This window comes from Lygodium microphyllum, chromosome 1 (assembly GCF_053477565.2).
Source record: "Lygodium microphyllum isolate KBCC chromosome 1, Lygodium_microphyllum_v1.1.10, whole genome shotgun sequence".
NCBI classification, from domain to species: domain Eukaryota; kingdom Viridiplantae; phylum Streptophyta; class Polypodiopsida; order Schizaeales; family Lygodiaceae; genus Lygodium; species Lygodium microphyllum.
The window spans coordinates 86,485,744-86,557,832 of record NC_141135.1 but is presented as its reverse complement, the minus strand read 5'-3'; the positions used below and the strand labels follow the sequence as shown (position 1 = coordinate 86,557,832).

At 38.5% G+C, this 72,089-nt stretch overlaps 6 pseudogenes; all 6 read right to left on the bottom strand.

Annotated features, from left to right (window-relative positions):
- Positions 1 to 26,394: 26,394 nt before the first annotated feature.
- On the bottom strand, positions 26,395 to 35,610 carry LOC148041364 (autophagy-related protein 8C-like pseudogene; annotated as a pseudogene).
- Positions 35,611 to 43,941: 8,331 nt separating this feature from the next.
- Positions 43,942 to 44,322, bottom strand: LOC148041363 (autophagy-related protein 8C-like pseudogene; annotated as a pseudogene).
- A 542-nt stretch (positions 44,323 to 44,864) lies between these two features.
- Positions 44,865 to 45,326, bottom strand: LOC148041362 (autophagy-related protein 8C-like pseudogene; annotated as a pseudogene).
- Positions 45,327 to 45,787: 461 nt separating this feature from the next.
- On the bottom strand, positions 45,788 to 46,170 carry LOC148041361 (autophagy-related protein 8C-like pseudogene; annotated as a pseudogene).
- Positions 46,171 to 48,168: 1,998 nt separating this feature from the next.
- LOC148041360 (uncharacterized) lies at positions 48,169 to 49,188 on the bottom strand (annotated as a pseudogene).
- Positions 49,189 to 55,008: 5,820 nt separating this feature from the next.
- On the bottom strand, positions 55,009 to 56,028 carry LOC148041359 (uncharacterized; annotated as a pseudogene).
- Between the last annotated feature and the right edge of the window lie 16,061 nt (positions 56,029 to 72,089).

The following is a 72,089-nucleotide window of genomic DNA, read 5'->3' as shown; positions in this document are numbered from 1 at the left end:
TGCCTCTTCTAATGTCACTAGCTCCTCCAGGCTATGGATGCTGTGGTATTTCAGTTGGTTGAAGATGTGTGTCTCAGTGGCTAAGCAATATTTTTTGTGTTCTTCCTCTGAGACACACATCTTCTATTGCCCTACCATTTGGGTTTCTATCCTATTGCCCTACCATTTGGGTTTCTATCACTGCATAACAATCCACAATGAGTTCTCTTTTAAGGACATTTCTTGCATAAAAGGTAAAGTGATTAGAAAGAAATACTATCAAATGGTGAAATGTATAAATCAAGAAATGAAAATTTTCACATCAATCAATCCATACATTCCATGCAAGAACTTCATGTGAAATATTTATCAAAAGAAGAAAAAAATTCAATTCATCCTTTTTCTTTTGAAGTTCAACTCCTATTTTGATTTTTCATTCACCTATTTGGATTTTTTATTTACCTTTCACTTTACCCCGTTCCCCTTGAAAATGATGAAAATCCTTTCTAACATTGTGGAAGTAAAGGTGTAAGGCCTTCAATGCATCCTTGGTGTGTCTCATTGTTTCAAGAACACCATATTAGAGATTTTGGAAATTTTCCAAGTCCCACTTTTAATGAATGTCTTACTTTTGTGAATGAAAGAGAGCACTATGTTTATGTTTATCTTTAAAGGGCACTTTGTTTGTTACAAATATGAGATCACACATCTTGAGAACTTAAGTGATGAATGTAAGCTATGTGGCTATTAGGAGATTTGGATTTCACCTCTATCTTTTCTAGCATACTAACAAAATATGATGTTGTATGGTAGTGGAAACATCAAGGAGGCTTAGCTAGTATATGCCTAGGAAATTTCCAAGCTTAATGTAAGAATATAAAGGTTTGAAGGAGTGCAGAGAGAATTTAGAATACAAGAGGCTTAAACATTATATGAAAATATGTTATCATGGCCAAAATTTATAATGTTATGGATTTGAATATATTATAATCTAAGTTTTTTATTTTAGATATAGCATCATTTAAAGTGACATGTATAAGTTTCATGAACTAGGACCTTAAAGAGTCACCACTAACTAGGTGTGATTTAATAACTTGATCTAATACCATATAGTAATAAGTTTGGATAACCTATGATGTGGTGGTTCTTTTTGTGTGTAAACCAATAGACACAAGTATGTTAAATAATTGCTCACCCCATTTGCAATTTTGTATGTATATGCATGATATATAAATATCTTTTGTTCAAATTTTCTATCTATCTTGACAATATATGGACAAGATGGATATTGGCTTTCGCGAAAATCAACTAGCTTTATAGTTTGACCACCTAAATGAACTTTCATATCATAAAATGAAGATTTATATACCAGCTAGAATTTTATAATTTTTATAAAACCAAAGATTTAACCTTTGACCAATGCTTTGTGTTTCCAAAGAAATAGACATAAATTTTATTATTAATTAAGACCTATTTGTTAGCTAAGACATAAAGAACAAAATTGGACTTAAACCACTTTATAAGAAATTTCAACACAATTAACTAATGTTATTGAAAAAATAAAAAGCATTAAGTAGATTCTCTCATTGATATTGGTGGTGCTTAAAAACACCAAGGTAACTACATCAAACACTTTAAATTTCTAACAAGCATATATTTCATAGCCATGCAAGAGCCCTTAATGTGAGGGATATATTTATTTTGAAAGTCAAAATTAGTCCATATAGAGTCACTGCCTTGTTGCATCATGTATATTGGAAAAATATAACTTTTGTAGATTTTGTATAAAACATTTAGTTGCACTACCATTTATGAAATGTTTGTGATATTCTAACTCATGAGCAAGTTGTATTGTTTCCATATCTTTCAAAGTAGAGACTAAAGGAGTATGTTTCAACTTGGATAATTGTGAGTTGTTCAATGTAAGTGACAGACAACGTGAGGCATTTGTTGAGTATGTTTGTATAATAGATGGTCAAAGTACAAAATGGGACTTAAACCGCTTTATAAGAAATTTCAACACAATTACTTAATGTTATTGAAAGAATAAAAAACTTTAAGTAGATTCTCTCATTGTTATTGGTGGTGTTTAGAAACACCAAGGGAACTACATAAAACACTTTAAATTTCTAACAAGCATATATTTCATAGCCATGCAAAAGCCCTTAATGTAAGGTATATATTTATTATGAAAGTCAAAATTAGTCCATATAGAGTCACCGCCTTGTTACATCATGTATATTGGGAGAATACAACTTTTGTAGATTTTGTATAAAACATTTAGCAACACTACCATTTATGAAATGTTTGTGATATCCTAACTCATGAGCAAGTTGCATTGCTTCCATATCTTTCAAAGTAGAAACTAAAGGAGTCTGCTTCAACATGGATAATTGTGAGCTGTTCAATGTGAGAGACGGATTATGTGAGGCATTTGTTGAGGATGTTTGCATAATAGATGGTCTCTTGAAGCAAGAAGTAATTGAAGTCTGAATATATATACCATCTTTATCAAACATGGTCTCGTGCGGTGTTGATGATGAAGATGAAATACCATCATTCTCTACTCTAGTCCATTTAACAACGACAACCTTGAATTGAGCATACAATTCATATTCGTATTGAACTGGCTCCTGTCCATATCGATCAAACTTGATGACTTCACATGCATCATGGTATTTGCTTAAGCAAGTCAAGTATGGTAGAAGTTCTTTGATCAAGATAGAGTCTCCACAATCAATATCAAATGTAATTGGATAAATGCAATTCTCAACAGGATTTGGACATCCTTTGTAAGGATTGTCATCTATGAGAATAGTCTTGGTATGCTGACAAACATCTCCATATTGATCCCATACATACTTTAGAGGCTTGAACATTGCTTCTACTCCCATCTTATCTGGCCTATATATGATTTTGAGTCGATATCTATGATATTGTTCTTGGCCCCAAATCATGAAGAAAGGATACTTCCTTTTCGCATGGATCTCCAAGCACTTAATAATTGCCATGACATTCTTATGTAAAGGTGTTGACCAAACTCCCACTTGGAATCTTGCAAATAAGGCTTCAAGAAACTCCATACATCTTGGTTGAAGAACAAGCCATTACTTTCCCATTTGAAAGCTTTGAAACTTTTTAGACTTCACAAAGCATCGTTGTAAAAGAAGACCATTGAGATCAAGTATTACACATAATTGTGTTGCATTTCTTATCAATGACACATCAATCACATCATTGTGCTCTACTGTTGTTGAATTTGTTAGATATCCAACCACAAATCTCTTAGTTTAAGTTACAAAGAAGAAAAAAAAGCACATTAGATTCATTTACTTCCTCATCATTCTACTTAATGTTTGAGCTATAAACTGGCATAGAACAATAAAGCAATTTAACTTCACATTGACAAATGCATACATAGGTACTACTTAATAAATGATATCTTAAGAAAATAGACATTTGACCATGTGGACAAATCTAACCAAGAGTAATATCATGAGGTGAAAAAAATATATATGATGATTTCTTTGAAGTAAAACCTATTTTAATAAAGTCATTTTTCCATACCTACTTTTTATCACTAATTAATAGTATACTTGAGATACTAACAATAGATTCTTATAATTAGTTACAAAAATTATATTATCAATATAATATTAAACATACTCGATTTTTAAAAGGGCCTTTAAAAGGGAATGTACAAAGAATGTGTTTATTAGTCCTAATTATTAAAAGAAAATTTAAACATGATACTTTTGACCATGTGACCAAAACTATGTCACATATAAGTGACAGATGACAATTTAATTAAGATAAGTTATAATCTATTTGGATAAGTTTTCATAGTTTCTTCTTAAGGACTAACCAGTCTATTTTTGAACTAGTTATATCCCATAGATATTTAAACTCATGAATTGCAACAAGGATTTTACCTTAATATTCAATATACACACCTCAAAAGATACATTGGAGGTGAAATCTTTGTTGCAATATTTGCTACTGAGGTAAAACTCTTTTGGGAGGTGCAATGAATCTTTTTTGGGGTGTGCAATATATTATTGGCTCTCTTATCCTAAGATACATGCATAGACATACACTAGTGATGTAATAAAAGAGGTTATAAGAGATAAGAGATTTGACCATGAGGACAAATCTAACCAAAACTAACATGACAAGATCATTACACAAAACATATAAGAGTTTAATTGAAATAAGATCTAGAATAGACTTAAGTAAGTTTTGTATAGTTAGCTCAAACTTTTCATTATGGTAAGTATTCTTACACAATAGATTACAATTAAACAGCTATCCTTACAAAGGATGACAAATTTCAATAAGCTCTTTAATACTAATTTAGCAAAATATTTACTTAAATAGATTTTTTAAACCAAACATGCTTGGTACCTTTTGTAAAAAATTAAAAAACTAAAGACATAGTTTCTTTAAGTAATATCACCAAAGAAAGAAAATATTGCAAATGCTAATGGAAGTAACTTCTCAAGAAAAAAATCAAAATTACATCAATGTGTCTTCCTTGATGAAAGGAGAAGGAACGGAGTTTAAACACCTTAAGTGGCCTTTAATTTCTCTTTCATAATTAGACTTCCTATATCTTGGCTTGATTCTTCTATGCCCTCCGGTAGTACTTCAAGAACATGAACTTCAGTAGGAGGAACCTCTTGGGAGTTTGAATTTTGTTTAGCACTCTCATCGACCCTCCACAATTGTGCTTCAACCTCTCTTTGCTCTTGAGTGTTGCAAACCACTGCAATAGTCTTCATATGATTTACCAATGCCACCTTAGATGCAAGTCCACTTGCATATACATCAAATGCAATCTCATGAGAATCATTGAATGCTTTGATTTTAGTTTCCATAACTTTTATTTTCTTTCTCAAAAACTCTTTGCAATCCTTTGTTCTTCTTCAAGATCTTCATCATTGCACTCATTGTCCAAGCCTTCAAAGACCATAATGGAAGGCTTGTTGACATTGTTTATATATTTCTCAAAATTGATGAAGCTTTTCTCCATAGTCACCACAAAAGAATCTATAGATCCAAAAGCAAAGGTTCTATCCATTGGTAGGAAGTCAACACTACCAACTAGTATGTGATATTTGCAAGAAATTCTTTCAAGAGCATTTTTCAAAGCTGATATTTGCTTTCGATCAAGAAATGATAACAACATGAATTGTTTAGGTTCACATGTCATTTGTAGTAGAGTGGATACAACCTTTCCAAACTTTATAGAGTCCCATTTCAGTCCCTCAACCCCATTGTTGCATCTAGAACAACAAACCGCGATGATAATTGGATCTCTGTAAGCATTATATATAAGATCAAAGGTTTCTAGATTGCATCCGAAAACATATACATGATGTCGTCGTGTGGGGGGGGTCGAAGGTCTACCACTGGGGTTTAGAGCAAAAGAGGAGTGAGAGATTCAAGGTAACGAGAGAGAGAAAAGATTGGGGTTTGATAAGTCTTGGGTTTTAGAGATAATTTAGTTGGAGAAGAAGACCTCAAGCTTTATCATATACTTAGCATACATGAATGGCATCAAAGACTTTGACTCAATTACATCAAATGCTTGTGAGGTTAATAGGCCATTACATGTAGAGATTTTATCTCAGATTTAATCCAAATACATATTTCAAATGCAAGCCCAAATGGATACAATTTCATGAATGCCAATGAGCAACAACTCCAAGAAACAAGTATTTGAGTGCTAGATTCCATTACTTCCAAGACATAAAACCAAAAGCTCTTGAAATGCACTGACAAAGCTTTTAACTCACTTCAGCCCTATTTTATAACAATGATTTCCAGCCCATAAACAAGCCCCCAAAACATACATAAACTCAAGAATATGCCTCTCTATTCACTTCCAAATGAAGCCGTGATGTTTAGAGGTCAATACCAACACTTGCAACTACATAGATCACTTGATTTCCCTTCAAGAAGACAAGAACAGTGGGTTTCCCTATTTATGATAGGTTTTAGTAGTCCAAATCAGTCCCATACACCTCCAAGATCTCCCCTTTACTTGCCCCAAAGTCACTCAAGTACTTGGGCACAAGAAGGGCTTCAATGGTCCATGAATACGGTAAGAGAATGGAAGAAGACGTTCATAAGAGCAGGCTGAAAACTTTATCTCTGTTTTTCCAATTTATGGACTGTCATACCACTTATTTTCATGATACCAAATGGATAGGCAAAAAGGACTCTCACCTTCTTTGTTTGTATCTCCTCTCTATCTTCAATTTGCATGCTTTAGAGCATGCACAATAGTCTTCAGCTCTCCCTCCATCTGCCACAGGTGTGCAGGCCCGAAAATTGCACCAAAAAATGTGGGCTGCACTCCTCTTCTGCTTCGACACAAAAATTGGACCATATAGGTCACTTGCAGGTCACACAAGTCTCTTACAGCCATTATTTCGTGTCCCATACAAACCAAATGGACTTTGGGCACTCTTCTTGATTTCCAAGCAAATACACCTCATGAACCAATGTGACATAACCTGTAAACTATTAATTTCCACCTGTTGATCAAGTTAAAGGACCTCATAGACTTAATTTTTGTCAATTTACATGATACAAACTGAAAATTGCATTGTCAAGTTACAAAGGAACTTATGAGATTAAATGGAATTTAAGATAAATGTAGGTGAATAATGACTGGATTATGTATGAAAGTTTCTCATGTGAATCATAATGAAGTTATTCTGTAAACATAAGAACTCCATGTTTTATGCCATGAACAGAAAACCCTTTGACAACGCCAAGGGGAAATAGTGGAGGATTGAAGAGGATTTTGCTTTTTTCCTATTAGGAAGTTCACAATATCTTTTGCTCCATTTGGAAGGGACCGTGAATCAGCTCCACGTGTGAGCTTCTTTGATACCCTATCATTGCAAATGCCTAAAAGCTTTGTGTAGACTTCATCATTGATATCATAATCATCAACAAGCTCTTCCCAATTCTTCATCACAGTGCTAATTTCTTGAACTAAGGCTTTGAAAAGAGTGACTAATTCCTCCTTTAGGACCCTATCTTACTTGATTTGCTTAGCCCTTGTTTCCATGTCAATCATATCTTCCTTATCCCATTTGTTTCTTAGAAAAAGGATATGACCTTCATTGATCTCCTCTTGTAGTGTAAGGATGTCTCCATCCTTTAAACCCATAAGGCAAAGAAATGCAGCAGGAGAAGGTTGCCTTCCCTTTTTTCTAGAACTCTCCTCTTGGGATATAAGCTCACCTCTAGAGTATCTCTTCATGATTTTGATCCAACTATCAAATATTTTTTGGGAGCTAAAAATCATATGGCAATCTATCAAAATAGTGAGCATAGAACAAAAGAAAGAGCATCACAGCAATCTTCACAAAAAGAAAAGGTAAGCTTATATGTGATTACCTGCCATGGTACTCTTTGAGAGCTTGTCTTAGAAAGCCCTTGTTGGGGTTTTGGTGGAGAACCAAATGCTAGCCCACTGATCTCTTAATTGTTGAAGTTGCTCAACATAAGGGGCATTCTTCATAACATTATGTGATTCCACATTTTTCATTTGTGAAAGCTCAATGCACATTTTTGCAGGACAATCAACTAATATTCTAGCATTTCTCGTGGTGTATAAATGCTTGGTTGCTAGACAATGTGTAGTATTACTCTAAATATATATCTTTGCTACATGAATTGAGTGAAGGCCTGATATAATCCAATAACTATAAGTATCCAACTTATTAGCATCCACCTCATCACGATGCATGGGTCTCTTCTCATTGTTGTCTTGTAGAAAAGGCATAATATATGCTGTTGTTGCTGGATTCATGGGATTCTTTATGAAAGACGTGGTTAGCTTCTCTATATAATCCCAACACAGTGACCTATAAGCATACAAAGGAGGTGCCTCATAGTACCTATTAACAAGAATAGGAAATTGTGTTGTTGGACCAAATGGAAAGAATTTTTCAAACATGTGAAATCCTGATTCTTCCTTCTTTCCCTTCTTCTTAACTATCTTTGGAAAATCGAATGTTCTTTCTACTCCCTTGACCTCAAGAGAAATTATTGGCTTTGCAAGTGTAACTTCTAGCATGGAAGGTAAAGTGGCATCATTCTCAATAGTGTTAGCAACCATACTAACAACAAGAGCTTGTGACAAGGAACTTTGTTGAGATGATTTTGACTTTGAGCTTGTGGGATTCAGTAAATTATTTACATCTTGAGGAGCAGGTGAAGATCTCAAGTCTATTTGTTTATCTTGGATCTTCATTATTTTGTTGGGGCGATCACTTTTTCTTGATAAGGAAAGTAGCTCACTATTTTGGATAGCTTGGAATGTTGATATAATGTCTTCTGTGCCCTTTACCTTCTCAAATAAGGTCCATCCCATTTTTTCAAATAGTATTCTTTGTCCTCTTTAATATGTGCAAAGTGAAATGAAAAAGGATCAAGTTTGTATACTACATTTTAACCCTTGATCTTAACAAGATTACATGGTATTCCCTCTTTCCCAGCACATCCATCTGTTATCTTCTCTATGACACCATCTTGTTGAAAAAATGCAATATCGCTTTTTAAAGTAAATAGGAGAACATTGTCAGCCCTTTTTCCTTGACTATCATAAACATCCACATACCATGGATATACAAAATCACCACTAACTCCATCAATGGTTTGGGTCTCCTTTTTGGATGTGCTATCTTTCTTTGCCATTGAATAGTTCTACAAAGAGAAAAAGTTGTCAAAGAAAAGTGGATTTAAAAATAGTCAAAATTCACAAAACCCAAATAAATTTATAAAATTTGTAGGTTGAAAATTGAAAACACAACAACACAAGATTTTACGAAATACAAGACAAATGTACTCCAAAGGGACTCTTCCATAAAATGAAATATTGAAATTTGAGATTAAGTGTGGTATGATATCTAACCATAAATATATGTGCTTATATATTAAATCTCATGGATTATTCTAAGCCTAAGTTATGTTTCTCTTGCAATAACCATATAGTAAAAACTTTGCCATGGACTTCGATGAGAAGATCAAATTCTATCAATAGTGAGACTTGACCATGGGCTTAGCCAAATGGTCAAGTGATAATGAAATATTGAGTGTGAGTGTGGTATGAGATGTAGTGAAAAATAATTGTGGTTATGTAGAAAATGTGATGGATGATTTGTCCCTAAGTAAACATTGGATTTCTTCTCCATGTAAGTTTCGTATGCAAGAATCATACTCTAGGAATTTTGCTAAGATTTTTTGCCATGTGGTCAAATCCTATTTAATCAAAGAATGAGATTTAGTCCAATATGAGATCCACCCATATATCAATGTGCTTATGTAGCAATCTTACGATTCCATTTGGCAGCCCAAAGTTAACATTTTAATTAATGCACATGTAAGTTTCCTTGAAAGGAGCTATATTTTAGAAACATTGTCATTAGTTTTAGCCATGTGGTCAAATCCTAAATTGTCATAAGACTAATCTATAAGATTAGAAACTTTGCCATGGTTTTTTACCATATGGCTTTTAAAGGCTAGTTAAAGAGAGGATGTAGTTTATTGTAATATGAGATTCACATATAAGCAAATATGCCTATGTAGCAAATCCCATAGATAGCAATATAAGGTAATGCAAAAAACACTTGAAAGGTGAAGATTTGACCTCATGGTGAAACCTACAAGATATCTATATTTTTATAAACTATTTTTAACCATATGGCCAAATCTAGTTTCATAACCATATGAAGAAAGTGATTCATTTGTTGCAACATGTTGTGAAATTGGATTTGGCTATATAGCCAAATATTGTTTTATAGTGGAATGAAAAAGTGGTCTCATGGTTTGCAAGATGTATGAGATTAGATTTGATCATATGGCTGAACGAAACAAGAATGGGGGATTAGCATTGATAACAAAACGAAAGATTTGACCATATGGCCAATTTTTATTTTGTAGTGGAATGAAAAATTTGGCTAATTTGTGGTAAAATGATATGATATTTATATATGAACATATAGATAGGAAGTTATGAAAAATTGAAATGAAAGAAATGGTTTATGGAAACAAAGTGGTTTGTTTATTGCACAACAAGTTTTGACCACATGGCAAAACTTCCTATAAATATAGTAGGTAATCAAGGAATTCCAAGTAGAACATGGTTTTCCTTTGTGGAGATAATATAGAATATGTTTGTCTTAGAAGATTTTGCCATACAACCAAATCTAGCATACCCAAGATTTGTGTGATCAAACCCACCATAGATTTAGTCATAATTTTTTCAGGATGAACTCCCAAAAAAAGTGGTTTGTTTCTTGCAAGACAAGATTTGACTACATGACCAAATTATCGAAAGTAAGGAATTTGAAGTAGAAACTAGTCTTTCCTTTTGGAAGTAAGGATTGATAATATAAGAAAGCATTTGACCGAATGGTGAAACGTCATTCTTGTAGTAAAATGAAAAAAGTGGTTGATTTGATGCAAGATATTGTGATACTACAAGAGTCCTTATTTCAACCAATTAGAGATAGATTAAGGAGAAGATTTGCCCGCATAGCCAAATCTCATAGTATATTGGTAAAAATAACATAAATTACATCTTATATTATAAGAAAATATTTGACCTCATATCCAAATCTAAAATTGTATTGAATAAATAACAAAAAGTGATTCTTATATTGTAAGAAAATATTTGACCATATGTTCTAATCTATATATGATGCTAGGAGGCATATTTCACGGTGGATTCCATGCCACGATGGATTCCGTGAGGTTTTACGGTGGATTCCGTAAACTTTGATGATCGGGGCTCATATACAAAGTGGATTCTTTGTGCGATAAGTTGATGGGGACGCCTATCCTTTTCGGGCGTTTCATTAATTTAGTGTGTACATGGGTGATTCCATAGTGGGTGATTCCGCAAAATGCATATTAAATTAATAAATGTTTATGAGTTTAGAGTGCGCACTCGTAATAAATTAAGGTTAGGATTGATTTCTAACCAGTTGATTTATTTATGTAGCTGAAGACTGCTAGGTATTCACTTTTGTCGGTTTAATTGTATTATTTTACTAACGATTGTGAATGCTTCAGTTGATGTGTAGAGATAGCAACAGTGGCAGAGGAAAGCATTGGAGGATAGCGAGTATTCGATTTATCATTTATATTTTGATGGGCGCATATCTTAGGCATGGCGCCTATATTTTGTCGCGCCTATTTATTGAGGCATTGGATATTTGTTTATTATTTTGTATGCACATGGGCGCACGATTATGTTATTTGTACTTGGACATTATATTGGGTACGCCTGACTCTTTGGGCACCGCCCATTAGCTTTATTTCTATTTTGTGCTAAAGCAAACTCAAAAGCTAAAAGCTTGCTATTTTGTAATTTGGGCTATTATTTGAGCTTGAAGATGATTAATACATAAAATACATGCTTTTGGAGCACTCACACAAGGCATGGGGGGAGATTGCACCCAATTGGTCTCTTGTTCATGTCGTGCATGCTTTTTACCTTTAGTTTTGTGCAAAAAGTAGAGTTATTTTGTTCTCAGGGACCTTCCGGCATTCACTACGCACCAGTGATATCAGAGCAAAGCTGAGATCAAGAGCTTCCAATCGCTACCCATCTTGTGCGAAGGCGGAGCTCCTGGAAGGATCGAGCTCTACGGTCAATCTCATCGCGAACGGTCGATACGGGCAGATTCCTGGCGATCAACAACCTCTGTTTCCATCCTCAAATCGCGAAGGACCGGCCTGTAGTAGCGGAGGACCACTCCAACATCCTCCTCTCCAAAACGTTTTTCCACAGTCATATAGAGATAAGTCTCAAAACAATTCATAATCTTCATAAGCTTGATAAGCTTAGTTTAAGCTTAAAAAGCTTAAACTAATCAAGTCATCAACTCGGCGTATCACAAGATGTCCGCGTGATTTTCGCCGGGCTGAAAAAACGTCCCCCGCCCAAAAATTCACCGTTTTACTTCCTACAAGCCTAAAGCTTAATCACTTAAGCTCCAATCACACAAGTCTCATCAATTCTGCAAGTCTACAAAGTTCAAGTTCTGCAAGTCTACTAAATCAACCAAGTTCTGCAAGTTCTTGTACTCTGCAAGTCACCTAAGTCTGCAACTCTGCAAGTTAGACAAGTCACCTGAAGTCAAAACTGACTTCTGTTCAAAACTCATAGAAGGGTTGTTCCTGCGCAGAAACTCCGAATTGCAAAGTTGTTCATTGGAAGGTACTGTTCGCATACACAGGTTTGCTGAACCATTTTCAACACATGTAGAAGATTAAAACGCATATTTTTCAAAGATTACAAATCTCGCAATAGCCAAAGACGAAGATTGTAAAAGTCACACACAAAAATATATAAGCCTTGTACACAGGATCTTGAGCTACGCTCATCCCGCTAATTTGATTTTGAGAGTGTGAGGTCTTTTGAGTTTTGCAGGATGACGGAATTACATATGGATGATTTAATGGCCGAAGGCGATCTTCCTGAACCTATGATGGAGCAAAAGTTGGACATAATTATGATGCAGTTGGATGAAAAATGACGAGCTAGGCAAGCATTGCAAGTTCAATTGGCTAATTTACAAAGATCGACTACCTACAAAGAGAAACCACAATCTGAAGACCTTATTCGACGTACCATCGACAGGACTCTTGAAGCTCAATCCATCCGCAAGGAAACAAAGATAAGTAAAAGAAATTTCAAATTCCGTACTTTCAATGGCACTCGAGAGGGAAAAACTGTTCTTGCATTCATCAGTCAGTTTGATGACTACTTTCATGAGGAAACATATGCCGAAAAAGATAAAATCAAGTGTGTCACTAATCATTTAATGGATAGAGCATCTCTTTGGTGGACCGTGGTTCGTAAGAGTATAGATTGTCCCACTACCTAGGAGAATTTCAAGAAGAAGTTTATGCAAAATTTCCTTCCTCCACAATTTCATGAAAAAGCCATAAAACAATGGGACCTTCTTCAGCAATGAGATCGTGAGCCTATTCCTCAGTACACCGAATGCTTTTGGAATGCATTACTCCAGTTACGCATGCTTGAAGACGTACCTGAAGCGACACACAAGCGCAAGTATATGTCTGGATTACTTGGGAATTACTACACTGAAGTTAATATGTTCAAGCCTGCAACTCTTGAAGACGCATTTTCATTGGCTCATGACACTGAAGACAAGCTGCAAGGAAGAGACAAGCGTCCATAACAATTCCAAGCCAATGGTAACTATGGATCTAAGCAATTCAACTCAAATTTTAGAAGATTTAATCAAGGTCATTTTCCTTCATCATCTTTTCATAAAACTTGGGCAAAACCACCTGCTTTACTATCCAATATCAACCAAAACCCCAAGCCCATTCCACAGCCAAATCCTAATATCCCTAGACTTCCTGCCATTGCAAACAATGTAACCAAAGCCAAACCTATAGTATGTTATAAATGCCACCAACTTGGACATCTAGCAGCAAATTGCCATTCAAAGAAGCCACCTGTCCATATCAACTACCTTGGAGCAATGGAAGATGACGAACATGAAGAAATGCCTGATTTCACGGAAGATGAAGACGACATTACTACTCCTTCGGATACTTTACCAGGTATGCCAAATCCACATTCTTTATTGACAATGAAATGTTTAGTGCATGGAAAGGAAAAGATTATTTTGCATGATGATGGTAGTACTCATGATTTTATTTCTGCAAAGTTAGCGAAAGAATTGAAGTTACAAACTGTTCCTACACATTATCGCATTAAAGCAGCATTCTTAGGCACTAGGTATAATGGAACACAGGAAGTGCATGACTTAGAGATTCAAATTGGTGAATACACTGAAAGAAAAAAGTTTCTTGTTGTACCATTACAGTCCAGTGATATTATTTTAGGTATGCCTTGGCGTCATCAACATAACCCTGATATAGATTATTCCACACATTCGATAAATATTCATTTTCAAGGAAAACATATTACATTGTATGGTATGCATGCATCTAATGCTTTTCCACTGCTTTCGCATACTCAAGCTAAACGTGCATTACGCAAAAGTAGTAAATCTTATCTCATTTGGGTGAATGAACTGCAAGTTAAAGAAAATCATATGCACCCTAGGCATAAAGAATTTCTTGCACATTTTAAAGACTGTTTTGCAGAAGATCTACCGCCTGGTTTACCTCCTTCACGTCCAAAAGATCATAAAATAGATTTGATTCCTGGTACACAACCACCTTGTAAAGCACCATATAGGCATAACCAGATAGAGCAAAAAGAAATTCAAAATCAAGTTGAGAAATTACTAAATAGAGGATTGATTAGACCTAGTAGTTCTCCATTTGGTGCACCTGTTCTGTTAGTAAAGAAGAAGAAGAATACCTATCGTATGTGCATTGACTATCGTGCTTTAAATAAGATCACAATAAAGAATAGATATCCAATTCCTAGAGTCGATGACCTTATCGATAAATTGCAAGGTTCTTCCATATTTAGTAAAATAGACCTTAAATCTGGTTATCATCAGGTGAGATTAGATAAGTCTGACATATTCAAGACTTCATTTAGGACACAATTGGGTCGTTATGAATTTTTAGTGATGCCTTTCGGATTGAGTAATGCACCTCCTACATTTAGTAGAATGATGAATCGTATATTTTTGAAATATCAGCATTGTGTTATTGTCTTCTTTGATGATATTTTGGTGTTTAGCCAAAATGAGAAAGAACATTATGAACATTTATCCTTGGTTTTCCAATTATTAAAAGATAATCAACTGTATGCCAATCCGGAAAAGAGTGAGTTCTTTAAAATAGAAATTGAATATTTAGGTCATATTGTATCATCTGATGCTATTAAGGTTGACCCTAAGAAAATAGAAGCAATATTGAACTGGCCTATACCTAAAAATGTGCATGAGTTACGATCTTTCCTAGGTCTTGCTAGTTTCTACAGGAAATTTGTGCGTAATTTTTCATTACTTGCTTTGCCTTTGACCAAACTTTTGAAGAAAGGTATTATTTATCATTGGTCCAATAATCAATAGAAATCCTTTGACTTATTGAAACATGCATTAACCCATGCTCCTGTATTACAACTGCCTGATTTCAATAGACCATTCTTTTTAGTAGTGACCGATGCTAGCAGATCTGGAATAGGAGCCGTAGTTATGCAGGACAATCATCCCATAGCATATTCTAGTTGTAAACTGAAACCCTCTGAACTTAAATATTCCACATATGATAAAGAATTATTAGTTGTAGTACAAGCTCTAAGACAATGGAAACACTACTTAATGGGTTCTGAATTTATGATTAAGACCGATCAACAAAGTATTAGACATTTACTTAGACAACCTCAAATATCTGACTGACATATCAAATGGGCAACCTTTATTCAGAGTTTTCATCCTATCATCCAATATCAACCCGGTAAAGAAAATGTAGTGGCCGATGCATTAAGTAGAAGACCTGCCATTCATAATATTTCTGTTATGTCATTTGATTCTTTAACGCCTATGAAAGATACTTATCATCAGGACATTACTTTTCATGCTAATTGGAATAAATTAGTTCAAAATAACTGGATTCCTATTGATTCACTGTCTTATAATGATGGATTCATCAGAGATTATGTGTTACAGTTCCATTCAGATCTTTTGTTTTGAATGAGATTCATTGTCCTCCATATCAAGGTCATAGAGGTATCATATCTACTTTACGTACATTAACTGAAGATTTTTATTGGCCGCATATGGACACTGATGTATCTAACTTTGTTTCTGAATGTTTGATTTGTCAAAGAGTTAAGAGACATCATGGTAAACAGTATGGATTACTTATGCCTTTGTCTATTCCATCAAGACCATGGGAAAAAATTTCTATGGATTTTATTACTGGTTTACCTAATACTAAAGCTAACCATGATATGATTTGGATTGTAGACAGGTTTAGTAAACAAGCATATTTCATTCCATGTAAGAAAACTTTAACAGCATCATAGGCAGCACAATTGTTTTTGAAAACTGTTTTCACTAACCATGGATTACCAAAAGTTATTATTTCTGATCGTGATTCTAGATTTTGTAACAACTTTTGGATTACTTTGTTTGCTAACCTAGGAACAAAAATTGATTTTTCATCTACATTTCATCGTCAAACTAATGGATAAACAGAAGCCACTAACAGTACTATTCTAGATCTTTTACGTGCTTACACTATTTCTAAACCACAAACATGGGACACACATTTACATTTATTACAGTTTGCATATAACAATATACCACACACATCTACAAAGAAAGCATTGTTTGAAGTGATTTATGGTTATAGATTGTCTACACCTGTTGCATCTTTATCAAATAGAATTCAGAGTGCTGATGATATTGTTAGTATGCACGCTACTATTTTTGATTCGGTTAAAGACATGATTGCCAAAGCCCAGCAATCATATACCAAGCAAGCCAATAAGAAAAGACAAGCAATGAATTTCAAAGTTGATGACTATGTTTGGTTGAGAATAGCAAAATGTAGATTACAAAGTGTAGATAGACACCCAGTTGTCAAATTAGCACCTAGATTCTATGGACCATTTAAGATCATTCACAAAATTAATGACAATGCATTCAAGTTAGAATTACCACCTCACTGGAAAATTCATAACACATTTCACATTAGTTTATTACGACCCTTTAGAGGCCAATTACCTGTACACCCTGTTTATGAAAACCCACCTTTGTTAGAGGAAGAGACTAAAATACTTGAACCTGAAGCTATCATAGATACTGACTTTATGACCACTAGAATTGGCCGAAGATATTCTAGATATCTAGTCAAATTTAAGAACCATCCTGTAGAAGAAGCCCAATGGATGCATGCTAGAGACTTAAATGCTTTCCCCACTCTGCTAGCTCCACATTGAGCTAATAGCAATTGAGGTCAATTGCTATCCCACCCCGGGGTTATGATGCCAGGAGGCATATTTTACGGTGGATTCCGTGAGGTTTTATGGTGGATTCCGTAAACTTTGATGACCGGGGCTCATACACAAAGTGGATTCTTTGTGCGAGAAGTTGATGGGGACGCCTATCCTTTTCGGGCGTTTCATTAATTTAGTGTGTACATGGGTGATTCCATAGCGGGTGATTCCGCAAAATGCATATTAAATTAATAAACGTTTATGAGTTTAGAGTGCGCACTCGTAATAAGTTAAGGTTAGGATTGATTTCTAACCAGTTGATTTATTTATGTAGCTGAAGACTGCTAGGTATTCATTTTTGTTGGTTTAGTTGTATTATTTTACTAACGATTGTGAATGCTTCAGTTGATGTGTAGAGATAGCAGCAGTGGCGGAGGAAAGCATTGGAGGATAGCGAGTATTCGATTTATCATTTATATTTTGATGGGCGCATATCTTAGGCATGGCGCCTATATTTTGTCGCTCCTATTTATTGAGGCGTTGGATATTTGTTTATTATTTTGTATGCGCATGGGCGCACGATTATGTTATTTGTACTTGGACATTGTATTGGGTACGCCTGACTCTTTGGGCACCGCCCATTAGCTTTATTTCTATTTTGTGCTAAAGCAAACTCAAAAGCTAAAAGCTTGCTATTTTGTAATTTGGGCTATTATTTGAGCTTAAAGATTATTAATATATAAAATACATGCTTTGTGGAGCGCTCACACAAGGCATGGGGGGAGATTGCACCCAATTGGTCTCTTGTTCATGTCATGCATGCTTTTTACCTTGAGTTTTGTGCAAAAAGTAGAGTTCTTTTGTTCTTGGGGACCTTCCGACATTCACTACGCGAGCGTACAGCATCCGATCTGCGCACCAATATATTAATGAAAGATCATGATATCTATTGTTAGAAGATCAAATTACATCCTATGGAAAAATCATATTGAGTATTGGTAAGTATTTTATTGCCATGTGCTTATTGCAAAATTATAAAGAATGTAACCATAAAATCTGATGGAAATGCTTTTACTATGAAAATACAGTATAATAGAAATTTCTATATATTAAAGTATAATATGATGTATAAGAACTTGATAAAATTCTTTAATATTACTAAAGGATAAAAGAAATATAAGGCTAGATTTAGCCTTGAGGCAAAATCTTAAAGTATATAGCATCATAGAATAGAAAGAAAGGTTAGTATTTTGAAAGCACACATTGATAAAAGCATTGCACAAACCATTTATTCCATATTCACATTCAAGAGAGTTTTTTGAACATTACACAAATCATATATTTCATATTCACAGCAAAGAGAGTATTTTCAACCGTGCAAGAAATCATGTTTTTCATATTTATAGCAAAGAAGCTATCATTTGCAAGGTAGTGGGCAGCAAAAAACGCAGGCATTCTAGGAGATCAATCAAGCAATCGAGAAAAAGAAGAAGAAATTGAATTCTCAAGAGTGAGTGCCTAATCTCATTGCTACAAAAATAAAGATTGCATTTAATTTTCATTCATGATTCTTATTTAGAAAATGGTTGTGGTGTTTGGTCTTAATATTATTCAATACTAATCGTACAAAAGAGTAGTAGTGTGACTCGTAGTAATTGTATGGATTGAAATGATCAAAATCAATGTAGTTTAACTCAAAATAAAAAATGAAGTAGGCAGGAGTTGAAAAACTGTTGTGTAGTAGAGGTCAGTAATATGTGCCAACTTAATAAAAATCACCCATGAAGTAGAGCAGACACGTGGTGGAGTGGCGATCATTCACAACCTTGTTGAATTGCTGAACCCTTGGAGTAAGATTTCTGATTTGAAGACACATGTAGTTTTAGTTATAATACCCTGATTCGAAGCAGAATTTGCACTGCACAATCTATTTCAATTTGAGAAAATTAAATAGTGGAGAGCAGTCAAAGAAAAGCAGGGGGATAGAACCACCAAAGATTAAGGCCGCAAAACGTGCAGTAAGAGAGGGGCGACAGGAGTAGAGATAAAAACACAGGGAATCAAAGATGCAAAACCTGCAACTATAAAAACATAACAGAGAAAACACTCAAGTTAGAGAGTTGCGTGGAAGAGACATGGAGGGGAAGAGAAACTCGCTTTGAAAAACATCATGATTAGTTATAAAGACCGACCTCGTGAAAGGGATCATTTAATGTATCATGCTATTCGAATTACCATAACTTGTTACGAAATATGAGTAGATTTAGATCTTATTTTTGAAACTATTTTTTAATTTTATTAAATATTTCAAGTCACGATTTTTTCAAAAACCACGTAATGGCTATACCATCGCCGTTGGGGGCGTTGCCCCCAAACCCCCACCAGGGGGCACTACCCCCCGAACCTCCCATTGGAGGCATTGCCCCCAAACCCCCACTAGGGAGCGTTGCCCCCTAGGACCCCTCGTTGGGGGCATTTCCCCCAAACCCCCATCAGGGGCACTAACCCCCACTAGGGGTGTTGCCTCTAGACCCCCACGAGGGGGCACTACCCCTCAAACGTCCCATTGGGAGCATTGCCCCTAGGTCCCTACAAGGGGCGTTATCCCCACTGGGGACATTGATCCCAAACCTCCACCGAGGAGGACGTTGCCCTCAAACTCTCACTAGGGGCATTCTCCCACACCCGCTCCTTCCCTCTTGCCCCTTCTTAAGAACCTACCATTGGGATATTGCCCCTATTTCCACATCTAGAGATTTTGCCTACATACTCTCCATCCTACCCTGCTAGAGATTCTACTCTCGACCTATCACTAAGGTGCCTTCAAATCTTTAATGATATTACACAATATACATTAGATACATTAAATATACATAATCTTACAAAATATGATTTAATATATTTTAAATATATTTATTAATTATTACTAAATTAAATTAAAATATATTTTAAAAAATATATTTTGATACTATATTTCATAATATGCACATAGTATGATATACTAATATAACATGATTTGGACCAAAATAGTATAACTTAAAAATAAAGTGTAATATGATAGATTTTACTATTATCAACAACAAGTAGGTAGTATAAGATCTATAAATATTTAACCATGATAAAAATTATATTTCCTTTTCAAATAGCTTCTAATTGATGTTGAAATTTCCTCAATCTTTATAGCTTCATGTCATAGGGAATGGAATCTCCTATTCTTTAGAGGTCCTTGTGGTTTCAATATTTAAACAAGAGGTCAGAGTTTCTCATAAAATATATTTATCCTTGTTGTCATGTGGAATACATGAAATAAAGGTTTTGATCATTTGATCAAATATTTTCTAATGGAGATCACATAGATTATTTATCCTTGTTGACATACAATAAAGACTTTGACCATTTGGCTAAATCTTGTTCTATGGATATCACAAACAATTATTCTCCTTGCTATCATCTAGGTTACATACAATAAAGGCTTTGACCATTTGGCTAAATCTTGTTCTATGGACATCACAAACAATTATTATCCTTGCGATAATCTAGGTTACATGCAATACATGTTTTGACCATATGGCTAAATCTTTTCTTTTGGACATTACAAAGAATTTTAATCCTAAGTCTTGTGTAAAATAGTTGTAATGGAGGTTTTGACCATCTGGCTAAATCTTTTTCCATAAAGATCACACACAATGAACTTTTATCCTTGTTGTGTGTATTTTGCTTGAGGTTTTGACCATCTGGCTAAATATTTTTCTATGGAGACCACAATGAACTTTTATCATTTTTAACATGTGAAATACATACAGCAAAGGTTTCAATCATTTGTTTATGTTTTCTCCTATGGTGATCACAAATATTTTTTATATTTGCTATGGTATGGAATACATAGAATAGATTTTTTACCAGGTGGTTAAATCTTTTCCTATACACATTATAAAGAATTTTAATCATTGTTCTCATATTGAATATGAATAGATATAGTACAAGATTTGAACATCTGCTGTATCTTTTCCCAATCAGAACACATAAGGAAGTTTTTTCTTAGTGAAAGATTAGCTAATAAAATAAAGTAAAATCAAGGGCAACTAAAAATAATCGAAGAAACTTCTCTTCTTTAATTTAGGGCATAGTTCATAAGAAAGATTGTTTTTGGTCATATTGTCAAATCTATCCCCTTTCTGTACTATGTTTCCATTAATACTTTCTATTATGGCTATTGGACTCATTCTATCTAATGTTTAAGTGCTTTTTGTGTTTCAATGAAATTTGATACTTAATTGTATTTAGCAATTTCATTACTACTTTCTTCTTTCTGTGAGGTGACAACATACAAATTATAAAATCTCCATTTTCTCACTTGTATAGGTATCATGAATAATGAATTTTATTTTGGAGAAACTGTGAATTTGCTAGTTGATCATGAGATTTTTGCACTTGGGAGAGGGCATGCAATACATCCAAATGAGACATGCCATGGAGAAACACTTGAAGATGGATATATTTCAATGACTATTTATAAATGTCTAAATGTAGCAGCATATTTGCCATTCCCAACAATTGACGCAATGAAGGTTCATGAAGCTATAGGTAGTTTTGCAAAATGGGGAAAGAAAGATGTGGTGATTGTTTCAAATTCAATAACACTTCATAGCGAAGGAGATGATTAAGAATCAAACCATGTCCTACCTTCTCAAGATATTGATGTGCTTAGCATTCGGGAAAGTTGGAGAGAACATAGAGTGATGCTATGGACAAAAGGCAACACAATGTGTGTTGGGACAGGGGTTATATTATTGGCTTTTCCATATGATGTGATAAAATTTGAATTGCTAGGAGAAGAGGATGTTGGTGTGGTGGTAGATAAAGCCCTTGATCAAACTACAAGAACATACATAGATAACAGCCTCCACTGTGTCACTTTGGAAAGATGGCCTATTAAACATGTCACCTTTGATGATGGAACATCGTTGCTACAACAACAATCGTACATGCAATTTATCTCTACAAATGCTTGTGCCAAAAACATGGAAGATACCAATGAAGATTTGTTTTGGCAAAAAAATCATTTTTTGTTCAAAAGAGATCATATTGTATGGTCAATAGAAAGCTTTGAATTATTGCCCCTAAAGGTGCAAACTTGAGGACTTCTATGGACTCCATTTCACAGGTTTCCATGATTGATTGTTGCCAAGAAAAGTATTGTCAGTTTGCTGATAGAGAAGAAATGCAAAATACTTTTGGGGATTGTAATTTGAAGACTACACAAACTATGTTTATGACAAGTTTGAATCATCATGCAAGATTGATTACTTGGGAACAAGGAAGTACAGATTCATCTTCAATGGACAAGTGGTATGTGGAAGGGCATGGTATGAGATTCATGGAATCCAAAATATATCTTTTTACATGTACAAAACAAAATTTGAGCATGGCGTGAGGAGGGCAATGCATGGAAACAACGGGGTAATAAGAGTAGCTTGGGATCACATAGAGATGGGAAGAGCCATTATTAGAGACTTTGTTAATAAGAAGAATACAAAGAAAATGCCACACAAGAGTAGAATAATGCAAGATGGATCAAGGGAGACACAATTGGTCATCCCAGATGTTTACAAGTAGGTAGATATATGGGCAGAAGTAAATACAACATTGAGTGGTATTGGATGTAAGCAAATGTCCTTGTCCACCTTCAATCGTATTTGGAACACAGAGTTCAAGCATGTCACCTTAGCAAAGACAAGTGAGTTCTCCAAATGTGGTATTTGCTCAGAGATCAAAGAGAAACTTGTAGCAACAAAGTGTCTTCAAGAGCGAAATGTGTTTTTAAAGAAGTGTCAATGTCACATGCTACAACAACAAAGTTGTCGAAACATATACTACAATTGGCGCTTGGCCTCAGCATTAGATCCAGATAAAAACCTCTGCATCAAACATGATAAAATGGACCAACAAAAGACAATTATCCCTAGGTTAAGGCTTTCATCAAAAGAGACTAAAAGATCTACTCAAATACCAGTTTCTTTAATAGGCATGATTACACATGGATATAGAGAAGGTAGATATGGACATTTCTCACTCGATCTATGACCTCACGATCCTAACTTCACAATTGCCTCATTGTTGTTGTGCTTTAGGAACTTGGAGCAACTACACAGGCATGCAAATGGTGATCTACAAGTAGATAGAATGCTGAGATCAACCTCTGTGCTACTAAATGCCCTCAACTTGAAAAAAGCACTAGACCAACATCAAGGTGTTGCACAAAATAAATCATGCATGGAAGATAATACACCACAGGATGGCCATCATCATTTCAAACAATTGCCAAAGAACTTACTACTTCAAGTTGATAACTGTGGATTAGAAAATAAAAATCATTATCGCTTTGCATATCTATCATTGCTTGTTGCACGAGGAACATTCAAGATAATCCAGCTTGGGTTTCTCATGGTGGGTCATACACATGAAGACATTGGTGCAATGTTTAGCAAATTTTCAGAGAAGCTAAGGACGAGCATGACCTTCACTTTTCCTCATCTTATGCAACATTTTCAATCATACCGGATCATAAGTCCTACACCTTTCTTATTGACACATGTGCCTGACTTTAAGAGATACATTGAGGGATACTTGTGTGATTCCAAGGATACACTTGTTGGTCACTCAAAGCCTCTTCAATTTTGGTTTTATATGCAAGGAGATACACCTGTCATGGAATACAAGATGCATCCAAGGTCCCCAGACTGGTTACCAAGAGAAGGTGGCATTGAATTATGGAAGAGAGACCTTGCAAGAAAGCCTACTCTTCCAAAGGGTGTTTCAATGTTGCTGCCCATGTTTGAGTATGTTAAGGATCATCAAGAAGTAGTAAGTGGAGTTAAAGATTATTTGAAGTATTGGAAAAGATTGTCAAATATACAAGGACCTGAAGCAGAGTTCACAAAGTTTATAACACCAGTGATTGATTATTGGAAACATATGATCTACACTCTTCAAACTCCAAATGTCCTGGAAGATTTATTTTTCATAGATTTTTGGCCAAGAACACAAAGTGATGCAACTAGTATAGATGTAGATAATGCAAATGACTTTATTGGATTGGAAGAGTTGAATGATCACTATTGTGGTCCTCTCAGCAAATGACCCAAACATGCATTTGAACCAATGCTTGATGTTAAGAAAGATGACTTTGTGCTTGTTAGACTTTGTGCTTGTTAGACCTTCAGATCCAGTATATCCAATATGGTTTGGTGTTGCACAAAGTGAGGTCGATACAAATAGAAATTCCAAAAACTTCAACAATGTACGTATACAATATTGGGCACTAGTTTGTAGTCGTCAAAATGCTAAAGATGCAGAGGTGTATTTTAATTGTTGGGATAAATATTGGATGTGTAACAAAAAAGATCCTGAACGATGGGAAACAATAGATAGCATTGTCTTCTCTTGGATGAAGAAAGGTACAAAATCTCCCAAAATTTTTAAAATTCCCCCAAAGGTTGTATTGAAGGCCAAAGAAAGTCTACAAGAATCTAGCAACTGAAGATTTTCCTTGAATATTTTCAAGGATATTAAAACCAAGGTGTTTATTAACACCACCTTTTTGAGATTTTTTCAATCTCTTGGAACAACCATAAACAATAATATGTTCCATTGCACCAAGTTCCAAATTAATGAAATTCCCAAAATTTACGAAATCCATTTTGATTTGGAATTCCCATATTGATGGGAATTTCCCAAATTCTCAAATATGGAGTTCAAGAGCTAGTCATAAAAGGTTGGGTTATACTCTAATGTCGCATGACAATCCATATCATGCGAACGAATGCCCACATGTGTGATATAATTCAATACATTGGTCAATAGGCCACGTGAGTTGATTTGACTTGCAATATGGAGTTTCTCCTCTATTAGGATCATATCCAAGTATGAATGTTGCATGATATTGTATTTTAATGATTGATTTTTGGTCATTGCTAATACCTTGAATGAAGTTGGGGACACATATGTTTAGTCATACTTGGAAGCCTTGATAGCAAGTCTACAGAGGCCATGTTCTCTATTGAACTGGAGTTACCATCTCTGCACGTGGCTATCAAAGAATGCCTAGGAGATGACGAGTCCTTACAATGCCACCTCTTGCACTTTGAATGTCTGGATGAAACTTGCAAGATGCCCTACAGTACATGGAAGCCATGCAAGCTCAATGAAAGGCCTATCATGATAGCTTCATCAAGCAAAAGAAGTTTAAGGAAGGTGATTTAGTCCTTTCTTATGACTCTCGTTTTGGCAAGTTTCCAGGCAAGCTCCAATAGTGATGGATTGGTCCCCTATAAGGTACTTGCTATCAACCCTAATGGCTTTGTCCAAGTGCAGCTAGTCGATGCCTTTGATGATCCCTTTCTTATTAATGGCTATCGCCTAAAGAATTATTACCCTCCATGGGGATCTTGACAATCACTGCCAATAGTCCCTTCATCCCTTGTGTGTCAATCGGTAAGGTTTTCCCTATTCCTCATGATAGCTCTCATGCTTATCCTGATGAGGTGGCCTCGTTCTTCTATCCCCTCACTATCACCTCCCACTCCTCCTTTTCTCTCTTTCTGTCTAATCTAGTAGAGGTAGTGAAGATGGTTCTGATACATGGTGTTCTTGCCACTCTGATACATGATGAGGATGGTCCCTATCATGCTGATCTATTCTTCAAGAAAAGGTGAAAGCACCCTCGAGAGTAGGGAAAAAGAAAAATATATATAAGGAAAAAAAACTATTATGGAAGAAAAGGAAGAAATTCTCTGTCATAACAGGCCTTGTTCCAAGAAAAGGTGGTACACACCCTTGGTCGGGAAGTTGGTTGTGGAAAAGATAGCAACACCCCGCAGTCCAGGATAGCTGAATCATTTGTTGATCTTCCATGATCCAGTTTCAATGCCACCTCCCTTGGTGTTCTATATCCTGCAACTTCATCAGTGCATTTGACTCCCACAACAGATGATATCTTTCATATACAATCCAAGTACTAGACTTGTTGGCTACCTCCGTGAGTACGCCTCTTCATCAACCAATACAAGTTGACATCATTAATCAAACAAAGTCGATCTTTATCGACAATTCTTTGAGTGATGTGAGCTTTCATCCTAACTAGATGGGAATGTGAGTATGGGCTACCCTCTATATTTATCACCATAGCGTAAGACAGAGGGTGAGGTGAGTGACCAGTCCTTGTCCTTTATATTCAATTGAGGGGTGTGATATGTGAATGAAGCATTGCATGCATGGGATAGGCCTTTTAATGCAAAAAGCACAAATTATTTTTATGCATAGCACTAAAAGGCTTTCTGGCCTTCTTTCTTGCACCGTATGCTGACACAAGGCGGGATGCACTATTGCACCATCAATTGTGCACAAAGATATACAACCTTCGTACAAGTGGCTGTGAGAGGACTTACATCAATGGGTGTGAGGAATTGGTTTTCCTCCTATATTCATCAACAAGAGCATGAGACAAAGGGGAGGCTGAGTGTGATTGATCTCCCTTCCATCAACTAAGAGGTGAGGACTAAGGGACGTTGTCGAAGCGTTTGGGGTCGAAAGCTTACCATGGAGGTAAGAGACAATAGGGTGTAGGGAGATTTAGGGAGAGTAGATGGAAGAGAAGGGGTTTTAAAAAATTGAAGATACAGAAGAATACTCGTAGAGGTGAAGCCTATCAATTTATTTCTGCATCTTGAGAAGATAAATCTCTTGTAGACAAAAACATGCATAAAACAATAGCTTCCTCTCTATTGCTTAGACCGCCAGTCTAATACTTTCATTGGCTTTGAAAGGGGGGTAAAATACCATGACACTTGACCAAAATTCTCCCAAATCACTCTTTCTTCTTCTCCCGGTTCGAAGTGTTGTTCACTGCTTGGAAACTGCAATCGTGGCTGCGTAGTGCAATATCGCCCATCCTTCTTTTTGCATAAACTCTCCCAAAAATAGTTGAAAGCCACTTTCTTTTTCTTACATGTCATCCTATTCTAGAAGTTGTCTATAGCTTTTGGATATTTACAAGAAATAATATCTAAAATATCAAAAAATTGACTAAACTTATCCAAAAATCTAGTATTTCTGAACCATTCACATTACGAATACTGACATTAATGACTAATATGGCATTGGCTCCCTAGAACAATAAGAAAGTCGAATGACGATGCACTCTAGAGTTTTTCACACTATGACTGCATAGTGGCACAACATCCACCCCCTTCTAACTTGCATATCCTCTAGCATGTGCCAAACTCTTATGGATCTGCAGTGTCACAAGAGTATCCTCTGCCATGTCAATGTCTTCATCTTCTACATCTTCTTCTTCCATATTCTCATGTTCATGCTCAGTATCCAACTCCTTCAACTCATATGCTGAAGACTCCCTATGTTTAAAGAGCTTGATATGTTTTCTAGCCCCACTAGAATTCTTAGAGATGTCCCATCCATCTCATTTAATACATAGGTAGCATTGTCAAAAACAAACCTTACCACATATGGACCAAACAAACCACCGCTTTGCCATCTTTCGACTGGCATTATGCTGATTTTCCAAGCTACTATAATAAACTAGCACCCAATCCCATTCTTGTATAGCTCGTGGTCGAAGTTTGTTTCCCTTGTCAAACCTCTTCTTGTTCTTGATCTTTATAGTATTCAAATTTTTCATGGTTGTCTCAATGACTTCAAGCCTTCTTTCTAACTGTCTAATGCGTAGGACCAACAACTGTTCTCTATTCAAAACCTCTTCCCATGCTAAAACACTCCAAGTAGCAATAGTCTCCTCAATAGGCATGATTGGCTATTGTCTATACATTAATTGAGTAGGCATATACCCTGTAACTGCACTATGAGTGGTCCTATCAGCCCATAAAGCAAAGGGTAACATTCTTAGCCACTCTTTCATTCTGCCCTTGCATGACTTTGCTAATGCCTTAATGATAGGCTAATGATCTCTTTGTCTTTTGCCATTTTCTTCAGGATTGTAGGCTGAAGTTAAAGCCAGCTTGATACCCAATCGTGAAAAGAAGTCAAGAGCCTCATTCACATCCAAGTCTCCTCTGTCTGCAACCACTTTACCAACACAACCATACCTACAAAAGACTTCTTCTAATAAGAACCTGCAAACTGCTTGAGTAGTCTTTGTGCTAAGATCTCGACCTTCCACTTGATTTGTCAAGTCTTCTTATGCAAGCACTAGATATCTCATATTCCATAAACCTATAGGCATCGTAACCAAATCAACTACCCATTTGTAATGCATAGAGAATGGATAGGTCGGTTGCAACCCATCTATATGCTTTACCATGGAGAGTACAACTGACAAACACTACATGATTCCACATAATGCTCCGCATCTTTATACTTCTCTTTGATCTTGGAAAATGTGCCCCAAACTCCTCTATGTCTACCCCATAAGCTTTCATGAAACTCCTGCATCACCTATTGTTGAGAAGCCCCATCTCCCAATACACGTACTGGAGCTCCTCTCTTTTTCTTTGCATGCTTCCATAAATATCCTTCTTTCAAGAGAAACATAATCTTTTCTTTTAATCCTTTTGAATTCAGATTCAGACCACTCTGTCTTCTTTGTCGTGAGGATGAGATATTGACTTGTTTTTAGCCAATCATTTTCATACAACTCTTCCAAAAATTGTGTTCTCATTGAAGCATAACATTGATGATGCTTTCTCTTTGCTGCCTATCTCATCTCCATGGCTATAAGCTCTTTTTCCATACAATCTAATGCTTGCATCCAAATGCAATATTTTGCTGCTTATCAATTTGGATTGGATGCAATGATTTAGATTGGATCCAAACTCTCCAATGATTGCTGCTCATCGGCATCCAATTGCACATACCAACTTTCAAAATCATGAAGCAAAGCTATAGCAACCAACCCTTTATTGGGCTTTTCAATCCAATCTGTAAATGTCTTTTTAGTTACCAAGCATGCATCTTCCAAGGAAAACTCTTCTCTCAAAGCTTTCTTAAAAGTTTCCCAATCAGCATCTCTTGTATGTAACTCATCAATCCAATCATGCAATGCATGCATGGCCAAATGGGAGAAATACTGACTCCATGTATACTATGGTACCCCATGAAACAACATATTTTCTTCATACAGCCGGATGAAGGCCGAAACATTTTGACCTTTAAACTGGACGACCACAGCAATTCCAAGCCAATGGTAATTATGGATCTAAACAATTCAATTCCAATTTTAGAAGATTTAATCCAGGTCGTTTCTCTTCATCATCTTTCTGCAAGAATTGGGCTAAACCACCTGCATTACCATCCAATGTCAATCCAAATCCTAAGCCTATTCCACAGCCAAATCCTAATGTACCTAGACTTACCGCTGTCGAAGGGTTTCGAAAGCAATGTCGCAACTTCAGAAGTCCTTCATAAATTTCAGGATAGAAGATCCTGTCAAGATTGTGGGAGAGAAGGAAGGAGTCTCACTTTTAGCTTTCTTGCTTGAACAATGGGGGAATACACACAAGGGTGGAGGCTGAAAACAGTTTTCCTCTTCTTAGTTGTGTAAGCCCAAAGAACTCAAGTACAAAGAAATAGAAGAACCCTATATATGGGTCTCAAACCAAACTCAACTAACTAAGGTGGCATACTAACTGAGCCACGAACTAGAGTAGATAAGGATAGCTATCATGTAGCTATTATTCATGGGCGGTGTACCAACCGCATCTGCAACAACTGACACGTCGGTGACATAAATGCACAACGGTCACCCTGGCGTATCACGAGTGGAGCTCGATATCTCAACACTCCCCCTCGAGCTCAATCCCAATTCCTGCACACCAAGCAGGTCTTTGAACTTGCGCAGCTTCTCTACGCCCAATGCCTTCGTGAATATGTCAGGTACCTGATCCTCTGTGCTGACATAAACTAGATCAATAAGACCTAGTAAAACCCTCTCTCGCACATAGTGATAATGCACCTCAATGTGCTTTGTTCTAGCATGATATACTGGGTTATTTGCCAAGTGTATACTACTCATGTTGTCACAATAAATGACAACTGGCCCATCTGTAGGCTGATGCATATCATAAAGTAGCTTATGCAACCAAGCTACCTCACATGCAGCCATTGCTGCACCCCTGTACTCAGCCTCTGTGCTCGACAAGGCAACTCTAGGCTGTTTCTTGCTGCTCCAAGTGACTGCAGCACTCCCAAAAGAGAACACATATCCACTGGTAGATCGTCTATCAGAAATACTACCAGCCCAATCAGCATCAGTGTATCCATGCAACTGTATCTGAACCCCAGTCTCATAAAATAGTCCATACTGCAATGTGGACTTCACATACCTGAGTATGCATCTAGCCGCATCCAAATGCGGTTTCCTTGGAGCCTGCATAAACTGACTTACCAATCCAACAACATAGCTCAAATCTGGCCTGGTAATAGTCATATAAATCAAACTTCCTACTATGCGTCTATACATAGTAGGGTCTTCCAGAAGCTCACCTGCATATGTGCTCAGCTTCACATTTTGCTCCAAAGGAACTGAAATAGGCTTACAGCCTGTCATCCCATATTTGGACAGCATGTCCAATCCATACTGCCTCTGCAAGAGCTATATCCCACTTGGTGATCTAATCACCTCAATGCCCAAGAAATAACGCAGCTCTCCCAAATCCTTCATCTCAAACTTTTGCTTCAATAGCATTTTCACATGAAGGATATCTTCATCGCTGTCACCTGTCATAATCAAATCATCAACATAAATGACAAGTAGCATAATACCTTTCTCTGTTTTTTCCACATAAAGTGAGAAATCTGCCTTGGAAATCTGAAAGCCAATAGTGACAAGATACTGTCCTATCTTGTCAGACCATGCTCTAGGTGCTTGCTTCAAGCCATACAAGGCTTTCTTCAACCTGCAAACAAACTCAGGATGAACACCATGCACATAACCTGGTGGCTGCTCCATATAGACCTCTTCTTGCAAATCACCATGCAAGAAGGCATTCTTTACATCCATCTGATGTAAAGACCATCCCTTTGATGCAGCCATAGCAATGACTGCTCTTACGGTTGCCATCCTTGCAACCGGACTGAATGTTTATTCATAGTCAATGCCATATGTTTGTGCATACCCCTTGACTACTAATCTTGCCTTGTATCTGTTCACAGAACCATCTGCATTGTGCTTCACCTTATAGACCCACTTACAGCCAATTGCATTCTTACCTTTAGGCAAAGGTACTAACTCCCATGTAGCATTTGCTTCCAAGGCATCTATTTCTTCATCCATGGCTTTCTCCCATTTTTCTTTTCCCATGGCTTGCTCAAAAGAAGTGGGTTCTGGTTCCTATACCACTTTGACCATATATGCATAGTGAATGGCTGTAAATCCATTATATTTCAGCCTATCCACAGGATACCTAGCTCTCGTAGACCTGCGCAAAGTAGGTTCACTCCCAGGTGCTCTCAAAACATCCCTGGTCTTCCTTACTCCAGGTGTAACAATAGAAGGAATACCCAACTCATCATCAATGCTCTGTTCTGAGCCACTGGATTCACCATCCACATAAGAGTGACCTGCATTCACATCAAACATGGGCTGATCAACCTTCTCTTTTCCTTTTCGTGATACCTGCATACCACTATCTGCATTACTTTGAGAAGATTCTCCTGATCTCAATCTGTCTGTCCATGGTGAAGAATGTGAACCACTGCTAGAGGACGCTCCAGGTCCACTAATATTTTGTGACTGCTGCTGTGAATTCTGTGTAGCATTACCATTTTGTGCATCTACATCATCAATCACATTTACTAGTTTATACCAGCTACTCATCTCATCAAAAATAACATCTCTGCTCACTGTAAACTTACGAGTAGAAGGGTTATAGCATCTATACCCTTTTTGCTGCAGAGAGTAACCAATAAAGATGCACTTCTCAGCTTTTGGATCCAACTTGGATCTCAACTCATCTGGCACATGTACATAGGCAATGCAACCAAAAATTTTCAAATGAGAAATATCTGGTTTCCTACCAGTATACCTCTCCTCCGGAGTCATTCCATGTATTACTGCAGTGGGAGTCCTGTTCATTATGTAGACTGCTGTAGCAACTGCTTCAGCCTGATAAAAATCTGGCAAGTTTTTTTCATTGAGCATGGCACGAGATACATCTCCAATATGCATGTTTTTCCTTTCTGCAATTCCATTTTGTTGTGGGGTATGAGTGCATGAATATTGCTGCTTTATGCCATGCTCCTGCAGGAACCTTGCAAACTCATTTGAGAGGTACTCTCCCCTTCCATCTGACCTTAGGCATTTTATCTGCAGGCCTGTTTCTTTTTCAACCATAGCTTTAAAGGTTTTGAAATGCCCAAAAACTTCACTTTTCTTTTTCATAAAATACACCCAAACTTTTCTGCTATAGTCATCAATAAAAGTGACAAAATAATGACAGCCTCCAAGAGATGCAGCTTTAGTAGTCCACACATCAGAGTGGATTAATTCCAATGGCTTCTTACTGTCTTGAACATGTCTAGGAAATGGTTTCCTTGCCTGTTTTCCAAACTGACAGGCTTCACATACCTTATGCATTTCTGCAACCTTGAATTTGGGCAATCCTGCAACAATATTTTGGGCCTGCATTGATTTAATTCGCTGTACATTAACATGACCAATGCGTTTATGCCAGATATCAATATCTGCAACTACACTAGTCCCATGTGCAAACATTGATGCACTCAATTCAGGCATGTCTGCATCCAATGTAAACATTCTGCCCTTCTTCTTTCCTTTTGCTATCAAGCGACCTTTATTTTTCATATCCTCAACAAAGCATCCATGAGGATTAAATCTGACCTGCAAGCCCTGCTCAACCATTTGACCAACAGAAACCAGATTCTTGGTGATATTCGGGACATGAAATACATCGGACAGGTATTTCTTTTTCCCATCCTGCATAGACAAAGGAATTTTTCCAATCTGCACAATAGGATGTGCAGTATCATCACCAGTCTCCACAAATCCTGGTTTTTCTATTTTCCTTGCATCCTCCATCCATTCTGCATGACCTGTCATGTGGTTTGATGCACCTGAGTCAACATACCATACATCATTGCTTTCTTCTGCACTTGTCACAGAATTGTTCATGTGCTGCACCATAAACAAATGCTCATTTCTGTCATCACCCTGTCTACTAGAAGATGCATAATTCCCTTGTTGCAGTTTTCCATTCATGATGTCATTCTGCTTTTTATAGCAGTCTTTAGCCATATGACCCATTTTACCACAGTAGTAGCATTCAACATTACTGTTTGCATTTTGGCCTCTTTGCCATCCACCACGACCTCTTTGGCTCCCCCTGCCTCTAGAGTTACCATGTCCTCCTCCATAGGACTGGTTTTCTTGAGTTTGCTGCATATTCTGATTTCTACCACGACCTCCATATCGGCCTCCTCAACCTCTGCCTCTACCTCTTTCAGCATTTGAGTAGAAGATAGCTTCTTTTGAAGTTCCTCCTAAAGAAGATGCACCACCATTTCTCTGCTCCTCAGAAATTAGAAGAGCAACCAACTCCTCAAAATCAGGAAATCTTTCACGGACGGAAATGGATGTTCGGAACTGTGCATAATCCTTTCCTAGACCATTCAAGGTCACAGAAACTAAATCATCATCTTCCACTGGCGACCCAATGGAAGCAAGTGCATCTGCAATCTTCTTCACCTTCATGTGGTAGTCATTGATGCTCATATTTTCTCTTTGCACATTATGCAACTCTTGCTTGAGCTGCATTTTCCTGGCTTGCCTATTTGTGCTATACATTTTTGACAAAGTATCCCATGCCTCCCTTGGCGTACTTGCATCCTGAATATGCACAATCATAGAGTCTGAAATACTGATAGACAGCCAGTACATAACTTTCCTGGCTCTCTCATGCCATACTTTGAATGCCTGCATTTGTTGTTGATTGGGAACATCAGGAAGAACTGGTTCTTCTTCATTTCCTGCAACAAATTCCCAATATCCTTTTCCCATAAGGAAATTCGTCATTCTAAATTTCCATGCTTGGAAGTTGTTCTTGTCAAGCTTTTCAGTGACAATCTGTGAAAGAGAATCAGATGCCATTACAGAACACTGCAAAAAATTCTGTCACTGCAAAGAACACAGCTTTTGCCTCACAAGGGCAAATCTGCAAAACTGGCGAAAGTGGTATTTGACCACACAGTCACTTCCTAGTGATGATTTTGCATAAACAGGAACCAAGGATGATTCTGTAACTCCCAATGTCTCTGCACATAAGCATACGATGCAATTTCTGTAGTAACTTTTCACCGACCTGTAGAACAGTGGTCGCATAGCATAAAAATGGGCCTTTTCCTGAGTGTGTGCATAAAACTTCCGCCTCCAAAACACGCCCCGAAATGGCCTCAAATCAAAAAAACAGGGTCGCCAAGGGCTAAAGCCCTTACCCGCAGCATATATTGCCCTCTTGCTTCACCGCGAAGGGCGTCTCAACCTAAGACAATGCACTCTTGCAATTTCCGGCTGTGCTACCTGTGTAGAGATCTGCTTCCAAAACAGAAAATGAAAGCAACATTGCTCCTCTTACCAGAACACCGCGAGCTTGGCTTTCTTTCTTGAGCTCCTTACCACGAACAAGGCTCTGATACCATGTCAAGATTGTGGGAGAGAAGGAAGGAGTCTCACTTTTAGCTTTCTTGCTTGAACAATGGGGGAATACACACAAGGGTGGAGGCTGAAAACAGTTTTCCTCTTCTTAGTTGTGTAAGCCAAAAGAACTCAAGTACAAAGAAATAGAAGAACCCTATATATGGGTCTCAAACCAAACTCAACTAACTAAGGTGGCATACTAACTGAGCCACGAACTAGAGTAGATAAGGATAGCTATCATGTAGCTATTATTCATGGGCGGTGTACCAACCGCATCTGCAACTGACATGTCGGTGACATAAATGCACAACGGTCACCCTGGCGTATCACGAGTGGAGCTCGATATCTCAACAGATCCATTATGCAAGTAAGCAAGATGAGAAAATGATGCCAAGTCTTTGTTTAATTTCTGTTAATAGCAAACCAAGGGTTCAAGATGAAGAAATCGATTCATTCAGTTCATCCTCCCCGAATCCAGGAAAGAAAATAGAAAATCCATTAACTCTTTATCTTCCATCGTTGTTCTAGCCTTTGCAATTTTCCCTTGATAAGTTTTGGACTTATGGGTGATGATAAGAATTCAAGAATATGCTGTTATGTTATGACTCCAATGTCCTGCGAACACCCTCATCATTGTATGTTCTTCATATGTACGGTTTCAGCACAACCCAAAGGTGTTCTCTCCACTGTATATAACTTAAAGAAAGCCATCCTCATCTTTGTGCTCCTCATAGATAGCCGACATAATTGCAGCAGTAGGCGGAAGAACATTGTCTACAAGGATGAAGATTGCTTTCTCTACATTTAATTTGATCCTCTTCCGAATAACATAGACAATTTGATCAACAATAAGGTCAACTGGTACAAGGTACTTCTTCTTATCTATGTCTGGAATGTCACTTCTTTCAGCTTTCTCAACTATTACAAGAATCCTGTAAGGATACTTCTCACGAATCCTAGAGGCTTCAGTTTTCCTCTTCTCTAGATCATGTTCCTCTTCAAAAGAGCTGTTGGCCATTTCACTTCTGCATTGATGAAATCGGTGATTCACGAACGAAATTACAGACAACAACGTGAAGGAATCTATAAATGATAACCGAAAAAGTCTACGAACGGCCACTTCTTTGCGCAGATAATCTGATGACAACACAATGGCAAAAAGAGAAGGTGCGAATCCAGCGATCACAGGAACCTGGACGGAGACCTCGATCCCCTTTGAACGCTTCTGAAAGAAGCCGAACAGGACGGAAATTCCTTCCGCAGCTCGTCTCACATAACATAGTCCAGTGCCTCATCTACAGATTGCATCAAAATCATGGCAGATGTTTGAGTTACTCTCCCTTCCTCCAGCATTGTCCAATAGGCAGCTTGTACACCAATGAATTCTCGCAGCTGGCGTCTTGCAATTCTGTGTACTCGCAAAAATGCAGCAGAGAGGTTTGATTGACAGCGTCCACGGCATGCTTATCCTGTCGTCACAGCAATGAAGTAGCTTCCTTAATCTCCGTTTTTTTTTACTTCCCATCCTCTGAGCTACAGTAAAAACCACGCGTGTCGGGAGCCTTCAAAACAAAAATGTCTGTGTGTGTTCCCCCCCCCCCGTCTTCCTGTCCAACAACGATTCTCTGATTGACAAAAAAAACTCCTCTTTTCTTTCGTCCCGCTCCTCTGTTATTCCATGTCCTCCATTTCCTTTCCTTCTTTTCTGTAATCCCCTCGAAGTTGCAGAGTGCCCTCTATTTTCTTCTTCTGTTCCAGTAATCGTCTCCTTTCGGGCTCTCCTCTCTTTTCAAGTCCTAGCATACTCCTCCGATCAAGTCGCCCTCTTGAACTGCAGAGTACCCACCATTTTCCTCTTCGTCCAGTGCAGCATATCCCCTCTATTTTCCTTCCTTCCCATTGATAAAGCTCTCCCCCCCTATTTCTTCCTCATACGTCTATTTTCCTCTTCATTCAGTCGCAGAATACCAGATTTCCCCCCTTTCTGATTCTCTGTTCAAAAATAGTATTCTTTTTTCCCCCACAAAGGCTCTTTCAAAATAGTTCCTGTTTTGCTTTTGCTTTTTCACGCCCCCTTTGTCCATCATATTCTTGATTTTCTTCCAATCAATTCCCAATCCTTTGAGTCCCCATCACTGCAGAAATGGCAGGGATTCCATGCTCAAGGGCAAGCTGCACATGAACCTCATCTTCATCTGAAAATTCACTGGTCTTCTTAAACCCCTTGTCGATACCATTTGTATCTTCAGCATAAGCAAACAACTTGGGAAGCTCGGAAAAACCATACTCATTGCAGATCTAGAACCCATTCTCCTTCTAATTTGTTTATACCAAATATCAGATTCAATCCTAAACAGCGCTTGTCTCTTCTGTAAAATTGAACACGAACCAACTGAAAGCAAAATGTTCAAGCAAAGCAAAGCACAACGTCTACGTCTAAGTATGTACAAAGTAACAAATCTCACGCACAACTTTTGGGTGGTTTTCACACCTCGAATGCGCAGCAATACGACATCCACCCCCTCTAATCCTGCGCATCCTCCGGATGAGCCAACTACCCATGATCATTATCATCTAGATCCACAAACAGATCAATCTCTTCATTATGCATTTCTGGTAGGTCAACAAGATTATCTGTCATATCATCTGTCTCTTCCATTGGAGTTTCTTCTTGTTGCTCTTCTCTTGCAAATTCTTCCAATGCATAGTCCTCATCATCCCTTTTCTTGAAAATCTTGATTCTTTTTCTAGCAATAGGCACTCTAAGCACTGTCCCATCCAATTCAGTCAGCTCATATGTTGCATTATCAAAGACATGTCTAACTTACGGCCCAAACCATCTTTTCACCATCTTCCGAAGTGCAGTATGCTGATTTTCAAGGCTGCTATCAAAGACCAATACCCAATCTCCCTCTTCTATTGCTCTAGGCCGCAAGCGATGCCTGTTGTCAAACCTGTCCTTATTCCTTAGTCTAGCAACTTTCAACCTGTCAATAGCTAGCTGAATATCCTCTGGTCTCCTCTCCAACTATCGAATCCGAAGAGCTAAGAGCTCTTCTCTCGTCAAATCCTCCTGCCAAGGTAAAACTGACCAAGTCAAAGCACAAGTCTCAATCGGCATAACAGGTTTCTGACCATACATCAACTCTGCAGGCATATATCCTGTGGTAACACTATGAGTCGTACGATCAGCCCACAAAGCAAATGGTAGAAGTCTCGGCCATTCTCCAATCCGTCCTCTGTATGCTTTGGCTAATGCTTTCACTATCGGCGGATGCCCTCTTTCACTCTTTCCATTTCCCTCTGGATTATATGCTGTAGTTAGAGCCAACTTGATTCCTAGCTGAGAGAAAAACTCCCTAGCTTCATCTGCATCCAATTCACCACGATCCGCAGTGATCTTACCCACACAACCATACCTGCAGAAAATTTCCTCCAATAAGAACTTACACACTGCACTAGTGGTCTTCGTTCTCAAAGATCTGCCCTCAACATGATTGGTAAGATCCTCTCTAGCCAAAACAATGTACCTCATCTACCATAGACATATAGGCATGGTAACCAAATCAACTACCCACTTATAATGAATGCATAGCGGATAGGTCGGATGAAGCTCATCTCGATGACGCACTACTGAATACATCTGGCAGTCTCTGCAAGTCTCAACAAAGTGAGAAACATCTTTGTACATGCCTTTCCACCAATATTTCTCCTTGATTTTCTCATAAGTAGCCCATACTCCTCTATGACCAGCCCAAGGACTCTCATGAAACTCCCTCATCACCTGTAACTGTCTCTCTCTATCGCAGACAACCCGCAAAGGTAATCCGCCTCTTTTCTTCGAATGCTTCCAAAGAAATCCGTCCGTGAGAAAATAACCATAGGCTTTCCTTCTGATCTTCTTGAACTCTTCATCCGTCCATTCATCTCTTTTGTTTAGTGTACTAAGGTATCTGCCAATCTGCAACCAATCTCCAACATAGAGTTCTTCTGTAAAAGCCACAATATCATAGATATGACAAACATGATCAACCATAGTGGCTGAAATTTCTGCATCATCCTCTTCTGCAAGTAGAGTCTCCTCATCATCATATCTGGCTCTAGACAACATATTTGCCACTGGATTATCCTTCCCTGCTATGTGTTTAAATTCCGGATTTAACGACTTGATATATGCAATCCATCTCAGCATAGCTATATCCGGAGTAGAGCAACTCGTGATCATACCAATCAATGGCAAGCAATCTGTCTCTACCACAACTGAAGCTCCAATAAAGTACTCCTTGTCACATTTGAGAGCCGTGACAATCCCCAATAACTCCCTCTTGATTTGCAGATATCTCCTCTGTCTCTCGTTTAGGACTTTCGCCCCAAACCGAATAGCATACCTATTTCCATCTGCATCATCTTGACCCATAGCCCAACCTATGCCAATTGGACTAGTGTCAACTGTCAATACAATAGGCCTTCCACAATTATAATCCTCTTTCCTGAGAGTAGGAGCATTCTGCAATAACTTCTTCAATTTCCGCATGGCTCTAGTGTGACTCTCATCCCAATAAAATTTCTGCCCCTTTCGAAGCAGCTGATACAAACAATCTGCTATGTGTGCAAAATGAGGTATCCAAATCATATAAAACACACAAGCACCAATGAATCTCCGTACCTCTGAAGTAGTAGAACAATACTCTGCAATCTTGCCTATAGCATTCACCTTATCAGGTGAGGGTTTTCTGCCATAATATCCACACATATGTCCAACAATGACAACCTCATTTACTCCAAAAACAGATTTTTGCCCTGAAAGTGTCAAGTTCACTTCTTCTAACCTGGCCAAAATCTTCTCACATGCTGAAATATGATCAACCACAAAGTATCTGCATCCCTGCTCATTTAGGCTCTCATTCTTCTCTTCTTCTGCACACCCCTTAATGGGCACATCATCCAAGAAAGGCATAGTAAGCTGAGGTATGTAATCACGAAGGACCTTATGCATGGCATTCATCATATGCGCAACAGAATTAGTGGCACCTTGAGGCAAGGTACACAGCCCAATAGGAGTTCTCATAGTGGTTATGTCCCTGCTTTCCAAAGCCAGCTGAAACTGATCATATCCTGAATACAAATCACCCAAAGAATAGATGGCACGTCCAGCAAATGCCTCTGCAAACTCATCCACAACTGGACCTATACCAACATTCCTGATAGTAACTCTAGCTGCATATCCTAAATAAATCGGAGAGTACCATTCTTCTTTGGAACTGTAAACCACCTGTTTGAGTATGGTGCAGATGAAGGCTCAAGGATTCCCATCCTGATTTTCTCATTCAATAAATCAATCAGCTTTGGCAAGTGTGCTTTAGGCACTGGAATAGGTCGGAGATTCCATGGAATATGAGGAATAGTAAAAATGACCATAGGAGCAACAATATCAGGATTCACACATCCAATCTCATGTGGGAAAAAAGCAAATCCCTTTCCATGTCGCTCAAGCATATCCTGAAAGCATTGCTTCTCTATGGATAGCAAGAAATCACCATTTTCAATTTTCAATTCAGCAAGAGTCTCTGCTGAAAACTTATGACCAATATGCTCTGAATTCCTCAAAATTTACTGTTTAGCAGCCCTCTCTATTTGCCGATCACTGTCAGGTGGAAGCGGTACATCAACCGGCTTCACCTTTTTATCCACAGTTTTGTATTTCGTGTCAACCTTGGCTTCATTATGCTCTTCTGCATTACATAAACCTTGCTGTAAATCAGCAATTCTGCACTCCAATGGCTGAATATTCTCAGCCCTCTGCTCTATGGACTGCATAGAAACAGCCCCAAACTCTGAATGCTGAAATATTTCAGCAGTAAACTCTGTTGGCTGAAAATTTTCAGCCCTCTGTCTCTCTGAAAGCTGATCATAACCAGCTGGAAACTCTGTTTGCTGAATTTCTTCAGCACTCAACACTCTTTGCTGAGTTACCTCAGCCTCTGACTCAATCTATGACATAAAATCTGCAATTTCATGAAACATGTCCAGGGACTGCACTAATACATTACCATGACAATTCAGCATATTAGTTTTCAGCATATCTCCCATCTCTGTCATCGTATCTGCACAAATCACACTGTCATACATCCCATCTATATGCTCATCATCCTCCAAAATTCCTGCATTTTTCAAATTTTTCTCCTTCCTGCATACATACTGCCTGGCAGCTCTAGGCAACCTAGAAGTCTTCTGATAACTCATCGAACTGTTTGCTGAAATCCCAACAAAATCGGAGGAGAAAACACTGCTGCCAGGAGGCGAGAACTCCAATCTCCTCTCGTCTGTACCACCGTCGTCTCGCGAAACGGCGGTACCTAATAAAAACCCGAATCCCTCATAGTGGGCAAGGGTGCATCTCTGAGAGTATCCCTGTTTCTAACATGGTTCACACATACAGTCATAAACTGAACTGCTCTCATACCATCTTTACTGCGAATCCGTGCATAAGCAGATCCATTATCCATGACCTTTGTTTCCATGCGCATCTCTGTGATGAATGGCTGACCAAGAATTATGGGATAAGAGCATAAATCCTGCACAAAGAAATGAAAATCCTCCTCTATATCACCAATAGAAACCCTGACACTAGGACAAGCAGGATACAAATCACCTGCAGTGTTATTGGCGGCTCTCATACGCCACCCATGCTCTACATCCATAGGCCATCTGTTACTCTCATAAACTCCACGAACTATGAGATTAATCTCTGAACCATGATCAACCAATGCAACATAAGGCACTTGTTTCTCTCCAATCTTTACCATCGTCTCTGTAGTTGCCCTAGCCCAATGGCTCCGCGAAAAGTGACTACGCGGTATCATGACAGGCTCATGAATTTCAGCATAATGCATAGGTTGAACCCTCTTCTCTACCTGCGGGAAAACAGAAGCATTATCAACCATAACCTCATCCTCATCCTCATCCAACTTCCCAATCAAAACTCCCTGTGTATCAGTGGTAGACAATGCATGTCTTTTCCTCTTTAAAACCTCCTGAAACTGATCCTGAAACTCTCTTTTCGAGATGCCCAAAATCTCAGAAATAGTGAAAGTCACCTCACTGCCAAGTATCTTATCATTAAAGATTTTCTTCATGTCTGTAGATGTCTCAATATCAGACATCAATCTGATCCCTGGCTGCTTTCTCTCTCTAGGCTCTTGCTTCTTTTCTCTCTTTTGAGCATCTTCCATCTGTCGATCTGGCCCTGGTCTTGAAGACGGTCCTGCAGTAGGTGGAGTAACAAACTCACCCCCTCTAGTCTTCTTAGCTGCGCTTGGATTTTCTTCATCCCTCTTACGCTTCTCCTCAACAAGTACATCTGCACCATGAGACTTAGTCAAATAAGCATAAATAGAATACCTGTCAACAGGCGAGTCCCAACCTGTCTCTGATCTGATGCTAGAGCCTGCACTAGTCAAAACAGTTTGCTGAATTTTTCCCTTGTTTGCAGTCTCCATAGCATAAGTCCATAGTGCGGACTGAGTCTCTGATCCCTTCTCAATCTGTACTCCATATGCAGAAGCATCACCTCTAGCTGTCATATAAGAAGTACGCGCAGCCATGTCCTCCACTAACTTCTTCATTCCACCTTTACCAAAGTTGGTAGCAAGTGGAGCTCCTGTCTCAGTCAACCAAATCTTACCATCTTGCCCCCAATATACCACATTCTTCCTCCTTGCAACCTGAAAAGAATCACAATCCCTGCAATGCTGATGGTCCGTACTATCACACCAAATACATCTCCGATCTCTCCTAGGTGCACTAGGAGTACTCCTAGGTGCAGTAGGAGCACTAGAAGAAGTAGCAGGCGCAGTCGATGCAAACTGCTCCTTCAACTTTCCCACCAACTCCGCTTTGACTGACTCCAGTGTCAAATCTGTGATGCCTTTGATTATGTCATCAAGAGAGGTAGGCACCGATGGAGCAGATGGTTTTGGAGCAGAAGGTGTAGGCATCGGTCGTGGAACAAGAGGAATAGGTGGAGTGGAAACAGTAGGCACTGGCACTGGCCAAGAAACTGGCTGAGGAGGAGAAGAAATAACAGGGATAGAAGTAGGCATAGGAGTAGATGATGGTGTAGGTGTCATGGAACCATTCTGTAGGCGAGTCTTCCATATCCTCCTCTTGGTCAAAGTCGAGACTGCATCCTGAGCATCCTGCCAATCCATTTTAAGACCCATAGGCTTCGTGCGATCTTCAAGAAGCTCACCCAATTCTTCTTGAAGAGCAGGATCTGCAGCTTGCAAGAAAAGCTCAACTTTTTCAACATCCAATGCTCTTTGTTCAATGGCATCAAGCTGACTATACCTCTCTTCGAATTCTCGAATCAACTCCGAAGCAGCGAGACCCTTGTTTGGCATGTAGACCCACTCTCGGAATGATCGCCAAGTCGCCATACCAAAGTCCTCAAGGAAGTATTCTTCTTTCAGAGCCTTCTTAAAATCTTGCCAATGTGTATTTTTAATAAAAAGATCAGTCACTTTTGTCCTCAAAGCAGGTGTGACAAGACGAAGGAAGTACTTACTCATAAGTCCAGCAGGAACTCCAAAAAACCCCATCTTGATCTCATATGTCTTCAAATATGCTGAAACATTACGCCCGTCAAATAGCTTCTTCTCATTCTCAACTGCTTCAATAGCCTTAGTCGCGCTGTTTTCATTCTTCTGCTCCGAATAGAGTTGCCTTTGCTGAGAAAACTACTGTTGATGCAATTGTTGATGCTGCTGCATATACAATTGTGTTTGCTGATTTTGGAGCTGCATATACATGGACATATTCTGCAAAATCTGTTTTAGATCCTCTATTGAAGTACTTGACGTAGCAGTCATTGATGGAGCTAAAGTAGACGCAGCTGGAGTTGTAGAAGAAGCTGAAATAGAGGCTGAAGTATCTCCCATCCTGAAATTTCTGCGACGCTTTCACGTCGGGTTCACCAAAGATGTCGAAGGGTTTCGAAAGCAATGTCGCAACTTCAGAAGTCCTTCATAAATTTCAGGATAGAAGATCCATCATGTAAGTAAGCAAGATGAGAAAATGATGCCAAGTCTTTGTTTAATTTCTGTTAATAGCAAAACAAGGGTTCAAGATGAAGAAATCGGTTCATTCAGTTCATCCTCCCCGAATCCAGGAAAGAAAATAGAAAATCCATTAACTCTTTATCTTCCATCGTTGTTCTAGCCTTTGCAATTTTCCCTTGATAAGTATTGGACTTATGGGTGATGATAAGAATTCAAGAATATGCTGTTATGTTATGACTCCAATGTCCTGCGAACACCCTCATCATTGTATGTTCTTCATATGTACGGTTTCAGCACAACCCAAAGGTGTTCTCTCCACTGTATATAACTTAAAGAAAGCCATCCTCATCTTTGTGCTCCTCATAGATAGCCGACATAATTGCAGCAGTAGGTGGAAGAACATTGTCTACAAGGATGAAGATTGCTTTCTCTACATTTAATTTGATCCTCTTCCGAATAACATAGACAAATTGATCAACAATAAGGTCAACTGGTACAGGGTACTTCTTCTTATCTATGTCTGGAATGTCACTTCTTTCAGCTTTCTCAACTATTACAGGAATCCTGTAAGGATACTTCTCACGAATCCTAGAGGCTTCAGTTTTCCTCTTCTCTAGATCATGTTCCTCTTCAAAAGAGCTCTTGGCCATTTCACTTCTGCATTGATGAAATCGGCGATTCACGAACGAAATTACAGACAACAATGTGAAGGAATCTATAAATGATAACCGAAAAAGTCTACGAACGGCCACTTCTTTGCGCAGATAATCTGATGACAACACAATGGAAAAAAGAGAAGGTGCGAATCCAGCGATCGCAGGAACCTGGACGAAGAGGAAAATAGATGTCGAAGGGTTTCGAAAGCAATGTCGCAACTTCAGAAGTCCTTCATAAATTTCAGGATAGAAGATCCATCATGTAAGTAAGCAAGATGAGAAAATGATGCCAAGTCTTTGTTTAATTTCTGTTAATAGCAAAACAAGGGTTCAAGATGAAGAAATCGGTTCATTCAGTTCATCCTCCCCGAATCCAGGAAAGAAAATAGAAAATCCATTAACTCTTTATCTTCCATCGTTGTTCTAGCCTTTGCAATTTTCCCTTGATAAGTATTGGACTTATGGGTGATGATAAGAATTCAAGAATATGCTGTTATGTTATGACTCCAATGTCCTGCGAACACCCTCATCATTGTATGTTCTTCATATGTACGGTTTCAGCACAACCCAAAGGTGTTCTCTCCACTGTATATAACTTAAAGAAAGCCATCCTCATCTTTGTGCTCCTCATAGATAGCCGACATAATTGCAGCAGTAGGCGGAAGAACATTGTCTACAAGGATGAAGATTGCTTTCTCTGCATTTAATTTGATCCTCTTCCGAATAACATAGACAAATTGATCAACAATAAGGTCAACTGGTACAGGGTACTTCTTCTTATCTATGTCTGGAATGTCACTTCTTTCAGCTTTCTCAACTATTACAGGAATCCTGTAAGGATACTTCTCACGAATCCTAGAGGCTTCAGTTTTCCTCTTCTCTAGATCATGTTCCTCTTCAAAAGAGCTCTTGGCCATTTCACTTCTGCATTGATGAAATCGGCGATTCACGAACGAAATTACAGACAACAACGTGAAGGAATCTATAAATGATAACCGAAAAAGTCTACGAACGGCCACTTCTTTGCGTAGATAATCTGATGACAACACAATGGCAAAAAGAGAAGGTGCGAATCCAGCGATCGCAGGAACCTGGACGAAGAGGAAAATAGATGTCGAAGGGTTTCGAAAGCAATGTCGCAACTTCAGAAGTCCTTTATAAATTTTAGGATAGAAGATCCATCATGCAAGTAAGCAAGATGAGAAAATGATGCCAAGTCTTTGTTTAATTTCTGTTAATAGCAAAACAAGGGTTCAAGATGAAGAAATCGGTTCATTCAGTTCATCCTCCCCGAATCCAGGAAAGAAAATAGAAAATCCATTAACTCTTTATCTTCCATCGTTGTTCTAGCCTTTGCAATTTTCCCTTGATAAGTATTGGACTTATGGGTAATGATAAGAATTCAAGAATATGCTGTTATGTTATGACTCCAATGTCCTGCGAACACCCTCATCATTGTATGTTCTTCATATGTACGGTTTCAGCACAACCCAAAGGTGTTCTCTCCACTGTATATAACTTAAAGAAAGCCATCCTCATCTTTGTGCTCCTCATAGATAGCCGACATAATTGCAGCAGTAGGCGGAAGAACATTGTCTACAAGGATGAAGATTGCTTTCTCTGCATTTAATTTGATCCTCTTCCGAATAACATAGACAAATTGATCAACAATAAGGTCAACTGGTACAAGGTACTTCTTCTTATCTATGTCTGGAATGTCACTTCTTTCAGCTTTCTCAACTATTACAGGAATCCTGTAAGGATACTTCTCACGAATCCTAGAGGCTTCAGTTTTCCTCTTCTCTAGATCATGTTCCTCTTCAAAAGAGCTCTTGGCCATTTCACTTCTGCATTGATGAAATCGGCGATTCACGAATGAAATTACAGACAACAACGTGAAGGAATCTATAAATGATAACCGAAAAAGTCTACGAACGGCCACTTCTTTGCGCAGATAATCTGATGACAACACAATGACAAAAAGAGAAGGTGCGAATCCAGCGATCGCAGGAACCTGGACGGAGACCTCGATCCCCTTTGAACGCTTCTGAAAGAAGCCGAACAGGACGGAAATTCCTTCCGCAGCTCGTCTCACATAACATAGTCCAGTGCCTCATCTACAGATTGCATCAAAATCATGGCAGATGTTTGAGTTACTCTCCCTTCCTCCAGCATTGTCCAATAGGCAGCTTGTACACCAATGAATTCTCGCAGCTGGCGTCTTGCAATTCTGTGTACTCGCAAAAATGCAGCAGAGAGGTTTGATTGACAGCGTCCACGGCATGCTTATCCTGTCGTCACAGCAATGAAGTAGCTTCCTTAATCTCTGTTTTTTTTTTTACTTCCCATCCTCTGAGCTACAGTAAAAACCATGCGTGTCGGGAGCCTTCAAAACAAAAATGTCTGTGTGTGTTCCCCCCCCCGTCTTCCTGTCCAACAACGATTCTCTGATTGACAAAAAAAACTCCTCTTTTCTTTCGTCCCGCTCCTCTGTTCTTCCCTGTCCTCCATTTCCTTTCCTTCTTTTCTGTAATCCCCTCGAAGTTGCAGAGTGCCCTCTATTTTCTTCTTCTGTTCCAGTAATCGTCTCCTTTCGGGCTCTCCTCTCTTTTCAAGTCCTAGCATACTCCTCCAATCAAGTCGCCCTCTTGAACTGCAGAGTACCCACCATTTTCCTCTTCGTCCAGCGCAGCATATCCCCTCTATTTTCCTTCCTTCCCATTGATAAAGCTCTCCCCCCCTATTTCTTCCTCATACGTCTATTTTCCTCTTCATTCAGTCGCAGAATACCAGATTTCCCCCCTTTCTGATTCTCTGTTCAAAAATAGTATTCTTTTTCCCCCCACAAAGGCTCTTTCAAAATAGTTCCTGTTTTGCTTTTGCTTTTTCACGCTGTCGTAGATTTCGTGGAAGGGCTACAGAACACGGGGTTCAAGGTACAGCAAGAAATAAAGACTATCAAGAAGATCTCGATAACACAATATTTGATGCCAAGTTCATTATATTGTTTGTCAAATGCGTTACAAGAAGCTCATGTTCAGAAAAATCTGAACACATTCAGTTTTACATACACTTGATAAATTCTGCTGAGAAATAATGTCTGTGAACAAATTTTCAGGAATCCTTACCAAGTAGGAGTTTAGTAGGCCACAAAGCCTATCATTGTTGCATCATGTTTGGAATACGAAACCCTTTCGCATGGATTTCAGATACATAAACTCTAGTGAGTTGGAACTAACATAGATATTCATTATTTAACTTGCTCCAGCTTAGCACTAACTTCAATTGCATGTCATGCACTGCAAAGATATGGAGTCCTTTTTTTTTTTGCATACAATATCAGATCTCCTACCTGTCCCTGCTAGCCTTAATTATCTTACAGTCACTTCTGGATATAAATATCATCTGCCTCAGCCTGGACAAGTCCCGAACTATCACTTTGTATATAGCAAGAACTTTCAGTCCCTCTTGACATGAACATGTTCCCGAATATACAGCAACAAAAAAAAAGAAGACTCTCAGAATTTACAAGGTAGTCTGAGATTGTGCTAAGAATGACCTGCGTAGGTTCACCAAAGCATAACGGATGCAGCCTTTCACCCACTCAGTAAGTCTCAGTTTTGAAATTATGTGACAGATCTGCATTCAGCTTACTCATGAATTAATAGCCCTCATAAATTGTTAGCTCTTGTATCTGCATAGACCTGACGTGCTAAGGGGAAAATGAAAAACACCAACAACAGTATTTTGCTTGTATCCAGAACCAACGATGACATCCTAAATTCAGTGCCCCTCTTCCAGACTGCCAGTCCGTTAATCTAGGACATGACACAATCAACTGCTGATGATATTCACGACACCTCAAGTTGCATCCAACTGATTCTCTGCACTTTCGCTGTGATACACACAGCTGATTTCAGGTGCTTGCCTCAAATCTCCAACAAAACCAAAAGTATTCATATTTCTCTGATAGTCCCTGACATCATCTGCTGAAATTAAACCGCGTGATTCCAGCACATTCCAATTGCTCTGCCTCAACACACAACCTGGTTTTACCTCTGCCTGAGATACAAAGACATTGAACGGATTGAAGGTGATGAATAGACGATGGTCAAGAACCATTGCACTCATCCCATTGGCCAAGCATATGTCCGGGTTTGGTGTTTGACGATCGATGACCTCCCGAGATGCAACATTGTTGGGTTCCACATTCAGACCAGAGTCAAGAGCAATCCCTGCCCCAATGCCAAGTACAAAGATGCCAGCCAGGATGAAGTTGTTTTTGCCACTCAGAAAAGAAAGCTCATCTGGCTCATTGGTTCTAGTCTTTCTCCTGTATCACCTGTATTCAGCATTAGATGAAGTCAAGTCCTCATCCTCAATGATAGGCTCTGGCCATGATGCTCTACCAAGCGGCCCGGCAGCATCATCTTCAAAATCCCAATTAAAAGAGTTGGGTAATGGCGGGGTAAATCTTGAGGATGAGAAGGACTTCTCGCTCTGATCTTCCTGTTCTCTCGAGGCCCGTGTTTTCTGACTGCTTCTGCACAAAATTGGTAGACAGAGAGGGCAAGACAGCCTACTTGCAGGCTTCAGCTTTACCAATCGATAGCCTTGAGACGATGATGAAGATGATGGTTGGATGTCGAAGTTGGGGAAACAAATCTGAGTGCAGGCAATTGGAAATTCGAGTCAGCAGTCCTTCACTGAGGAGATCATTGCGTGTGCATGGAAGTCGCCATCAATGCCCTGAAGCTCTCGGAGTTTATGACGCCACCTTAGGATGAAAACAGAAGGCATCCGATAGTGCTCTTTGTCTCTCCTCCCCAGAACTACAGACAGCTCCCTCCAAAAAACTCTAATCCAGGCGCAGCCCGCCATTCATAGCCTTTCAAAAATATTCCCCTTTTTCCCAGAATAGGCTAGCCTCCAAAAAGGCCCAACAAATTTAGTTGTTGCTATTAGCATGGTGATCCACGTAATTCCCATCATTCATGTCATGGTCATTTGGGGATGTAAGATTTGCTTAAGTTCCAAAAATCCTTAGACAAACTACACAATTTCACCATCATCTCCATCTTCAATATCAATTTCGATGTTCCCATGTTTTTGCGGGTCTCCATCACCAAAGCACATCTTGTTTGTTTTGAGGATTTGAAGTTTGTCCTGCGCTTTTCTTAGAATTCATCATTGAATTTGACAGCTTATTAATATTCTTTGGCATCAGTTTTTCATATTTTTATTGAAACACGCGCAATAAGATAACTCAGATGCACAACAAAAATGGAGGTGTTCACGACTCGGATGCGCAGCAACACGACATCCACCCCCTCTAAACCTGCGCATCCTCCGGATGTGCCAACTATCCAGGATCATTCAAGTCCACAAACAGGTCAAGTCTATCTTCTGATTCTAGTAGACCTGTTTCTCCATCGGCTTCATCAACCCAATGAAATTTCTGCCCCTTTCGAAACAGCTGATAGAGAACATCTGCAATATGAGCAAAATGAGGAATCCAAATCATGTAAAATACACAAGCTCCCACAAATCTCCGCACCTCTGAAGTAGTCGAGCAATACTCTGCAATCCTGTTTATGGCATCCACCTTTGCAGGAGAAGGCTTTCTGCCATAATATCCAACCATATGCCCAACTATGATGACTTCATTAACAGCAAAGACAGATTTCAGCCCTGAAAGTGTCAAATTTACCTCCTCTAATCGTGTCAAAATTTGCTCACAAGCAATCAAGTGATCAGCCACAAACTGTCTACATCCACGCAAATCAAGACTTTCATTCTTTTCTTCTTCTGCACAACCCTTAATAGGCACATCATCTAGAAAAGGCATGGTAAACTGCGGAATATAGTCTCGAAGAACTCTATGCATAGCATTCATCATATGAGCAACTGAGTTTGTAGCACCTTGTGGCAAGGTACACATCCTCACAAGACCAATAGGTGTCCGCATAGTAGTAATATCCCTGCTTTCCAAGGCAAGCTGAAACTGATCATAACCTGAATACAAGTCACCTAGTGAATAGATGGCTCGTCCTGCAAAAGCCTCAGCAAATTCATCCACAACTGGACCTATTCCCACATTCCTGATTGTCACTTTGTTCACGGGCTGCATATCCTGAATAAATCTCAAAGTACCATTCTTCTTTGGTACAGTAAACCACCTGTTAGAATAGGGTGCAGAAGAGGGTTCCAAAATCCCCATTTTAATCTTCTCATTCAGCAACTCTATCAGTTTTGGCAAGTGTGCTTTAGGCACAGGTATAGGACGTATATTCCATGGTATATGAGGAACAGTGAAGATGACCATAGGTGCAACCAATTCGGGACTAATGCAGCCAATTTCATGTGGAAAGAAAGCAAATGCCTTACCATGACGTCCAAGCATCTCTCTAAAACATTCTTTTTCCACTGGAAGCAAAAAATCATCATTTCCAATCTTCAATTCTGCAAGAGTTTCAGCTGTAAACTTATGTCCAATATTTGCAGGATCCCTCAACATAGGCTGCTTCATAGCTTTTTCAATCTGTTCATCACTATCAGAAGGAAGCGGGCCTGCAACCGGCTTAACCTTCTTATCAACTGTTTTATATTTTGTGTCAACCTTGGCATCATTCAGGCACTCTTTCCTTTGCTGCAATTTCTGCAAATTTTCAGCATCTTTCAACTCTGTTGGCTGAAAAATTTCAGCCTTTAGCTCTATGGACTGCATGGGTGCAGTCTGAAACTCTGTATGCAGAAATTTTTCTGCATTCAACTCTATTGGCTGAATGAATTCAGCCCTCGGCTCTATGGACTGCATAGATGCATCCTGAAACTCTGTATGCAGAAATTTTTTTGCATTCAACTCTGTTGGCTGAATGGATTCAGCCCTCTGCAATTCTATTAGCTGATCAAGATCAGCCATAAATTCAGTTTGCTGAGTTTTCTCAGCCTCTAACTCTGTTTGCAGCATAAAACCAGAAATTTCCTGAAACATATCCAAGGTTTGCACAGGTATGATCTTTGAACCCTTGCATACATCAGTTTTCAGCATTGCTCTCATCTCAAACAATGTATCTGCATAAGACATCCCTTCATACAATCCATCTACATGCTCTTCTGCTTGCAAAATACCTGCATTCTTCAACTCTTTCTCCTTACGACCAATGTACTGCCTGGCAGCTCTAGGCAAATCTGAAATTTTTTGATAACTTACCGAACTATCTGAAGTAAATCCAACAAAGTTATTGGAGAAAGACTGGCTGCCAGGAGGCGAGATCTCCTCTTTTCTCCGCTCCGTACCACTGGCGTCTCGCAAGACAGCGGTACCTAATGAAAATCCAACTCCTTCGCAGGTAGTGGTGCCTCACGCAAGGAGTCCCTGTTCCTCGGATGATTTACCCCAACAGTCATAAACTGAACAGCTCGCATACCATCTTTACTGCGTATCCGCGCATAAGCTGACCCATCATCCATCACTTTTGTTTCCATTCTTGCTTCTGTAATGAAAGGCTGTCCAAGAATAATCAGATAAGAGCATGAATCCTGAACAAAGCAATGATAATCCTCTTCAACATTACCAATAGAAATTCTGATACTCGGACAAGCAGCATACATATCACCAGAAGTATTGTTGGCGGCTCTCATGCGCCAGCCATGCTCTGCATCCATAGGCCACTTGCCACTCTCATAAACACCTCGAGCAATAAGATTAATCTCAGAACCATGATCAACTAAAGCAATCAAGGGAATTTGTTTCTCTCCAATCCTTACCACTGTCTCAGTGGTTGCTCTAGCCCAATGACTTCGTGAAAAATGGCTGCGAGGAATGAGAATAGGGGTCTCATCATCTTCATACTGCATAGGCTGCACTATTTTCTCCAATTGCGGATTAACAGAAGCATTCTCAACCATCACTGCATCATCATGCTCTTCCCCAAGAGCTCCATGCCATAATCCCTGTAAAGCAGGTCCTTCCATCGCATGTCGTTTCCTCCGCAAAAGATCCTGCATCTGATCCTGTATTTCTCTTCTAGCAATCCCAAGAGCCTCTCCAACAGTAAAAGTGACTTCACTATTCAATATTCTTTCATGAAAAATCTTACTCATATCCGTTTGCATATCAAGGTCTGACAAGAGCTTGAATCCTGGCTCTTTTCTTGGTTGCCTCTTTTCTTTCTGTTTGTCTCCCATTGGTTGATCAGAACCTGTTTGAGCTGGAGAATTTGACATAGGTGGAGCTGTAACAGGTGGTAAAACAAAGTCACCCCCTCTAGTCTTTTTGGAGGAGCTAGGACCCTCCTCATCTCTTCTTCTCTTTTCCTCAACCTTGCCATCTAAACCCTGCGTTTTAGCCATATAAGCAAAAATAGAATACCTGTCAACAGGAGAATCCCATCCTGTTTCTCCTCGGATGCTAGAGCCCACACAAGTCATAGTAGAAGTTTGAACTTTCCCTCTTCTCGCTATCTCCAAGGCAGAAGACCATAAAGCAGAGTCTCCATCAGATTTCTGCTCAAGCTGGACTCCAAAAGCTGAAGCATCTCCTCTAACACTCACATAAGCTGATCGCGCAGCCATATCATCAACAAGCTTCTTCATACCTCCCTTACCAAAGTTCGTGTCAAGAGGAGCTCCAGTCTCTGTCAGCCATATCTTCCCATCTTGTCCCCAGAACACTACATTCTTCTTACGTGCTTCCTGAAAAGCATCACAATCTCTGCAGTGTTGGTGCTCTGTACTATCACACCAAATACATCGTCGCCCTTTCCTTTGACCAGCTGGAAACGCAGTCACTGGAGCAGGTGCTACAGCAGGTACTGACATAAGTTGCTCCTTTAACTTACCAACTTCAGCTTTGACTGCTTCAATCGTCAAATCCGCCAAGCCTTTAATAACATCATCTACTGATAAGGGCACTGGAGCAGCAGGAACTGGTGGATTCATAACAGGAGGAGTAGGCTTAGGCAAAGAAGCAGCAGGGGTAGAAGAAGAAGTCTCCAAGGATTTTTCAGGAACTGATCCTATATTTCGATGCAATCTTACTCTCCTGCGCTGCTTCTTAACAAGAGCATTCACAGCATCAATGACATGTCTCCAATCAGTCTTTAAACCTGAATCAGTAGCTTGATCTTCCAAAAGATCATCCAACTTTTCCTGTAAATCAGTATCTGCAGCTTGCAAAAATAACTCCACTTTCTGCATCTCCAAAGCTTGATGTTCAGTCCCATCCAACTGATCATAACGGCTTTCAAACTCTCGCAGAAGAGCAGTAACAGAAAGTCCCTTATTAGGCATAGAAACCCATGCTAAAAAATTCCTGCGATTCATAAGACCTGTATCCTCCAGGAAATATTCATCTTTTAATGCCTTTTTAAATTCAGCCCAACCTGCATGTGCCTCTTGAATTTCTGCAATTCGACCTTCAAGAGCGCGCACCACGATCCGCAAGAAGTAGCGGCTCCAAACATCTTGAGAAACCCCAAAAAACTTCATCTTTTCTTCATACAAATGCAGGTAAGTTGACACTTGCTGGCCATTAAACTGCTTCATCTCCTGTTGGACAGCTTTCAAAGCATCCATAGCATCACTGTCTCGTTTTGCATGAGCTTGATGCTGCATATACATGGTAAATGACTGAAACAGGTTCTTCATGACATTATCATCTGTCATCTCTTCTTGTGAGTCTCCCATCTTGCTGATGACGCAGCACTTTCACGTCGGGTTCACCAGAAATGTCGTAGATTTCGTGGAAGGGCTGCAGAACACGGGGTTCAAGGTACAGCAAGAAATAAAGACTATCAAGAAGATCTCGATAACACAATATTTGATGCCAAGTTCATTATATTGTTTGTCAAATGAGTTACAAGAAGCTCATGTTCAGAAAAATCTGAACACATTCAGTTTTACATACACTTGATAAATTCTGCTGAGAAATAATGTCTGTGAACAAATTTTCAGGAATCCTTACCAAGTAGGAGTTTAGTAGGCCACAAAGCCTATCATTGTTGCATCATGTTTGGAATATGAAACCCTTTCGCATGGATTTCAGATACATAAACTCTAGTGAGTTGGAACTAACATAGATATTCATTATTTAACTTGCTCCAGCTTAGCACTAACTTCAATTGCATGTCATGCACTGCAAAGATATGGAGTCCTTTTTTTTTTTTGCATACAATATCAGATCTCCTACCTGTCCCTGCTGGCCTTAATTATCTTACAGTCACTTCTGGATATAAATATCATCTGCCTCAGCCTGGACAAGTCCCGAACTATCACTTTGTATATAGCAAGAACTTTCAGTCCCTCTTGACATGAACATGTTCCCGAATATACAGCAACAAAAAAAAAGAAGACTCTCAGAATTTACAAGGTAGTCTGAGATTGTGCTAAGAATGACCTGCGTAGGTTCACCAAAGCATAACGGATGCAGCCTTTCACCCACTCAGTAAGTCTCAGTTTTGAAATTATGTGACAGATCTGCATTCAGCTTACTCATGAATTAATAGCCCTCATAAATTGTTAGCTCTTGTATCTGCATAGACCTGACGTGCTAAGGGGAAAATGAAAAACACCAACAACAGTATTTTGCTTGTATCCAGAACCAACGATGACATCCTAAATTCAGTGCCCCTCTTCCAGACTGCCAGTCCGTTAATCTAGGACATGACACAATCAACTGCTGATGATATTCACGACACCTCAAGTTGCATCCAACTGATTCTCTGCACTTTCGCTGTGATACACACAGCTGATTTCAGGTGCTTGCCTCGAATCTCCAACAAAACCAAAAGTATTCATATTTCTCTGACAGTCCCTGACATCATCTGCTGAAATTAAACCGCGTGATTCCAGCACATTCCAATTGCTCTGCCTCAGCACACAACCTGGTTTTACCTCTGCCTGAGATACAAAGACATTGAACGGATTGAAGGTGATGAATAGACGATGGTCAAGAACCATTGCGCTCATCCCATTGGCCAAGCATATGTCCGGGTTTGGTGTTTGACGATCGATGACCTCCCGAGATGCAACATTGTTGGGTTCCACATTCAGACCAGAGTCAAGAGCAATCCCTGCCCCAATGCCAAGCACAAAGATGCCAGCCAGGATGAAGTTGTTTTTGCCACTCAGAAAAGAAAGCTCATCTGGCTCATTGGTTCTAGTCTTTCTCCTGTATCACCTGTATTCAGCATTAGATGAAGTCAAGTCCTCATCCTCAATGATAGGCTCTGGCCGTGATGCTCTGCCAAGCGGCCCGGCAGCATCATCTTCAAAATCCCAATTAAAAGAGTTGGGTAATGGCGGTGTAAATCTTGAGGATGAGAAGGACTTCTCGCTCTGATCTTCCTGTTCTCTCGAGGCCCGTGTTTTCTGACTGCTTCTGCACAGAATTGGTAGACAGAGAGGGCAAGATAGCCTACTTGCAGGCTTCAGCTTTACCAATCGATAGCCTTGAGACGATGATGAAGATGATGGTTGGATGTCGAAGTTGGGGAAACAAATCTGAGTGCAGGCAATTGGAAATTCGAGTCAGCAGTCCTTCACTGAGGAGATCATTGCGTGTGCATGGAAGTCGCCATCAATGCCCTGAAGCTCTCGGAGTTTATGACGCCACCTTAGGATGAAAACAGAAGGCATCCGATAATGCTCTTTGTCTCTCCTCCCCAGAACTACAGACAGCTCCCTCCAAAAAACTCTAATCCAGGCGTAGCCCGCCATTCATAGCCTTTCAAAAATATTCCCCTTTTTCCCAGAATAGGCTAGCCTCCAAAAAGGCCCAACAAATTTAGTTGTTCCTATTAGCATGGTGATCCACGTAATTCCCATCATTCATGTCATGGTCATTTGGGGATGTAAGATTTGCTTAAGTTCCAAAAATCCTTAGACAAACTACACAATTTCACCATCATCTCCATCTTCAATATCAATTTCGATGTTCCCATGTTTTTGCGGGTCTCCATCACCAAAGCACATCTTGTTTGTTTTGAGGATTTGAAGTTTGTCCTGCGCTTTTCTTAGAATTCATCATTGAATTTGACAGCTTATTAATATTCTTTGGCATCAGTTTTTCATATTTTTATTGAAACACGCGCAATAAGATAACTCAGATGCACAACAAAAATGGAGGTGTTCACGACTCGGATGCGCAGCAACACGACAACGCCCCCTTTGTCCATCATATTCTTGATTTTCTTCCAATCAATTCCCAATCCTTTGAGTCCCCATCACTGCAGAAATGGCAGGGATTCCATGCTCAAGGGCAAGCTGCACATGAACCTCATGTTCATCTGAAAATTCACTGGTCTTCTTAAACCCCTTGTCGATACCATTTGTATCTTCAGCATAAGCAAACAACTTGGGAAGCTCGGAAAAACCATACTCATTGCAAATCTAGAACCCATTCTCCTTCTAATTTGTTTATACCAAATATCAGATTCAATCCCAAACAGCGCTTGTCTCTTCTGTAAAATTGAACATGAACCAACTGAAAGCAAAATGTTCAAGCAAAGCAAAGCACAACGTCTACGTCTAAGTATGTACAAAGTAACAAATCTCACGCACAACTTTTGGGTGGTTTTCACACCTCGAATGCGCAGCAATACGACACCGCCATTGCAAATAATGTAACCAAAGCCAAGCCAATAGTATGCTATAAATGCCACCAGCCTGGACATCTAGCAGCAAATTGTCATTCAAAGAAGCCACCAGCTCATATCAACTATCTTGGAGCCATGGACGAAGAGAACATGAGGATATGCCTGATTTCACTGAAGATGAGGACGACACTACTACTACTTCCGATACTTTACCAGGTATGCCTACTCCACATTCTTTATTGACTATGAAATGTTTGGTGCATGGAAAGGAAAAGACTATTTTGCACGATGACGGTAGTACTCATGATTTTATTTCAGCAAAATTAGTAAAAGAATTGAAATTACAGACTGTACCTACGCATTATCGCATAAAAGCTGCATTTTTAGGCACTAGGTATAATGGTACACAAGAAGTGCAAGATTTAGAGATTCAAATTGGTTTATACACTGAAAGAATAAATTTCTTAGTTGTTCCATTACAGTCGAGTGACATTATTTTAGATAAGCCTTGGCGTCACCAGCATAACCCAGATATAGATTATTCCACACACACAATGAATATTAATTTTCAAGGAAAATCTATTACATTATATGGTATGCATGCGTCTAATGTTTTTTCACTGCTTTCGCATACTCAAGCTAAACGTGCATTATTCAAGAGTAGTAAATCCTATCTCATTTGGGTGAATGAATTGCAAGTAAAGGAAAATCATATGCACCCTAGGCATAAAGAATTTCTTGCATATTTTAAGGACTGTTTTGTAGAAGACCTACCACCAGGTTTACCTCCTTCACGTCCAGAAGACCATAAGATAGATTTGATCCCTGGCACACAACCACCTTGCAAAGCACCATATAGGCATAACCAGATAGAGCAAAAAGAAATCCAGAGTCAAATTGAGGAATTACTAAATAGAGGTTTGATTAGACCTAGTAGTTCTCCATTCGGTGCACCTGTATTGTTAGTCAAGAAAAAGAATAATACCTATCGTATGTGCATTGACTATCGAGCTTTAAATAAGATCACTGTAAAGAATAGGTATCCTATTCCTAGAGTTGATGACCTTATGGACAAACTGCAAGGATCTGCTATATTTAGTAAAATTGACCTTAAGTCTGGTTATCATCAGGTGAGACTAGATAAGTCTGACATATTCAAGACTGCATTTAGAACACAGTTTGGTCATTACGAATTTTTGGTCATGCCATTTGGATTGACTAATGCACCTGCTACCTTTAGTAGAATGATGAACCGTATCTTTTTGAAATATCAGTATTGTGTAATTGTTTTCTTTGATGATATTTTGGTGTTTAGTCAAAATGAGAAAGAACATTATGAGCATTTGTCATTGGTTTTTCAGTTATTGAAAGAAAATCAACTGTATGCAAATCCTGAAAAGAGTGAATTCTTTAAAACGAAAATTGAGTATTTAGGTCATATTGTATCATCTGATGGAATTAAAGTTGATCCTAAGAAAATTGATGCAATATTGAATTGGCCTGTTCCTAAAAACGTGCATGAGTTACGCTCATTCCTTAGTCTTGCTAGTTTCTATAGGAAGTTTATACGTAATTTTTCATTACTTGCTTTACCATTAACCAAACTTCTGAAGAAAGGAATTGTTTATCAATGGACCGAAAATCAACAAAAATCCTTTGACTTACTGAAACATGCATTAACCAATGCCCCTGTTCTACAGTTGCCTGACTTTAATAGACCATTCTTTCTAGTAGTGACCAATGCTAGTGGATCAGGAATAGGAGCCGTACTTATGCAAGACAATCATCCTATAGCATATTCTAGTTGTAAGCTGAAACCCTCTGAACTGAAATATTCCACATATGACAAAGAACTATTAGCAGTTGTACAAGCATTAAGACAGTGGAAACACTACTTAATGGGTTCAGAATTTATGATAAAGACCGATCAGCAAAGTATTAGACATTTACTTAGCCAACCCCAAATCTCTGACCGTCATATCAAATGGGCTTCCTTTATTCAAAGTTTTCATCTTATCATTCAATACCAACCTGGAAAAGAAAATGTAGTGGCTGATGCATTGAGTAGAAGACCTGCCATTCATAATATTTCTGTCATATCTTTTAATTCTTTGATTGCTATGAAAAATACATATCACCAGGATATTACTTTTCATTCTGATTGGAATAAATTAGTTCAAAATAATTTCATTCCTGTTGATTCATTGTCATATAATGATAGATTTATGTTTTATGAAAAGAGATTGTGTGTTACAATTCCATTCCGATCTTTTGTTTTGAATGAAATTCATTGTCCCCCATATCAAGGTCATAGAGGTATCATATCTACCTTACGTATGTTAACTGAAGATTTTTATTGGCCGCATATGGATGCTGATGTATCTAACTTTGTTTCTGAATGTTTGATTTGTCAAAGAGTTAAGAGACATCATGGTAAACAGTATGGATTACTTATGCCTTTGTCTATTCCATCTAAACCTTGGGAACAAATTTCTATGGATTTCATTACTGGTTTACCAAATGCTAAATCTAACCATGATATGATTTGGACAGTTGTAGATAGATTTAGTAAACAAGCATATTTTATTCCATGTAAGAAAACTTTAACAGCATCACAAGCAGCACAATTATTTTTGAAAACTGTTTTTACTAACCATGGATTGCCAAAAGTTATCATTTCAGATCGTGATTCTAGATTTTGTAACAATTTTTGGATTACTCTATTTGCTAACCTAGGCACAAAGATTGATTTCTCATCTGCATTTCATCCTGAAACTAATGGACAAACAGAAGCCGCAAACAGCACAATTTTAAATCTTTTACGTGCATATACTATTTCTAAACCTCAGACATGGGACACTCATTTGCATTTATTACAGTTTGCATATAACAATACACCGCACACATCTACAAAGAAAGCACCGTTTGAAGTCATTTATGGATATAGATTATCTACACCTGTTGCATCTTTATCTAATAGAATTCAGAGTGCTGATGATATTGCTAGTATGCATAACAGTATTTTTGATGAGGTTAAAGATATGATTGCTAAAGCCCAGCAATCATATACCAAACAAGCCAACAAGAAAAGACAAGCAATGAATTTCAAAGTTGATGATTATGTTTGGCTGAGAATAGAAAAACGTAGACTGCAAAGTCTAGATAGACATCCAATTGTCAAATTAGCTCCTAGATTCTATGGACCATTTAGAATCATTCATAAAATTAATGATAATGCATTCAAGTTAGAATTACCATCTCATTGGAAAATTCACAATACATTTCACATTAGTTTATTGAGACCATTTAGAGGCCAATTACCGGTACACCTTGTTTATGAAAACCAACCTTTATTAGAGGAAGAGACTGAAATACTTGAACCAGAAGCTATCATAGACACTGACTTTATGACCACTAGAACTGGCCGAAAGTATTCTAGATATCTAGTTAAATATAAGAACCATCCTGTAGAGGAAGCACAATGGATGCACGCTAGAGACTTAAATGCTTTCCCCACTCTGTTAGCTCCACATTGAGCTAATAGCAATTGAGGTCAATTGCTATCCCACCCCGGGGGTATGATGCCAGGAGGCATATTTCACGGTGGATTCCGTGCCACGGTGGATTCCGTGAGGTTTTACGGTGGATTCCGTAAACTTTGATGACCGGGGCTCATACACAAAGTGGATTCTTTGTGCAAGAAGTTGATGGGGACGCCTGTCCTTTTCGGGCGTTTCATTAATTTAGTGTGTACATGGGTGATTCCATAGCGGGTGAATCCGCAAAATGCATATTAAATTAATAAATGTTTATGAGTTTAGAGTACGCACTCGTAATAAATTAAGGTTAGAATTTATTTCTAACCAATTGATTTATTTATGTAGCTGAAGATTGCTAGGTATTCACTTTTGTCGATTTAATTGTATTATTTTACTAACGATTGTGAATGCTTCAGTTGATGTGTAGAGATAGCAGCAGTGGCGGAGGAAAGCATTGGAGTCTAGCGAGTATTCGATCTATGGATTATATTTTGATAGGCGCCACGTTTATATTTTGTCATGTCTATTGAGGCATCGATTATTTATTATTATTTTGTATGCGCCTATGCGCACGGTTATGTTATTTTTATTTGGACATTGTATTGGGTGTGCCAGACTCTTTGGGCACCGTCCATTAGCTTTATTTCTATTTTTGTAAAAGCAAACTCAAAAGCTAAAAGCTTGATATATTTTTGTAAATTGGGCTATTATTGAGCATGAAGAAGAAATATACATAAAATACATGCTTTGTGAAGCGCTCACACGAGGCATGGGGGGAGATTGCACCCAATTGGTCTCTTGCTCTTGTCGTTCATGCTTTTTACCTTGTAACTTGTGCAAAAAGTAGAGTTCATTGTTCTTGGGGACCTTCCGGGATTCACTACATGAGCATACAGCGACCGATCTGCGCACCACTTCTCCTCCCGCACCTTCTTCTGTTCCCTCCATCTCTCACCATCCTCCTTTCTCCTCCCCTCTTCTTCTTCTCCATCTCCTCCATCTCCCTCCTCCTCTTTTCCTCCCCCCTCCTCCCCTCCTCCTCTCTTCCTCCTCCCACCCTCCGCCCTACTCTTCCCTCCCTCCTTCATTCCTCTCCCTCGCCGCAGAGATCCGCTGCCACCGCAAGACTAGAGGGCTTGGTTCTAAGGATGGCCGCTGCCATGCCGCAGGGACACCAGTGCCTCAAACAATCCCCCCTTCTCTTGCACCCGTTGTTACGCGAGCGGTGATCAAGAGCAAGCCTCACTCACAACTCGATAACAAGATGATAAGGAGAGCTAGTTGGGGTAATAAACTTTGTCGGATGCACAACACAACAAAATAATTTAAATATTTTGACAAACACCACACATACCACACACAAAAAACAAAACAATAAACAATGCCTCTTGTAGCTCAAGACAATTCAAACCCAAATTCGGGTAGAGCATCACAACACCACAACACAACAACAAAAAAAACCAACAATTTGAAAATAAACCAAGTGAAATATATTCTCATATCTTGAGCCGACACTCGGCGCTTTGACATCCAAAAGCTCCAACTTTCAAATTTGCATGACAGGAGCTCACTCTAGCATGCAACCCTCCTCTCTCTTCTCTCACAAATTACAATTGTACAAGAGAGGGAAGGCCCTTAAGCCTTCTAGTTCTCTCCTTAAATAGTTTTTCAATGTACATACGTTCTCTTATGCTTTTGGATTTTCATGCTTTTCATAAAAGCTAAGGCTTTTTAAGCTTTAGGAAACATAAACCTTAAAATATTTAAAGCTATTGTTTCAGCATTTTTTTAATCGCTATCCTGCTTTCCATTATGTCACCACATCGCATCATTGACTTGCCATCTTTCTCTTCATCATTATCAGCCTCCAATCATGCTGCCATTTGGGTCAACGGACTGCCACCTCCTCTGACATCAACGACAGCAGTCATCTTCACATGATCCATCATTGATGTCGTTATTTAGTCTTGATTTATAATAGACACCGTCAATGAAACAATGCCATCACACTAGCAAAAGAAGTCTCTGACATCTCCTTTCTTCTCTCGAGCCAGACAAAAAGCAGTTGTAATATCCATCCCTCAACCTCAGCATATCAAATGATTGTTCGTCTTTTATTTTCAGCACCCTTCAATTTTGAATGTCGTCATGGTCTGTCAGGGATGCCGTCTTCAGTGCTTTTCGTACGCTGCCATATCTGCCATGTGAATAATAGTCGCCATCCTGCGTTCGTCAATAGCTGCTATCTGCCTGCAACGCTGTTATTTTCTGCGCTGTCAAAGTTTGCAATAAACCACCTGTCCACCATCAACAAAACAGCCGTATCATGCATACGCATAAATGCCTTCAACCAGCCTCCCCGCCGTTTTTCTGGATCTATTGCCGCTAAAAGTCAACGTTTCAGAATGCTGCCACCTGGCCTAGCCATAATGGTCATCTTCTCTGCGAAAAAGCATGCATCACATTGTATTTTAAAATGCTACCATCCTTCCCTGTGCTCCGGATTTTGCCATCTTGTATGGTGTTTCGTGTCTCAGCAAACCTCTACATTATCTGAATGCCAAATCTGTCTGCGATCAAATACTATAAGCCATCCAGTCATTAATCAAAGTTATCCGTATAGTTAGCATATTGTGAAATGCCATTTTGTCTATGACATGCCAGTGATGCCACCCTGCCAAGACCAAAACATATCACCATCCTCAATACGTCGCCTGTGAGTCAACGATCTTGTAGGATTTGCTATTATTTTTGCTAATAATGCCTTTGTCAAATCCCCTCCATGGATAGATATTCCTTCAAATGCTTTTTTCAGTTTTACTTCGTGAAAACACTGATTGTCTTCTTCTACTCTATCCAAGCCATTGACCATAGAAATAACCACTACGACCTTTCTCCTCAAATGCTTCCACCCTTTGAAGGTTCTTCTAATCAACTCCCCTTGTGTTTCCATAATAGCCTTCTTTGACTTCCCTATTGGTGCCTTGAAACCCTTCATGCAATCATTTCTTTCAAAGAAACTTTTCTTCAACATAGAAATTCCAAATTTATGAGCTATGTGCCCATAGAAAGCAAGAATCTCTATAGGCCATATGATGCTAAAGCCCTAGTTCAGCATCTCAAAAACCAAACTCAACTTCTCCAATCAAGCTTAAACTACCAATTTCACCTCCACTAGTTATTGATCCCTTCATCACTATATGCTTTTTTGCCACAATGACTAAACATATAACTTTCAAATCTTCTTCATGTCTTCAGGAGATGTTTTTTTCTTTAGATATATCTGCTTGATTCCATGCAACGTGTCCTAGAGAATATGCTCTTTGAAATGAACTTCGTGCCCATCCACTCTTGAGAAAATATGCAATATAAAATCGATGCTCTGCAACCATTCAACTGATGCTACACACAAAAATATGGATGCACTAAAGAAGTTGTGCCTAGCCTATCTACTCGTGCTTGTGTGTCATGCAAAATGCAAACATAGTTCCATGATTAATTAAATCCTTATCCTCACCTCTCCACGCTCTTCTAAAATATACGACATACTCTACTCCTTCCAAATTCTCAAAATCTCTCAAGAAAATGATGGTCCTCAAGATGTTGACCAGATAAAAACAACCCATCTCACAATTGAGGCGTCCTTCACGACCCTCTAAACTCACCCAACCTCCTTACACACTCAACCAGAGGTTCCTAACTTTATGATGAGCATCCCAAATAACACCCACCACCTCTACATACCTGCCTGCCCCACCTCAGGCCCTACCCCCCATCTCCACAGTCCCGCCTGCCAACATTCAAAACTCCCTGCCCTTAATATTTTAACCCACCCCCCTAATTCGCCCCCTTCCTACCCTACCTCCCATCCTCTTACCCCCCTTCCCTATTAATCACCCCCCCCACCCTTAATCTTCTACCCTACCCCCTACCCTCTTAACCCCCCTCCCATTCATTTTCTTTCCCCACACCCCCTTAGGCCCCCCTCACACAACATTAAAACTAAAACAAAAACCTTTTTTTTTAATTTCACCTTACCCCCACCCCTTTCTTTTTACCCTTCCACTGTGTTTTTTTTCCTCCTCCGTCACATGACCATCTTCTTCAACATGCTATGTTTGTGTGTTGGCTCCACAAGGTCTTATTTACATGCATCGTTTTTTTTTTCGTTCGTGCTAGCAATCGTTTATGCGTGAGGAGGCGCATGTAATTTTTTTCCACCCAGTGGTGAGCTTGCAGTTGTTCACATGCACCCACATGCAGTCCATGCCCGGGTACTCTATTCCCAATATATTTTCAAATTCTAGAAAAACCATAAACACATTTTAAAATGTCCAAAAAATATTAAAATTTTAAATAAAATGAAAAATTTTCATAAAAATAATCCAATAAATCTAAAAATTTATTGAAATTTTAAATAATTTCCTAATAATTGAAAAAATACCTATAAAAATAAAAATATTAAATATAAAAAATTTCAAAAAATTCAATATGTCATAAAAAATCAATAAACTCTTGAAAAACATAGAAAAAAAATTTAGAAAATTCTAAATAAGTTTTCATCATGATTGTGATCAATTAAAAATACATAAAAAATAGACAATATATTGGAAATGATTTATTTAAAAAATAACTTAAATAATGAGAAAATAAGAAAATATAAAAAAATGGTTATTTAAATGCATTAAAAAGTCATACAATTTTTTTTTAATTCCCAATATTTGTATTGACATTTGGGTACTCCCATTCATTCATTTATTTAAAAGACAAAGAAAAAAATCCCAAACAAAAAATTTTAAAAAAACGAAATAAAATCCAACTTAAAACATATAAACACAAATATGTGAAAAAAACCCCAACACATAATCAGCCAAGTAATAAACCCTTCTTTGATCCCATTCTTTTTATTTTGGTATTAGTATTTGGTTTTTTGTACATTACATGAGCCCAACTGAAACAACTTGGTCGACATGTTGTTTTTATACAAGGGTTTTTCTATTCTTTGGCTTATTTGGAAATGAAATTTGCACATCAAACCTTGTAGGTGTTAATGCCAGGAGGCATATTTCACGGTGGATTCCGTGCCACGGTGGATTCTGTGAGGTTTTACGGTGGATTCCGTAAACTTTGATGACCGGGGCTCATACACAAAGTGGATTCTTTATGCGAGAAGTTGATGGGGACGCCTCTCCTTTTCAGGCGTTTCATTAATTTAGTGTGTACATGGGTGATTCCATAGCGGGTGATTCCATAAAATGCATATTAAATTAATAAACGTTTATGAGTTTAGAGTGCACACTCGTAATAAATTAAGGTTAGGATTGATTTCTAACCAGTTGATTTATTTATGTAGCTGAAGACTGCTAGGTATTCACTTTTGTCGGTTTAATTGTATTATTTTACTAACGATTGTGAATGCTTCAGTTGATGTGTAGAGATAGCAGCAGTGGCGGGGGAAAGCATTGGAGGATAGCGAGTATTCGATCTATCATTTATATTTTGATGGGCGCATGCCTTAGGCATGGCGCCTATATTTTGTCGTGCATACTTATTGAGGCGTTGGATATTTATTTATTATTTTGTATGCGCATGGGCGCACGATTATGTTATTTGTACTTGGACATTGTATTGGGTACGCCTGACTCTTTGGGCACCGCCCATTAGCTTTATTTCTATTTTGTGCTAAAGCAAACTCAAAAGCTAAAAGCTTGCTATTGGGCTATTATTTGAGCTTGAAGATGATTAATACATAAAATACATGCTTTGTGGAGCGCTCACACAAGGCATGGGGGGGAGATTGCACCCAATTGGTCTCTTGTTCATGTCGTGCATGCTTTTTACCTTGAGTTTTGTGCAAAAAGTAGAGTTCTTTTGTTCTTGGGGACCTTCCAGCATTCACTACGCAAGCATACAACATTCGATCTGCGCACCAGTAGTATCAGAGCGAAGCTGAGATCGAGAGCTTCCAATCGCTACCATCTTGTGCGAATGCGGAGCTCCTGGAACGATCGAGCTCTACAGTCAATCTCATCGCAAACGGTCGATACAGGTGGATTCCTGGCGATCAAGAACCTCTGTTTCCATCTTCAGATCACGAAGGACCGGCCTGCAGAGCAGAGGACCACTCCTACATCCTCTCATACAAGTTGTGGTTACACAGAGATAAGCCATATCTATTGCCAAGCTTAAAAGCTTAAGTTATAAAGTCTTAAAAGCTTAGTTCGGTTTGAAGCTTTAATAAAGCTTCAAAACGTTGATTCGTGGGGACGTGAGGACATTTAGGGCGCCGAAATTTGCGCCGAGGACATATTCATATCCTCAAAATCGACGACTGATTAAGAAGCATAAAGCTTCTTAATCCTCTAAGTCATCCAAGGCTTTTCAACTATTCAAGCCTTCAAAGTTCTCCAAGTTCAAGTTCTGCAAGTCTGCTAAATCAACAAAGTTCTGCAAGTTCTGGTACCTTGCAAGTCACATAAGTCTGCAACTCTGCAAGTCAGACAAGTCACATGAAGTCAAAACTGACTTCTGTTCAAAACTCATAGAAGGGTTGTTCCTGCGCAGAAACTCCAAACTGCAAAGTTGTTCAGGAAGGTACTATTCGCATACGCAGGTTTGCTGAACCTGTTTCAGAACGTGCAGAAGATTAAAACGTAGATTTTTCAAAGATTACAAATCTTGCAATAGCCAAAGACGAAGATTGTGAAAGCCACACATAAAAATATATAAGCCTTGTATACCCGATCTTGAGCTACGCTCATCCCGCTAATTGGATTTTGAGAGTGTGAGGTTTTTTTTTTAAGTTTTACAGGATGACGGAATCACATATGGATGATTTAATGGCTGAAGACGATCTTCCTGAACCTACGATGGAGCAAAAGCTCGACTTAATCATGATGCAGTTGGATGAAGAACGACGAGCTAGGCAAGCATTACAAGTTCAATTGGCCAATTTACAAAGATCGACTACCGACAAAGAAGAACCACAATCTGAAGACCTTATTCGACGTACCATCGACGCGACTCTCGAAGCTCAATCCATCCGCAAGGAAACAAAGATAAGTAAAAGAAATTTCAAATTCCGTACTTTCAATGGCACCCGAGATGGAAAAACTGTTCTTGCATTCATCAATCAGTTTGATGATTACTTTCATGAGGAAACATATGCAGAAAAAGATAAAATCAAGTGTGTCACTAATCATTTAGTGGATAGAGCATCTCTTTGGTGGACGGTGGTTCGTAAGAGTATAGATTGTCTCACTACCTGGCAGAATTTCAAGAAGAAGTTTATGCAGAATTTCCTTCCTCCACAATTTCATGAAAAAGCCATAAAGCAATGGGACCTTCTTCAGCAACAAGATCATGAGCCTATTCCTCAGTACACCGAACGCTTTTGGAATGCACTACTCCAGTTACGCATGCTTGAAGATGTACCTGAAGCGACACATAAGCGCAAGTATATGTCTAGATTACTTGGGCAATACTACGCTGAAGTTAATATGTTCAAGCCTGCAACTCTTGAAGACGCAATTTTTTTAGCTCATGACACTGAAGACAAGCTTCGAGGAAGAGACAAGCGTCCACAGCAATTCCAAACCAATGATAACTATGGATCTAAGCAATTCAACTCAAATTTTAGAAGATTTAATCAAGGTCCTTTTCCTTCATCATCTTTCCGTAAGACTTGGGCAAAACCACCTACTTTACCATCCAATACCAAACCAAAACCCTAAGCCCATTCCACAGCCAAATCCTAATATTCCTAGATTTCCTGCCATTGCAAACAATGTAACCAAAGCCAAACCTATAGTGTGTTACAAATTCCACCAACCTGGACATCTAGCAGCAAATTTCCATTCGAAGAAGCCACCTGTCCATATCAACTACCTTGGAGCAATGGAAGATGACGAACATGAAGAAATGCTTGATTTCACGGAAAATGAAGACGACATTACCACTCCTTCGGATACTTTACCAAGTATGCCAACTCCACATTCTTTATTGACAATGAAATGTTTAGTGCATGGAAAGGAAAAGATTATTTTGCATGATGATGGTAGTACTCATGATTTTATTTCTGCAAAGTTAGTGAAAGAATTGAAATTACAAACTGTTCCTACGCATTATCGCATTAAAGCAGCATTCTTAGGCACAAGGTATAATGGAACACAAGAAGTGCATGATTTAGAAATTCAAATTGGTGAATACACTAAAAGAAGGAATTTTCTAGTTGTACCATTACAGTCCAGTGATATTATATTAGGTATGCCTTGGCGTCATCAGCATAACCCTGATATAGATTATTCCACACATTCTATTGATATTCAATTTCAAGGAACACATATTACATTGTATGGTATGCATGCATCTAATGATTTTCCACTGCTTTCGCATACTCAAGCTAAACGTGCATTATCCAAAAGTAGTAAATCTTATCTCATTTGGGTGAATGAACTGCAAATTAAAGAAAATCATATGCACCCTAGGCATAAAGAATTTCTTTCACACTTTAAAGACTGTTTTGCAGAAGATCTACCACCTGGTTTACCTCCTTCACGTCCAGAAGACCATAAAATAGATTTGATTCTTGGTACACAACCACCTTGTAAAGCACCATATAGGCATAACCAGATAGAGCAAAAAGAAATTCAAAATCAAGTTGAGGAATTACTAAATAGAGGATTGATTAGACCTAGTAGTTCTCCATTTGGTGCACCTGTTTTGTTAGTAAAGAAGAAAAATAATACTTATCGTATGTGCATTGACTATCGTGCTTTAAATAAGATCACAGTAAAGAATAGATATCCAATTTCTAGAGTCGATGACCTTATGGATAAACTGCAAGGTTCTGCTATATTTAGTAAAATAGACCTTAAATCTGGTTATCATCAGGTAAGATTAGATAATTTTGACATATTCAAGACTGCATTTAGGACACAATTTGGTCATTATGAATTTTTAGTGATGCCTTTTGGATTGACTAATGCACCTGCTACATTTAGTAGAATGATGAATAGTATCTTTTTGAAATATCAACATTGTGTTATTGTCTTCTTTGATGATATTTTGGTGTTTAGTCAAAATGAGAAAGAACATTATGAACATTTATCCTTGGTTTTCAAGTTATTAAAAGATAATCAACTGTATGCTGATCCGGAAAAGAGTGAGTTCTTTAAAACATAAATTGAATATTTAGGTCATATTGTATCATCATATGGTATTAAGGTTGACCCTAAGAAAATAGAAGCAATATTGAACTGGCCTATACCTAAAAATGTGCATGAGTTATGATCATTCCTAGGTCTTGCTAGTTTTTACAGGAAATTTGTGCGAAATTTTTCATTACTTGCTTTGCCTTTGACTAAACTTTTAAAGAAAGGTATTGTTTATCAATGGTCCGATAATCAACAGAAATCCTTTGACTTATTGAAACATGCATTAACCCATGCTCCTGTATTACAACTGCCTGATTTTAATAGACCATTCTTTTAGTAGTGACTAATGCTAGCGGATCTGGAATAGGAGCCGTACTTATGCAAGATAATCATCCCATAGCCTATTCTAGTTGTAAGCTGAAACCCTCCGAACTTAAATATTCCACATATGATAAAGAATTATTAGCTGTAGTACAAGCTTTAAGACAATGGAAACACTACTTAATGGGTTCTAAATTTATGGTTAATACTGATCAACAAAGTATTAGACATTTACTTAGCCAACCTCAAATATCTGACCGACATATCAAATGGGCAGTCTTTATTCAGAGTTTTCATCCGATTATCCAATATCAACCCGGTAAAGAAAATGTAGTGGCCGATGCATTAAGTAGAAGACCTGCCATTCATAATATTTCTGTTATATCATTTGATTCTTTAACCCCTATGAAAGATACTTATCATTAGGACATTACTTTTCATGCTGATTGGAATAAATTAGTTGGAAATAACTGGATTCCTATTGATTCACTATCTTATAATGATGGATTCATGTTTTATGAAAAGAGATTATGTGTTACAGTTCCATTTAGATCTTTTGTTTTGAATGAGATTCATTGTCCTCCATACCAAGGTCATAGAGGTATCATATCTACTTTACATACATTGACTGAAGATTTTTATTGGCCACATATGAACACTGATGTATCTAACTTTATTTCTGAATGTTTGATTTGTCAAAGAGTTAAGAGACATCATGGTAAACAGTATGGATTACTTATGCCTTTATCTATTCCATCAAGACCATGGGAACAAATTTCTATGGATTTTATTATTGGTTTACCTAATACTAAAACTAACCATGACATGATTTGGACTGTAGTAGACAGGTTTAGTAAACAAGCATATTTCATTCCATGTAAGAAAACTTTAACAGCATCTCAAGCAGCACAATTGTTTTTGAAAACTGTTTTCACTAACCATGGATTACCAAAAGTTATTATTTCTGATCGTGATTCTAGATTTTGTAACAACTTTTGGACTACTTTCTTTGCTAACCTAAGCACAAAGATTGATTTCTCATCTGCATTTCATCCTTAAACTAATGGACAAACAGAAGCCACTAATAGTACTATTCTAGATCTTTTACGTGCTTACACTATTTCTAAACCACTGACATGGGACACACATTTGCATTTATTACAGTTTGCATATAACAATACACCACACACATCTACAAAGAAAGCACCGTTTGAAGTGATTTATGGTTATAGATTGTCTACACCTGTTGCATCTTTATCAAATAGAATTCAAAGTGCTAACGATATTGCTAGTATGCACGCTTTTCGATTTTTTATGAGGTTAAAGACATGATTGCCAAAGCCCAGCAATAATATACCAAACAAGCCAATAAGAAAAGACAAGCAATGAATTTCAAAGTTGATGACTATGTTTGGTTGAGAATAGAAAAACGTAGATTACAAAGTGTAGATAGACACCCAATTGTCAAATTAGCACCTAGATTCTATGGACCATTTAAGATCATTGACAAAATTAATGACAATGCATTCAAGTTAGAATTACCACCTCACTGGAAAATTCACAACACATTTCACATTAGTTTATTAAGACCCTTTAGAGGCCAATTACCTGTACACCCTGTTTATGAAAACCCACCTTTCTTAGAGGAAGAGACTGAAATACTTGAGCCTGAAGCTATCATAGATACTGACTTTATGATCACTAGAACTGGCCGAAGATATTCTAGATATCTAGTCAAATTTAAGAACCATCCTGTAGAAGAAGCCCAATGGAAGCACACTAGAGACTTACATGCTTTCTCCACTCTGCTAGCTCCACATTGAGCTAATAGCAATTGAGGTCAATTGCTATCCCATCCCGGGGGTATGATGCCAGGAGGCATATTTCACGGTGGACTCCGTGAGGTTTTACGGTGGATTCCATAAACTTTGATGACCGGGGCTCATACAAAGTGGATTCTTTGTGCGAGAAGTTGATGGGGACGCCTATCCTTTTCGGGCGTTTCATTAATTTAGTGTGTACATGGGTGATTCCATAGCAGGTGATTCCGTAAAATGCATATTAAATTAATAAACGTTTATGAGTTTAGAGTGTGCACTCGTAATAAATTAAGGTTAGGATTGATTTCTAACCAGTTGATTTATTTATGTAGCTGAAGACTGTTAGGT